Consider the following 72089-nt stretch of genomic DNA (forward strand, 5'->3'; position numbering starts at 1 on the left):
ATCTGAGAAGGCCAAGTACCATGGAGGGGAAGAAATCAATTTTACCTGACCCTGCTTATTTTTATTGGGACTGTTCTCTAAACTATCAAAGGTGCTTTTTTGTATGTTTTCTTTACTTGAGCAGAATAGGTAATAGCAAAGCTTAAATGCGAGTATTATTTAAATCTTTTTATGGTAATGGATTATTTTATACAGTTCAGCTTTATGGATCTGGGTCTATTTTCCACAGATCCTGCCAAAAGAGTTTCCATTCTGGGGCTTTCTGCTTATTTCTTCCAGCTGCTTCTCTTTCTTATCCCTTCTGTTGTTATTCTCCTCCTGTCTCCTTGTTTTCACTACTGATGGAATAGAGGCTTGGTTACACTTTGAAATCATAATATAAATGTTCTTGGCAATTGTTTATTTCTATACTCTTTATAATTATTCTCCAGCGATTCCAATTGTATTTTCCAGTTGGAGAACATCACTGAGGACTGCATTGCTCACTCAGAATGTTAAAGGTGCAAATAATCTTTTAAGAGAACTCATAAGGAATATGTTTGACATCAAGACACAGCAGGAGTAACACAGTGGCCAAAATGGTGTTGATTCTGTTGACCAGAGTGATGCAGGAAGAAAAAGTCTTTAAGCAGCTCTTCATTTCCTACCTAGTCCACAACCTACTCCACAAAGTTGGTCTGCAGCACAAAGACTCCTGCCAATCTTACCCTACACATTCACCATCGACAGTAATGGGATTCATGGGACTTGGCCCAGCCTTCTCCAATGGTATTGTGCTGGTTAAATGCATGAAATGGGGGTGTGCGTGCTTGTGTCTGTGTGCATTGTTTGAATCCTATGTCATATTAATGACAGATAATTTTAAAAGAAAAAAAGAAAAGGTTGTGTGGAAGTCATTTGACTACCTGTTACTTCAATGGCATTAATCCTAGCCTTGTCAGAAGTGAATCAGTACTCCTTTCTGCAAAAATAACAACTGGCATGGAGGCAGAGAAGCGCTGTTTTCTCACATGTAAAACTATTTGCAAAATGAAGTCCTTTGTTTGTTTATTTGTTTGACTCTCTGTGTGTTTGTTTTCTCTACTTTTAGAACATATTAGAAAGCATCCTGCTCTTGTTATTTCTTTTGAATAGTCTATTTTCTGTAGAAAGTAATATCCACATGGCAAACTCCTATTCATCAAAACTGTGCCAAATATGTGCCATTTTAAAGCTAAATATATGTTATTTTATTTTACTTTAAATCAAGCCAAAATGCATACCAAGAACATAGCTCTGGATGTGGTGTTGGTCCTATTTTCAAATGAGTATTTACTGTGCGAGGCACTTCTCTGCAACAGGCTGAGTTGGTAAGGGCCTTCTTTATGAATGCAGTTGAAAAAGCAGTATTTCTTCCTCCTCCTACTGTGAACTTACCTTTTGGTTGTAAAAATACCTATTTTTATTACTCTTGCTGAAGCATGAAAAGCATGAACTTGTGCACCTGATGCAGTCATACTTGGCTCCCTGGCACTCCCCTTTCAGTTGCATTTTAGGAGTCTTTCTCCAGGGGACGTAAAGATTACAAAAAAAGGGTTCAATTTGGGGGGAGTAAAGTGTTAGTACTTAGGAGTTTCTATATCAACTCTTACATCCTTCTGTAGTTATGACTGGCTGATGTACAGGAGCGTATTTTTGTTTCTATTTTTCTTCCCTCTTGATGGGTGCTAATAAGTCTTTCCTCTTGTCAAGTGCTGGTGATATTTTTCTTCCTTAGCTTGGTCAGGATGAAAAAAAAATTCTTATCCAGGCTTTCCCAGTCTTCTACTATACATCAAAACAAGGCCTGACTTCAGGCCAGAATAAATAAAATAGGGAGATTCTTGGAGTTACAGAACCACGTAGTAAATATCTTCCTTTTCCATTATTTTGTTTTATAAAATGTTAAAAATTGCTCTTTCTCCTTTAGTAGGGATTCAATTTTACATATCTGGTTCAACTTTTCTAAAAATTAAAAAAATATTACTGAGCAATTGTGCTAGCAAATGCTGAAACTAAAAAACTCTATGTTATGGCATGGCCAAATTTAAGATGTTATGAGGTTTATAAGTTGGGTTGGTGGTTTTTTTTAATTTTATAAAGAATTAAGAGTAATCCGAAATGGTGGTAATTTGTCTTTGATCACATGGAAAACTATTCTACATGGCTTGCAAATTAAGTGACTTAGGGAAATCCAGTAATTGAAACTAGGAATAACTTAGCAATTTCACATCTTGAACACTTGAACTGAGCTTTGCTTGCAAAAACAACATGGTTCTTTAAACAGAGTCAGGCCAAGTCACCAAGATGAGTTTGGTCTCCTCAAAACAGCCAGAAAATTCGTTTCTAGCTTTTCTGAATAATCTCAGCTGGGAAAAGGCATTTATCAGCCTTCTCCTAAGAATGTAAAATTTGAGGGGGGGTTGGGGGTTGTGCTGAAATGTTATTGGCCTTTGTTGTTGAACTTCTAATTATTAAACTTCTGATATAATTCTAATTAATACATGTTTATTTTTAATTGCAGCATTTTCTCATCAGAAGTCAAAGAAGCTGATTTTCAAGTGTCAGCTGCATTAGCAACTTCTTCAGTGAGAGAGTGGAAAAGAAAATCACCTCTCTAATCAGGATTTCACTGCATGAGAAATAGCTGGTTAAGTCTTTAGAAATCAATTCCAGTGCAGAGACTCTTTTGTAGGGAAAGAATGTTATATCTGAGAGTAAGCAGGATACAGGATTCCTTCATGTTGAAGACCTCCTTAAAAAGGACATAAAAATAAATGTGAAAATATAGCAGGTTATATAATTTTAGACAATTAAAAAAACCCCACATATGTATCAATTTGCACCTGGTAGTGAATCAGTGTGCAATGTACATAATGGAGTTAAAGACCAAGACTATGACACAGTCAAGTGATGAGAAAAACATTAAAATTGTATCAACCTGTAACCTTCCTAGGGCAACATATAAGCCAGTGGGTTTCTTTTTTTTAGGTCTTTTATCTTTAGCGTGTATAAGGGACAAATCTTTATGCTGACAGTTTTCCTGTAAATGGAGAGGCAACATCCTTCTGTAAAAAATCAGAAAATATTTCAGAATTTGGGGCCAAAAAGAGTAAGTGGCACCTCTACTTTTTCTCAACGGGTGTAATAGTACCTCTGTTCCCAAAACTGGCGTAAATCTGTTGTGCATCATGAAGACAAGCATTGAGGACTACAACCAAGGCTTGTTTCTTTTGTCCTGTAAGCACAGCTGACAACTGATACAAGAAAATCATTAAGGGCTATTATTTTCAGTTTTCTTCCCCATTGCCAAACAGGCACACCAACAGCTGGTTCCACATCCAGCCCACCTTAAGGTGAGAGTCAATGGGGACCTTCTAAAATAGATGTGCTGCTTAGGGAGGAGTGTCAGTCCACTGCCAGCTGATGCCCTTTAGGAGTTTCCAACTGTGCATCCCCAGCTGTTTATGCCCCTTCTGACAAAAGAAGGTGCTTAAGCATCTGGCAGAATAAAACAATTGATTAGCATTTCTGAGATTAAAAATGACCAATTAGGTTATCAGTTAACCACCCTCCTGCTGATTAGTTTGAAAGTATAGGCATGTTGCATATGAACAACTGATGCTGCAGCTTTGAAGGTGACTTGGGTGCAGAGGGTAATTTGAGGAAGAGTTGAAGCACTTGGTGCTGCTGCTGCAGCATGGATTATGCCTGCTTTCAGTAGAAATAGCAGGGTAATTGAAAGGCTGCTTCTCTGCTTTTCTTCATCCTTTTAGACACAAATGTAAAAAATAATCTTCTGAATAGATGATGCTGTGCAGCATGTACCCTGGTTCTATCCAGCTCCTAGAATGAGAGTACACGTGTTCCCTTTGCTTGTTTCAGTCTTTTAAATTGTTTTAATTATTAGTTTCTATTATTTCTTTTTTTTCCTATTATTTTTTATTATTAACTAGAATTTTCTATTATTATATTTGTGTTCTTTTCTAAAAAATCTTCTACGGTGCTCTTGAACTTGTAAATAATTCTTTCCAAGAGCAAACGCTCTCAGTAAAGTAACTAACATTAACCTGAGTGGTTAACTCTCCTCATTCTCTTCAGACAGCAAGTGCACATCCGTCATTAGTTATCACTGCCAGACCTGTGGGTGTGATTAACCACTGGTTTCTCCACTTCTCCACTTGCTATAGTGCCTAAGTGCACAATTGCATCAAGGACTGAACCCTGTTTTGTGTTTGCCTAAGCCAGCTGCAGCCCACAACAGGTTTATCACCTACCTCTGCCTTGTCAAGCTGTATTTGTTTCAGCTGTGTATCCATTAGCATCCACCATTAGGAGTGACATCCAGGTTACCCTTGGCAGGTGGCTGCCCTCTCTCCCCACTCTTTTCAGCCCCAGGGGATAGTGTGGCTGTTTGTCTGGCTGTGCTCTAGGGAGCAGCAATCCCCCCTACCTCTGTGTTGCTTGGCCTGGGTGCTGTGACACTTCAGGGGTCAGATCTCCACCCCAAACCCAAAATTTGCTGTTTGCTTTACAGTACGCATGGTGACACAAACTATCAACGAATACAACCAGGGCACTTTTAAATAGAAGTTAAGGTAGTTTTCACATTTATTGATACCAGCTTTACATGCTTCTTTGGAGGATTGAAGTTGTGTTTAGGGGAATGACAGTATGTCAGACCAGATCTGCAAAAGACAGTGTAAGGTCAAAGAAGAGAAGCCTTCACTTTCCAATAGTTGGTTTCTATGTATAAATTGGCACTTGATGCTCATCAAAGAATAAGAAATATTGGATATGCTCTAAATGTCCATTGTATTTCTGAGCCAACTACCTGATGGAAGTCATCACTTATATGTAAATGAACTGTCAATGGCTTGCCTCCGTTGGCAGTCGCTGGACTGTGAAGGGTATGTCTTAATAAGAACCAAAGCTCTTCACAGACTTTGATTTACTGGAAATAAAATAGAAAAGTCCTCTGAGAGTAGAAAGGACACTTGTTTCAGATAAAACGTCTAGACAGTAGCAATATATTTGGGGCTTTTATTATAGCAAAACTGCAAATTAGAATAGAGTGCTGAGAAAGTTCCTATGACCCAGCTGAGTTCAAAAACAGTTTCAGACTGATCCTTGAGACACTTACACTCAAATTAAGTTCATGAGCATTCAAAAAGTGAAAGAAAAGATGTGCAAGGTCAATGTTAAGGTTTTGCTAGAAGTCTAGAGCTCCTCAGACTCCTCCTTACATTCTGTCTAGCAAGGAGGGGTTTGCGATTTAGCTGTGATTTAAATCAGTCAAAGAAAACACAAATCACTCATTATGTTTCACTGCATTAGATAAGTCTCCTTTACAGTCCATTCTATATGATGGCTTTTTTCTTTGATTATTGAAAATGATATACAAGAGATTAATTCTATGAAATGTTACATTTCAGGGAAGAAACAATCAAAATGAAACTGAAGCATGTTTCGTCTAAGACATCTTTGTCTCTTGATTTAAGGAAAGGAAATCATACAGCATTTCTGCTGAAGATGTGGACATTTCAGAACATCCAGTTTACATGAAAACTCTTATTGTTACTTTTTTTAAATTATTATTATTATTATCATTGCTAGTAGGTTTTTTACCATCCAGAATTTTTGGAAGCTTTACTGAATTTCAAAATAAAAATTATTAGGGTGAACCTATGCTTTTTATCACAGTCTGTGTAACTTGAGAGAATTTACATGCCAAATATAAATACTGTAGAGCTTGAGTACTTAAATTAGAACCTAGATTGCTTGTATGGCTAATGGAGAATCCAGAAGGCAACGAGTGATGCATCAGTTTCCATCATCAAAGTGCTCTGAATCATCTTCCGTGTGATTTATTACAGCTTTCCAGGAATCATCCTTCACTCCTTGTGATCACCTTCTTTTCCATCAGTACAGAGATCACATGGAGACACATGGTGGTGCACCTTACCAGCATTTCTTCCCAGTTGCCACCTTTGGTATTGGAAACTGGGTTTGGAAGAAACAAATAAGTCACTAATTTGATGAGAATTAATACATTCAAAGTCGTATTTCCACATATGTGAAACAACAGCCCTGGAAGGTGTGACTGCCTGGGAATCTATGTGACACATTGCATCTGATAATTAAAAAGAAAAACAGATTTTGTTAGCTGTCTTGTTTTTTTCACAGTGCAGGTTTATGATGCTTGGTGGAGTGCAACACATCTGTGACGTGGGTCTGAAAGCAGAGATCTGTGTGGTGCTCTCAGTCTTTGAGTACTAGTTTTGAAATGGAAGGTCAGAGTGGTATTCAGACAGAGGGCTGAATAATTCTTGCTGGCCTGAATGAGATAATCTATTTGCCATTGCCATCCAAATATAAAACTAGAAATAGTTTAAGGGGATCAGGCTGAGCCTACAAGCAGTTTGAAATCTTATCACTGGAAGGTATGGAAGGTCCCTCCAATTCAATAGACTACTAACCCTGAAATCTGAACAGTAGTGATTTGGTGTCCTTTTGAGCATACAGAAATCTAGATTCAGCTCAGTGCTTGTATGCCTAGGTAGTCTATTAAATGGTCGCGGTCTATGTTTTTAGTTGCACTGTTAATTTAATATAAGCCCTAAGGTTAAATGGTACACATTGTCAGCATGATGACTGCATTAGCTGTAGCTGTTCCAGAAAGAAAATTTATTTGATAGTAACTGAATTTCCACACAGTCCAACAGATGAGTCATCAGATAATGTCCACAGAGATCAATTTTATTTATCCTTTCAGAAGATTAATAGTCACTGTTTTCTAAATCTAAGGGTATGCAAAACAACGGACTGAATTAAATCTAACAAATGTAAATGGATAATCAGAATGTCTTTTGGGGCTTCCTACTGATTCGATATTTGATACTTTGATCATAGCCACAGTGTACCATGTTCTTTTTTATCCTGTCATATGGCTAGTAAATGCCATTACAAATACAAAATTAACAGACTCGGTCCCATACAAATACAATTTGATGCAAATCATAGTAGATTGTTTGCAGATTCCTCAAGAAGGCTTTGTACCCCATCTATCCTGGCATGTAGTCTTTCAAATATTTGACAAGTCACCATTGTTGGAGAGTGAAATCTTGAAAATAACACAAGCAATATTAGAAAATCATAACAGCCCCACATGCAATATTAGAAAAATAAGGCTAAAAAGCACAAAGAAATCAGACTTAGAACATTACCCTTAAATAAGTAAAGGGCAATATTCCTACCTATGTATTCCTTGTTTTGAAGTATGTGATTCAAATATTACTTGTCACCACGGAAATAAAGGGCTGTTTTCCCCAATTACCTGACATTACACCTATAAGCAGTACAGTGCTGTAGTAGTTTCACTGCTTGAAGTGTTATCTGAAACATCTATTTTGTATTCAACCAAGTGCTATATTTAGAACCTATTTTTATTCTGCCTAGAGTATACAGTACACTAGACCTTAATGTACCCTCTAACTACAGACATGGGCACAGAAGATGTAGGCTAAAAATAGTTATTACTCTAGAAGCAATATTTTATTTGAAAGCCATCACCTGAATTCCGAAGCAGTGCTGAAAGATTAGGACTTGCTTGTCTTCAGTGCTGGAGTGAAACCCCCTCAGCAGATCCTTTTTTACAGCCGGCAAATTTGAAATTTGTATAAAAAAAGTAATAGAGTTAGAAAAATTTCAGCATGCCATTAACTCCTGCAGGAGGACAAAGTACTATTTGTGAATTCCTGTCAGCAATAGTTACTTTTCAGTGCTTTATTTTCTCCATTGGGAATAAAATAATGATTGGTAGGAGTAGCAGTGAGGAAGAAAAATAAAATTGTTTATTATTGGACCAATTGGGCCCAGTGAGATGAAGGCCAAATTGTTTTTTGCTTGTCTGAGTTTGATTTTTAGTCAGTCTGGATGTGTTTTTTGTTTAGCAGAGAACTTCAGTGAGGAGTATGTTATTTTATGACTGAGGCCAATAGAAAGTCATTGGCACAACAAAACTGCAGATTTTACAATTTCAACGCAGCTGCTCTGTGACTTTTAAGCAACTGTGAAATCACATTGTTTAAACTGTGTTTATAAGGACTGATGCCTGGATTCATCTTTTTTCAGAAATCCTTCAGATCAACAACTGGTATGGCCTCCTAACCATTTTAGCAAGTGTTTGCAACCTCAATTTAGAAATAATCACCTGGTGCCCCTGTGTTACACCCATGTATGAACACAAACATGATGTTACCAGTATCATGAATGAATTTGCTAATACTAATTCACCAGTGAAGATCCATTCATTTAATGACAAACACACTGTCTGGATGACATACCGATTTATGTGTAACGCCCTGAGCAAACTGGCATTTCAGTTGTTTTCGCAACTTTTTTATGACTTCTTATACTGCAACAGTTAATAGTACTTGGACATATTTGTTATATTGTGTTATCAAGAGTATATATACCCCATTTATAAGAAGTATTGCTTGTTTCTCATGGGCCAAATTCTTTGCAGTGAGAGATGAATTCTGGACCTCAACTACAGTAAGGACCTATGCCTTCCTACCCTGAGCCTGTGATCCAATAAACATCCACAGCTTTAAGTATTTATGCAAGTGGTGGGTTTTTTTCTTTTTTTTCTTTTTTTTTTTTTCTTCTGTTTAGCAGATTAGGATTTAACACTAGATTTTAGGTCTACAACCCAAAACATTACATGTCGAAGCTGAATTCCATCTTCTTTACAACAGGGTACCCACTTCTGGGAGCTCCCAATGACCTGAGTCCTGAAGGATCAGCCTGCTGCTTTGCATCTGCAGATCTGTCAGGCCCCACTTCTACAGCTATGGATGCAGCTGGGGGAAGATGGGTGTTTGCAATAAGAAGGGGTTAGTGATGTGGGGAGGAGAAATGTGAAACCAGCAGGTTCAGTGTGCTTACCATAAGAATGATAACAAGGAATAGTTTGTCTACAGTAAGGGTCATTATTAAGTTACAGGGTAGGAGCTAATTCTTGTGGTGATTCACCCTTAAGATTGGGAAGATCAATAGGTCAGGAGTCCTGTAGAAAAATGAAAATCTAGTTCAGAGGTTTCTGTGTATTTTGTTTGGCTTTGGAGCTTTGCTGAGAGCCTCAAAGAAGGAGCCCAGCAGCTGCTGGCCTGAAAGAAAAATGAAGTGCAGAGGCTCTGGAGAGACAGGGAAAATGTGGCAGAGCATTTGAATTAGAGACAGCAAGTTTGTGATGTATTTGAAAAAGGGCATAGAATTCAGACAAACCAAGAAAAAAGACCACATATATCTTTATCAGTATTTTCTGGGATAAAAGTACTAAGCATGTCATCGGGATGGTGTACATAAATCTTATCAAAACAATGGCTGAAACTGGAAACAAGATCTCAAATGGAAGGGATTGCATAGCAACTTTCTGACAAGTTTTTGTGACTTAAAAATCAGTATCAAAGAATAAAGTTATCCTTTTATCTTCAGTAGATTAACTCAGTTTATTGTATCTGATTCCAAGGGTCAAATCTTTTTATTTACAAAATTTTTACTTACAAGTAGTTTGTGCGTGTGTCAATGGAGTTATTGTAGTTCTTACAGATGTAGAGAAAAATGCAAATTTATCCCCACCAGAATTTGTTTTTTTATGCTACAACCCATGTGGGGCACGAGAAGAAAGCACAATCCTATGTTCTTAAGCAGGTAAGTAGCCACACTGAAATAACTGTGCATCACAGCACCAGCTCTCCAGATTACACACACCCTAAAGTTTACACAGCCCAAAGGTTTTTACAGACTCATCAGCCTCATGTACAGGGGTGGTACATGGTAGCCTAATGCCTAATCCACACAAAGGATGTATACTCCCAAGGTGTTATTCTTTGTAATATGGGGTATTTATAGAGCATGTGTGCAGAAATCGATAAAGGAAGCCATGTTTTAGATTTGAGTCACGTATGCACAAACATCCCTCTAGTTATAGGAAAGCTTTTGTAACTTTAGAGTCATAGTTGGCTTTTATTAATAATGCCATCTCTCTTTGGCATTAATATGGTAACACTGGTGGTTAGTTATTTCTATACTTGAATATGAATGATGCCTCCTGCACACTGAGGAGGGAAGACAGAAACCATTACCATTTTGCCTGCATACAGTGCTCCTGCATGACTCAATGGAGACATCTTTCAGCCTGCAGTGCATAAAAGGAGTGGGTTAATGCCTGAAATATACTGGCTAGATAAAACCTCGATTCAAGTCTGATACATTTTTTAATATGCATACAAAAATAATAACTCAGGGATTCAGTTTCTATTTTGTTTTTCCACTACACAAAGACAACAAAAGTACAACTGTTGCTCTTCTTTCTCACTCATTTCTTTGACATCTCAAATTAAGATGAATTGCTTATGCTTGTCCCTTGAACAATAACAGTGTTCAAATATATACATTGGGATCTCCTTCTGGCAAATTTTAATTGTGGGGTGAGTCAAGCTAGCATTTACCTAGAAAGTTCACATGTACACTGGTGTCACACTGTCTATGCATCGTTATTAAAACAGGAAGCTGAATTTCACTATTGAAAAGAAGAAGAAAAGGTGCAGCATTTGCAGTGAGCCTGGAAATTCAAGCACTATTAGAAAACTTCCCAGCAATGCATGTAACAAGAACTTATCAGGTTCCCTCTCAATGAAGGGTAGAAAAGGTTGTATCCAACTGGCACATCACAAGTGATCGCCTGTGTCCATGTGTAACAGTAAGTGAGGAGAGAGGAGGTGGACGAGAATGAAGAACTCACTAAATTCACAAACTGGAAGGAACGGAGAGCCCTGCTGCTTCCTGAAATGAGAGCTTTTTTGAAGTGGGTCCTTCCCCAGAGGTTTCAGAACAATTTGGGAACCAGATTGTATATGTGTAGTTCTAAAACCAGGACTGGCTAATGTTTAGCATGTTTTTAATATGGGATTGTATTCTTTCATAGCTGTAGAATAAACAAAGGAATGAATGGATGTGAGACTGAATGTTTACTCCCAAAGACAGAATTAATCTCTGTTATAACATACTTATGCATGCTACAAAAATATAAGACCAAAATTATTCAAGAAATCCTACGTCTTCATTCTTGAAGCTGCCACCTTGCTACAGCATAAGACATCAAACACCAAAACATCTGTGTAGATCCAGAGCTGGGTTCAAGAGAAAAGTACAGAAGGGGGTACCTATAGTGTGCCTGAAACTTGAGAAGAGGAAGCAGAGTAACAAATTGGCTTTGTTGTCTTGGTGGAAGACCTATGTTTTCCTGACATTGCAATCTCAAATTTAAATTGTTCTGGGTCCTTGCAAAGGTAGCAAATTTTATTCTGGACTTGAATCGATGTCATGAAATATAATAGATTTTGTAATACCTTGACATTATGTAGCTGACATACAGTACAAGACACAAAAAAGAAAATATCAAGTTCACTGTGATCTAAAAATGACATTCAAGAGACCCAAGGGAACAACAGCATTGTGGATCAGATGGGACTGCACAGGAGGGATGTTTTTCTGAGTGGGTAAGGAGCACTTTTAAACCTATCCACTATAACAAGAATGTATTTGTATTTCTTTCCTTCCTGTTCAGCAAAATCAGAAAGAAATCAGTAAGTAGGAAGTTCTAAGATAGCAAGTTTATAAAAAGAAAGAGCCTTAACTTTCCAGTAGAAATGAGGATCGGGTAGCGTTTATATATTTTGCTTTAATTTTTCAGAGCATGACAAGTATGTTGCTTTCCACAAAACAAGGAGAAGGTGGTACTTTATTAATAGGAATTGGGCTGTTTTGTTTCTTCCTGGCTTTTCCATTTGCTTTATACTTTTTCAAAAACTTGGTGCACAAATTGAGAGAACAGGAGAGCAACACTGATGTAATAATAAAATATGCATTTCAGAAAACAATAAAAGCAAATATATTTAAAAAAGCAGGGGAACACTTGATAGCCTACATATTCATAATTGAAAGCTGTTCAGAAAGGAATTACTTTTATTTTCACTCTAAATTGTTCTAATCCCAAGACAAACTGTTTGTAGATTCCAGGAACTAATAAATCCATCAATCAGCAGCCAAGGGATAAAAAACACCTGAAATTGCTAATAAGAAATAAAAGATTATAACAAGAACCCTCTGTCGAAAATAGATGTCAAGCGTAGAAAGGTAAAATTGGTATTGCAGAAAGCAGAGTCCAAAATATATCTCTCTTCTCTTTTTTTTTTTCTTTTAACTAAAGCAGGTCACATTGTCCTCTTTAACCATGGATTTCTGAGCTCTGTTTATTTTAACAATCCTTTGTTGAAGTTTTGATGGGTCCATTAAAAAAAAATTATCCCCACAGCTTTGCCAAATCTTAATCCATGAACTAAACCCCATCTGATTTTGCAGAAGTATCTGAATGTGAATACAGTACAGTTCTTTCATTGATATCACATTAGCTTTTGGAGCTACTCCAGAGTCACTGGAGGTTTACATGCAAACCTGACTCACTATGGGTCTTCCATTCATATCTGATCTGCTTCCAGATCTGATGTCAATGGAAGCACTGTATACTTTATGCTGCTGCTATCCAGCTTGGCCTCCCTCCAGAAACTTAAAGTTTCTCTTCAGTTGCATCAGTGCCTCTGAGCAAAAAGAGAATGACATCCGTATGTTTGAAGATTAAAGCCGAGTCAACATTTCAAGTGAAAAAATGGATGCATTTGGAGATCTGCAATAATATGGTGAAAAGGTAGATTTCTTTAAAAAGGAGTTTTGGACTCAAAGCTCCTGTGGCTGTTGTGTATGTTATATTTTCTTGAAAGAAGTAAGCAGAAAGATGCATGTAGATTTTCATGGTTTTCTTTGGCAGCTGAATTTTGAACCTTATACTTTACTGTATTTTTTCTTTAATCAAAGAAGAGAATTTGGCAATAAATATGTCGATCAACTATTCAAAGCAACTGAAAGAGTAATTGACTAGAAAGCCGATTAAGAGAACTAGGAACCTATTGCTGCACACGAATGGGACTCAAAGGTGTTTTCTGAGGAGCAATTTGTATTATTGCAATTGTATAATGCAACAAAAGAAAACAGATCCCAAACAATATGAGTCATTCACACATTCAGTGAGACTAGAGTAGCATTTTAAAGTTATCTATTGAAGAATTCTTCAAACTCTTCCACAAATTTTGGCATTAAACATACCACTCCAGGGGTTTTTATTTTACCTAAACTTGCTCTTGAGAGGCAGTGCTGTCCTGGCTGTGCCTGGGCACCTCTGCCACAGGGCATTGTATAAGCTAATGTTCCTTCCAGCTGCAGAGGACTGTGCTAGGGAATCAGTACTCCCTCCACCATGTGAAAACATCACGGACAAAAAGAAAGTAGTTATAAATGCATTGTAGAGAAGGTGATTTAACTTGTAATCTGGTCATACCTTATTCCAGACTAAGCAAGAACTTATTGAAGGCACAGTGATGGTAAAATCATGCTTATAAAACAACTTTAGGAATCGGTATTCATTTCATTTTGTCTTAAGTCTCTATATACTGGTATTATTCTTCCAAAAGCATGGTGCCCTCCAAACATATTTTGTAATAAGTTGTGAAGGAGCTGAAAGGCTAAAAAGGACTGTGTAGGGTCACCCCAAGAGCTGTTAATTTGTAAGAAGCAATTTCTGAAGCTGTTTCTATATGTTAGCAGGTAAAATGAACTGAATTCTTAGATCTCTACGAGACTAAGATGACTTCAGCTCTTGTTTGCTATGGAACATTAGCAGACCAGTCTAAGCACCATCTAGTTAGATAAACATGACCCTGATTTTAGCTTGTCTGTGTCACTCGACCAAAAATCTGATTACAGTTGATTGAACTATTAGTTTCCTTGAGTCTTTATTCACTAAACCACCATCAAACACCATATCTAAAGCATTTGTAATATGCCAAAATGTTTTGCAATGCGTAATATGGAGTAAAACATGTGACACTCCATGTGTATGTTTTAAAAATGTCTGAAGTGGTTCAGGATAAGTGCCTATATGCTTCTTCAGCCCAGCACCTGGCAAAAGGGCTGAGGGACTGAAGAAAATGCAGAGCATGCCGGCATTTGCCTCTTCTTCTCCACAGTGGGAAGGGGAAGAGCTCTGGTTGCTGAGCTGGAAAAACACAAGAAAATGGCAGCTGCCACCACTGCTCCAATGTGCCTCTGCCTTCTGGTTTGTCTTCAGGCATGTTCAAGTGTACTTGCAGATATTTTTCATAGCTTTCTCGAACATTTTCTTACACTGCTGTGTAGAAAAGCCACACATGAGAGATCTTTTTTTTTTTTTTTATTAAATCTAAACATAAAAAGAAAATTTCACAAATCTGTTGGTCTGGCTGTTTCCCAGTCATATGTCATCTGAATTACATTAGCACAATATTCCAGACATTAAATTAAAGACAGTAGGAGCAAGTATAGTTGACATCTGTGCAAAATTTAAAACTAAGGAACTTCCAGTGGTTTCTTTAATCCCAGCCAAATTATGGCTTTTACCACACTCTTCCTTCTATAATGCCAAGGTTTTTTTCTCCTCTCTCTCTCTCTCAAATACATTCACAAGATCACAACGATGCAGTTACAGGGCATCCTGTGCTGCTCCTGTGTGGGCTGGCTATGCCATCAGCTGCAGTGGGGAGAGATGCAGCTGCTCTGAGGGGTCACTGCTTTGGCTTAATTGTTTTTTGGCATCCCCAGGAATGTGCAGGGCCTAGAAGAGGTAATCTCTGGTGTGCCAGGCATAGCTTGCATTTTTTTTTGTTCAACATAGGGAAGAAATCACTAAGAGTTAAATTTCTTTGCTAGGAGGAGGGTGTAACATTGAAAGACACGGTATCCTGGGAGATTGTGAAACCTGTGTCCTTGAGGGCTTTCAAGACTTGCTTTGGCACAGCCATGGCTTACCTGATCTAGTGCTACAGGCAGGGGCTTTGACTAGATCTCCTCTAAGGCTCCCCTCCATTAAACATTTTTTATAGTCATTACTCTGTCACTGGTGAAATGGGAAATGGCTGTTGCTAGTGGCAGAGCAATGATTGCTTAATTGTAACTGTGACAATCTATTCACAGTGAGGTGGAAGAGTTTTGCTTTTTCCCCTCAGGCTGAAAGATGTTAATGGCTCCTAGTAGACATGTTGCCCAAGCAGTCAAATGTGCTGAAAGTGAATGAGCAACCCTTCGTTCAGGGCAACTAAATGCCCTGACAAGTATTGGTAGAGGAGAAAGCCACAGCTCAAGACAAAGCCTGCTGTGGTCAGACCAATTAGAAGCTAAATCACATGCACTTATACAGGGGAGAAAGAGAGAAACACCACAGCTACTTGGCTGAGGCTGGCATACTCCTGCCCTAAATCAGTGGGGCAGGGAGAGGCTGCCCACCCTGGTGTTGCAGGTTCCACCTGGCTCCTGCCCTTCAGTGCTCACCACCATTCCCAGGGATCCTGTCCGCAGCATGCCTGTGCCATGAGCTGGCCCACACAGGAGCAAATCAGGATGCCTTGTGATTCCCTGCATCCCGTTGTTTTCCTCTTTGTTTGTTCAGCTGTGAGTATATTTGGAAATGTATTGGGTGGTGGATGGATTGCTTTGACACTACAAAAGGAAGAGTGTGGTAAAGGCATTGTGTTTTCCACATTATCTGATTGATACCATTCTTTTTTCCTCTTAGTAGAAACAATCCACTATGACTTTGAAACTGCCTTAACGACATGCACCAAGAAAAAAAACAAGCAAAAAAAACCCAAAAAAAAAACAAAAACCAGAAAAAAAGTTCCATTTTGGTTTGGTTATCTAAACAGAAATCGTATTTTCAGTGGAGTTAATCAGGCAAGGGTAAATATAATGTATATTGCTTCAGAAGAAACATCATTCCTGTGCTTTTTATATTTCTATCAAGAACTGGTTTTGTGTGGAAAATCCGTGATTTTGCATATTCTTTACCTAAGGGGAAAGGAGTAAAATAACTTGAGAAAACAGTGATGTTTTCTACCACAATGAAATTAATACTTTGCATAGAAAAAGTATATGAATGCTTGTAGAAATGAACTTTTCATTTTCAGTTTTAAATAACAGTTGAATATAGTTCACTTTTTGTTATATTTGAAGAATGAGAGGCACAGCAATGGAAGCTGGGAGGATATTTTCCTGTTTTTAAAACTTGAAGCTATGTTCTGCTATGTGGGCTTAAAAGAGATGCCTTACAAAGACTGCATATTGCAGTGAGAGCAAGGGAGGACCATGTTTTAATCTTATTTTTACAAAGCACCAGTGGCTCTTTTATGTAATCTTCTGGGTTGTCCCTTTGAGTTCAATGTCATTGAGGTTAAGCAATGGATAATGGATGGAAAGTAGGATCTGCAGAGCTCAATATTCTGTGAGTTCATTATCCTTCAGATGTGAAAATTGAATTGGGAACTCTGCTTCTCAGGTTGCAAGGTAGAGTGGTTGCATATGGACACTGCACTAGGATGTGACAGCCACTTGTGAAGGCCAAGCAGACAGTGATGAGCACCCTGGCACATACAGGACAGCGAAGTACCAGTCTCTATTCTTACACACCTACCCAAACTATACTTTTGTAGGTGAAATCAGGATGAGATACTGGTGCTCCAGCAACTACTACACTGACACAGCTGTGTATATTGTACCTTGTTTGTTAGGCAAAATGTACCTATCTATCCTCTTGCTCTTACCTAGGGAGGGAAGTAATGAGACCTTCTCTGTCCTGGGCTTCAAGCAAAAAGTGGAAATTAAAGCATGTATAACACACATTTATTATTTATTTGCTAGGTTCTGGCAATCTGCTTACAGCACTGCAAGACAGAAATGTGAATTATGACCTGGAACATTTTCGTTTTATGGTCCAGACCTCAACTTGAGTATCTGCACAGGCCCAAGTGAGTTTTAATGAAGTGTGTGGGGAATCTCTTGTGAGTAAGTCTGTGCATATTGTTCTCTGAGAGATCAGAGAGGATGGAGTTATATATGATGTTTTACTTCTATTTGCTCTTTCTTTTTCATTTACTTGTTATTCAATTATGATTTTTAAACAGCTACAAACAATGAGATTCAAATATGGAGTCCAACTGTTTTTAACATCAAGCAGATATCTGATATCTTCTTGGCAATCTGGGATCCAGAAATCAATGAATAAATTGCCATCATCCAGTGAATAAAATATTCATCTGAGTAAGTGCAGCACAGATGTGCCCTTTCACTAAACTAACATGTACTATATGCAGGATACCTTAAACATGATGCAATGTCATGTTTCATAATACATGCTTTTTTTGTGCAGCAACATATGTCTTCAGTTGTGACCGCCTGAAGGTACTGCTATAAACTTGATGGCTATTATTGTCTGTATATTGTCTGTTGCGGTTGGCTAGTCATTCTAGAAACCATTTTTTTCTGGTAGTAGAAAAGATCACTTTAATATAAATTAGCTCAATAAAAATATTTATTAAAACAACAGTCAACAATCTGTTCCTCCTAGCACACACCTTCTATAGTATTAGGTAAAAGCACGTATTATCATGTTGCTTAAACTACTGAAATAAAAAGATTTATAAAAGAATAACAGTAAACAATCTGCTCAATCACACATCCTAACTACTTAGGTGTGCAATTATAGAAATGACACAATGTTTATGAAAGTGTCTTCAGAGTAACAATAAAGTGCAATGTGTTTTATACTAAGGAAGATTTACTTGAGCAAATACCTTCTAAGCTGAGCAGGGCTATTCACATGACAATGGAGGAGTAAGCAGGCAGAAGCATCCTCTAGTGCACAGTCAAAAGGGCATGAAGGCAAGGCTATAGAATATGAAGTTTCATTAGCATCTGAAAGGTTAGTTCTCAGTTCCGTTTTTCTTTCACTGTGTTTCAAGTATTTGAGCAGAAGTGGTGGGCAGCATAAACAGAGCTTAAAGCCGTGACACTGAAGCCTCTCCACTGTGCCAGGTGAATAAGAAGTTGTAAAGCTTAGAGGATGCCGGTTCGCATTTAGTGCTTTTGTGTGTCTTGCTTTGTTATTGTCTCTGTTCTACATTTATATCTCGCTTGCTAGTGGTCCAAGAAAGCAAACTAACCTCTATGTCTTACTTCTAGATATCTCTCCTAGTCACTCAGCTTCTAGAGCAAATTCATCCTCTTTGCATCAAAACTGCACTCTTTATCTACCTATTTCATGTCTAATCTTCCCACTGTGACAGGAAAATTTGCCCTGCAGCAGTGCCTTACGATGTCAGAGTGAGAGGCTTCTGGCTGGATGAGCAAAGGAGTATTTAAAAGGTAATTTTAAATGTACAAGTTTTGACTGCATAGTCGTCACTGGCCTCAAAAGAAAAAGAAAAGGTCTCTCTGTCTTGACCTACAGTTTTCCTTCTGCAGCTTCTCAAATAATAGAGAGTAGAAAATGCTGCTGATTTGAAGGTTGGCCTTCTGCACCTATTCTGCACCTATTCTGCACAAGAGTTCATGATGGCAGAGCATCAGTTCTTCCAACCCCAGTCAGGTCCTCATTGTTTGTGACCAGCATGTTTTCTGCAGCATTTGAGCAGATCTGAAAATGGCCAATTGCTTTAATATCATAGTCAAAATAATTAGTCATGGCATTTGGATCACATCAGTAGCCTGTTCCCAGTCCAGTTATTGTCCTGCAGTACTATGGCCTGTTTAACACTCCTATCTGAAGTGGGGTCTGTGGTGTTTTTTACAGCTGAAACCCCACTCTTTTAGGATTCTGTTCAGCAGGATGCAGAAGAAACAGCATATCACTCTAACACTTTGGCTGCATCCCACTCATAACTGACTCTACTCACTGGTACACATTACCTTACACCTTTATTGGGCATGGGCCAAGGTGACATCCTAGCAGAGCTACTAAAACTGAATTGGGATACCTCAAAGGTGCACAGAGATTTTGGCCACTTTTGCTGTAGGTGGAAGTGGAAAATGGGATCTAGGGTCAGTAATCTGGGTTGAAAGCTCCAAAGTCTTGGGTTCATCCTCTATAGTGGTGTGATAAGACTAATGGGCAGCAGCACTTGCTGCTGTGGGGGACAGCGTTTCTCTTCTTACATAGCCAGTTAGCCCCTTCCAGGTACTTCTCAGGTCTGACTCATAGTGTGTTCTGCAGATCACAACTTTTTTGAGGTTTTCCAAACAGGATTTTGGTTTTTGATTTCAGTTTTCTTTTTTCAATGTACTACCTGTATTATGTTATGTTATCAGATATGTAGGAACATTTTTGGCTCTGGCTTGAGGTAATTTCCTGGCTGTGGTAGAGCCTCTAACCCCTAAGGAGCCTGGAAAGTAACTCTGGTTCAAAGGAAGAGGATGGGAAGCTTAGTAGTGATTTTTAAAAACTAAGGCTTTTGGTTTTATCTTGGATAGTTACCCATCAATTGTTTTCTTTTGTCCTTAAATAAACCTCATTTACTCCTGCTTTTTGTAGCATTCCTCATGTTGCCCTAATGTTTCCAAAGGAGATCCTGGAAACATCATCGTGTTTGCTTTAAGTTGTACAAGGGGTTTAACACTCAGAAATAATCCAGATTTGAACACAAGTACTAAGAATGACTAGAAATATTTGTAAATCCATGCAGAACAGGGTTACTAAGGCACTTGATGTGAACAGTCAACTGCTCTGCACCCTCTGCTCACTGAGCTCAAAAGGGAAAGAAAACTCCAAACAGCCATTAGTCAAAGAACAGCTAGAAAGCAACCCCTGTAGATACAGATCCATGCTGTGAAGGATGAGCTCAACAGCTAAGGGAGGGCACTGTTTCAATATCTAGTAATGAATCAAGGCATTCCTGGACAGGGATGGGCTGGTTGTGCATCAAAATTAGCAAGATCCAGCAAATCAGCTGCTGGTTTAACATTCAGAGGTACAGCCCCTAGCAGCAAAGGTATCCCTCCAAAACACAGAGTATATATCATACTTTAATACCCTTGTTTCAGGCTGGCACATGTCACATCCTGATTGTATGGTTGCACCCTGTTGTTGGGCCACTTACTGTGGGGCCATGATTTTCTCCAAAGCAGGCTTGACTGGAGTGCTGGTGCCCAGGGGAGAAAGGCTTTCAAAGCTGACTATTTCTGCATTCAGGAGCTGGAGATGAGCAGTACAGAGGTCTGCATGAACGTGCTAATCAAACTGGGGCCCTCAGTGAGCCTTGTGAAGGTATGAACCTGCAGTGTTGGTACAGCCAGGCAGTGCCAGCCTATGCAGTGCTGCAGTGGTCCAGGAGCCCCTGGGTGCCCAACCAGCATTTGGCCAAGCTGGAGTCCTCCCAGGTGAACTAAGGGAAAGTTAAATGACTTTGTGAGCACTTAAGGAGGCTGTGGAAAAATGTTGGAGGGCTGTCAGACTTGCATGACTTGCATAAATGCTCTCAGCAGAGTGAATGCTTGGTCTGAGGGGAAATCTCGCCTGTAGCTGTGTGCAAGCCAACTAACTTAGTCTGAAAGGACCAAATTAACCTTGGATAAGAGGTTTTTGTGCATGGATGGTTAGTGGATTAAAGGAGATGTCCACGTGAAAGCCCAAGCTAAGCAAGGGGAAAGAGCAGCCTTGGCTGAAGAAATTCCTTCCCAGGGATTTTCTTGTCTACAAGAAAAACCTTGAGGTGCTGGAGCATATCCAGAGAAGGACAACAAAGCTGGTGAAGGGTCTAGAGAACAAGTCTTATGAGGAGTGGCTGAAGGAGTTGGGGCTGTTTAGCCTGGAAAAAAAGGAGGCTCATGGGAGAACTTGCTGTTTTCTACAACTACCTGAAAGAAGGTTGCAGCAAGGTGGATTTCAGTCTTTTCTCCCAGGTGAAAAGCAATAGGACAAGAGGGAATGGCCTCATGTTTCACTAGGGGAGGTTTAGGTTTGATAGTATGAAAAACTTCTTCACTTAAAGGGTTATCAAGCATTAGAACAGGCTGCCCAGGGAAGCGGTTGAGTTGCCTTTCCTGTAGGTAGTTAAAAGAAGTGTAGATACTGCACTTAGGGATATGGTTTAATGGTGGACTAGTCAGTGGTAGGTTAAGGTTGGACTCTATGATTGTAAAGGTCTTTTACAACCTAAACAGGGCTGCTGGTGAAGCTCAACTCAAAACCTGAGCCCACAGTTCATAGTGTATTTACAGAGTCAGTAACTGCTTTTGGGGATTTCTTTAGGCTCAGCACCCCTCAGTTGACATGCAAACAAGGGACCTCCTGCTGCTCCTCAGCACATAGGCACCTCTGCTGCAGCTCACCAGGCTGCAGGCCCAAATGCCCACCTGCATTTGGAGAGCAGAGATCAATTCAAGGAAAAAGCGTGGCACTGCATCTGGCGGCCCCATTTGGTATGAGGAGTTGATCTTGCATACAGTCACCTTACCATGCCTTGTTTTAAAAGTCATTGACTTGGAAAGCAAATACTGCATGTTACTTTTGCTAGGGAGAAAAATTACATCTTTAATTTAATCTCTTTTTAACAGGGTTCAGTCATTATGCTTTATATGGGAGCTGGCTGCTCATTTGACATCAGAAAGCAGTGCATCATCAAGCTGGGTACAATTGCTTTATCTTTTTCAGAGTGAAAAACTTGTCATCAGGCCCCAGCTCTGACATGATGACACCACTGGGAGTTCATGAGTGCAGCAACCCTCCACTCATGGACATTATCGTCTGCAGCATGGACAATATCGTGAGCAGCAGGACTAGCGTGAAACCCGCTTTGCTGTCTCTGGTCTGGGTGGTACATTCCAGCCATACCACACTCACGGTGGGGAGAATAAAAACGGCTTATGTTAGCTGGTGGCATTTACAGGATGTAAAGCAGTTGCTTCATATCAGCTTCATGGTCAGTGACTGCCTGACAGATTGAGATAAGACAATTTGTCAAGATGATTCCAGGCTACTGAGAATGTAAAATCAAAGGCTGTCCAGAAACCCTGCTCAGTGCTGTTAGTATCTTGGAAAATGCCATGCACAGAAAAAGGACAACAGCCAGCATGCATATTCAGAGCAGGAACTGCAGGCAGGACAACTAAATCACTAGGTCTTTAAGACTCAAAATAACCTAGGAGCTACCTTAAACCATTTCTTTCAGGGTTCCTTTTGTGTACCTATGGAAAAGAGGGAGTAGCTGACTTGCTGTTGTACTGCACACTCTCCTGCTGCACGAGAATGGTCTTCTTGCAGTCAAAGTCATACAGTAACAGTGTTGGGTGTCTTTTAAGTTGAAATTTAGGTCCAGCCTGCTGTGTAATGAGCAAAGATCAGGGAATCACAAAGATGCTTATGACCATCTTTTGATTCTATGAATTTGACTGGAGACTAAATGGATTAGACCAGGATCTCCAGTATACTCTCATTATTACACTAAAAATATTTTACTGTAACTCTGTAGATGGCAAGCTTGACATGATATCCACCCTATTACATTTAAGTTTTCCTTGTGAACAAACCTGTTACTTGCTATACTATACAACTAAAGCAATGCAAGGCTTTTAAGGCAATTACAGCAATCTTATATATCAAGCAGCAACATGAATATAAAATATATATATTTATGTTCTTTAACTAGTGGCTGGAGTTAATAATAATTGAAGTTTGGAGTTAATTATAGCTGAAACTTGATCTATTCATTTAGGACAACGTCCCTGAGGTTTCTGTGACCAGGATTTTATATCCAGAGACAAGAAATTTCACCACCACCACCACTGGAAACATGCATATTTCTATCAAGTCAGTTATAGAAGAAAAATAATCATCTTGCAGGAACATACCCAGATAAACCCCAAAGGTATGATAAAGTTAGTAATGGAAAATCTTCTCTCTCCTAACTCCTATATATTGCAGATAGTGGGAATCACTAGGAAACCTTGACATTTTCAGGGACAGCAAGTACAAAATAAATTATTACATTTCTTAAGACCTATCTAGTTACAACTAGCATCCAGCAAATCAAGCAAATGCATGAACTAATTCCTGAGAGCTGGAATTTCACTAGCCTGGGTTTGGGCTGGTGGGGAATAAGTTTTTTTCATCCTGCAGAATTTAAGATTTGTGTTCTCCTTCCCAATCCTTTCACCAGAATCCAAAATTTACAAAGACTTTTTGTAAAGTGTGAAGGTCATCCCTGGCAGGTAGGTCCATGGAGGATCTTCCCAGACTTAACGGAGCCTGGGTTGGAGTGGCTGTGCTGTCATTTTCTGCTTCTCAGGTGGGAGAAGCTTCTGTAGTTGGACTCTTCTACTTTCTCTTTAGCAAAAATTACACACTGGACAGGAGAGATTATACAGGTTAAAGTTCAGTGGAAAATACTCTTGTGAAGCATTTTTGATGAAAAAGCATATCCTTTTCTTCAATAAAAAGAAAATATGACTGCCACCCTGTAATAGCCCTGTTTTGCATGCAAGCAAACACAATTCCCACCAACAATAGCTCCTCTATTTTGCATGCAAGCTTGCACACATTTCCCTTTGTTATTGTTTGTAGAGTACTTTGAATAGGAAACTGTATTTGGTGCTAAGCATTAGTGCAGCTTGCTGGCAGCTTGTTTACCTGGTACCCTAAGTGCCCCAAGGGTCCCAAGACACTTGGTGCTGCTATGAAGCAACATATTTGTTTGTTCCCTCCATGCCTTGCAGTTTCTTGGGGTGTGAAATAATGATAGTACACTATGCTTTAATTTTAATTTTTAAGCAGACATGGTCTCAGCCATCCTATGTGACAAGAACGGTGAGTTTGACCTGCTATATGAATCCACCACTGCCTCTTCAGCTGCCACCCTTTTGTCATTTTGTATCTTAGAGGAAGTGCAAAAGCCAAGCATCAAAACTGAAAGAGTTGTATTAATATGTGTGAATAAATGACATGGGTATGCTTCTGAGGCTCAGATACTCTGCTTTTTCATTATTTCCACTGTTACAAAGAGATCTGTCACAAATGTTTGCCACTGGAAAGAGTGCACAGGAAGGAGGAAAACAAGTAGGTAGACAGACAGACAGACAGTTACGTAGAGGAAAGGACAGAAGACGCAAATATGAAAAGCTTTTGTTTGAAATGCACTGAACATCATTTCCTGGAGACATCCACAAGGGAGTCAAAAGGCCTTGTGTCTAGATAACTGTAGTCTGCTAAGGTTTCATGATGGAGAAGCAAACGAAAACATCATTCATAAAACATGTCCACAGTACACCAGTTACAACCAACTAGGTCAGTGCAGTTAAGAGCCAACTGACAAGACCTGGGAAGTCAGAGCACCTGTGCTCTAGGCTTGATTACTATTTATTATTTATTCACTTTTTTCCCTCTTAAACTAGGACATGAAGACCAGCACAAATTTGCTTTGCCTTTTAGAGTATATTTGAACAGACAAAATGGGTGTCTTTCAGTGGATTTACCTCATGTGAGAGCACTTATAATAATTATCAAGGGGATGTGTGTCAGGGCAGGACCTGATACATTTAATTCAGAGCAAACTAATGCATGAGCTCATGTGAAAGGGCATGTAGCCCAGGGTCCTACAAAGCAAGAAGTCTATAGCAACTGTTGATCTTGCTTGCCTACAGTCATCCCTGAGGGTAAGACCCCTGACATCAGCCTTGCTAACTATAATGCTGCCAGGAGTCAGGCTTTAACACCCAACAGAATAATCTACACCAGCAGCAGGAATTTTGGTTGCCTGTGGTATGATTTCTGACTGTATGAAGACACAATTCTTTTCATGCTCCCAGCCAACACTATTTTTTTGTAGGAAATCATGATTTTTTCTCTTTGTCCTGCAGGCCTCCTCTGAAGAAGAAAGCACATAATTGCACTTAGCTTGGAAATAAACGTGCTCTGGAGTACAAAAGCCTGGGATCTGCACTAACCACCGCAACATGGCTTCTGTTTTGGAGCTGACATCTGTCCGAAGAGAAGCACAGGCAGCTGGAGTTCACATCTGTCTGGAAAATAGCATGTAGACATACCCATAGGCATGCTTTCAAATCTTTTAAGCATAGACAAAGCCTATGAGAAATGAAAGGGAATACATCTCATGCTACGTGCAGCTAGAGAATTTTGATGCTGATCTCTACCTAGCTATGAAACTAAGGATTTAGGTCTGTTATCTTGCTCAGGAAAGGGAGTTTGAGGCTGAAAAGTTGATATAAATGGTGCATTCAGAGAAGATTGTGTGTGTGTGTGTGTGTTGATTAAACTGTATGTTTAAAGGAGGGAAGAAATGCTATATCCCATAATTCTGCATGGCTATTTCACAAGATAAGACAGGCTTGAGTTGGGTTCCCAGGTCTTGGACAAAGTAACTTCCAATCTATTCAGATTTTTTTCCTGAATTAGTTTACTTAAACATCAGTGCCAGACTAGCAACTGTATGGTAGAGGGTTAGCCGACCCATGGAGCCTGAGAAAACTTCCTGAAGGTCTGTAACTTAACAAGCCATGCAAGTGGTATCTTCATAACTGCAATTTCCAGCAAAACTCAACACTGCTGATGTGTTTCTATCTTTCTCTTTTTGTAAGTGAGCTGTGAAGCAGAAGCCATAGTCTGTGAAGGAGATCCTGCAAGTATTTCAGCTATGAATTACTGCCATTTCATTGCTGGGCTTCATTTTTTGTGAGCTGCAACTCTGTGGTGTTGTCCCTGATAAAGCAAATAATGATACTGAGTAAAGCCTTTTCAATTGTATCTGTTTCTAAAAGAATTCTAGTTTATTTCCCAGCATAATGCAGGTCCTACATCTAGTTTGCTTTTGTTTTATATTCTGTTCAAAGATATAAGCCTTCATGAAGCCTACTAGCTAATAATGAATTAAGCTCATTTTAAGTCATTAATCTATTGTTCTACATGATCTTTCCAGAACACATTTAAGATGTCTGATGCAATGTTTATTCTCAGTCCTTTTAATGCAAGTCTTCTCTATGACTGCCTGCCTGCCTTTATTTTCCATTTGCATCCTGCAAAGGATTGTCTATACAAGCCTAATGGTTTACAGTAACCCTTTAAAAATTAGATATTTGTGGTGAACCCATTTAAGATAATTTTTACAAAAGTCTATTATTCCACCCAAGCCTCTTCTGAACAGAAAGCCAAGTGCACTAAATGTATCAGCATTATGATAGCCCAAACCCATTTGCTGTGGTATTGAGGACTGACACACAAATGACCCTAGGTCTCAGTACATGGAAATTACTTGTAATTATTCTATATTTTCCAGCCCTCAACCTGTTCATCTCGTAACTCTTTGGTAGAGAGTCCTTTGAGCTGGCTCTAGCATTATCAGGGGAAATTCTGAGATCTCTGTTGGAGCTCTCCAATTTGCAGCTGAGTAGCTGACCCATTTTTGTTTAGGGCAACGTGTCTGGTTATAAAATCATCATTCTTTATAAGCCTCTTGCAGGGGGACAAATGGATGTATTTTTTCACTCTATGCGATATTTTTAAACTGATAGACAGACATTATTTGCTCAGCATTTTTTTCATTTCGATTTCATGAAAAATGAAGGTCTTTGGCCTAGAATTTCAATTTGATTTATATTCACAATTTCTCTCAAGATGTTTCAGCCTAGCTGGTATCAAAACATGAACATCAGCTTTAATCATTACCATGTGATTTCATAGTGTGAGAGGATGTTGGTTCTCCTCATAATTTTTTAATTTATCATAAACTGAATATCAAATTCACTAACTTTCATCCAAAAATCAATTACTTTAAAAACCTGTAGGAAAAGAGACCTTGAAAGAATATCCTACCTTAATTTTTGTCACTCTGTCCAATCTTGGAGCTGTCTCTTGTTAGTTGGAATCATTACTCTATCTTAAAAGCACCAGCTTTGTGCAGTAAAATGGCACCATACTGTCAATCTATCTGCTAGGTAGGAGTCCTCTGAATTTTTGCTCCATGTTCTACTGATTTTTTTGTGTTTATTAACACTAGCAACTCAATAGAGCTGTGAAAGTATGAATATTTCTCTATTCCAAGTCATCAGAAATAATGCTTTTTCTATTCTGAGGCCAGGATCTTTAAGAGTGGGCAGAATGTAAATCAGAAATGAAAAGGATTTGATTCCCACTTGCCAAGGGGAGGTTCCCATCTGTTCTTACTGAAGTGTATGGGGATTTTTGCGATTGACACTCTTGAAAAAAGGGTCAGACCTTAATTCGAGGGAGGAGAGAGCATTTAGCTCTTTTGTGTTGTTATCTATCTAAAATAAAAATGCTTCAGCTAAATAGGCTTGTGACCATCTGAAGAATCTGCTTAGTAAAAAATATTCTCAGTTTTGTAAAGGTGTACACCCCTAGAAATCAGGTGGTCTTCACCACCACACAAGCAAATCTACATAGGTTAACGAGGTGTATCAGTACCTCTTTTACCCCATGGAAGCCATATCTAACCCATCAAGGTCTTTTCCATTGCTAAGAATATTCAAAAGTTTTACAGGTCATCAAGGTTGTGCCTGTTCCTACCACCAGCCTGAGGAATCTCCTGACAAAGAGCCAACCAAACATAACTTCACCTTCATCTTTTGCCTTGAATCTACGTAACTAACTTGATACAGACAATGCATTCTGGACCGTATTTTTTCTAGTAGTTTCTCTAGTCCAGTCAGTCTGAAGAATCACATACTTATGCTGAAATGTTTCTTTTGTTACCTTCAGGACACAACTGGCACTGATTCCAGCTCAGAGTGGGGTGGGCTGCACAGTAGACTAATTTTACAGATTTTTACAGCTCCTGAGTACAAAATTGTTACCCATTGCCCTCCAGCTTGCTCCCATAGCAAAGTAATTGCAGTATTTATTTTCAACGTGCAGCTTGTTACTTTCCCGTTCATGTCAATCTAGTCCCTCTTACTCTCTTCTCTTTTTGCCTTTGCAGTGGGTAACATATTTAGTGTTAAGGCTGCGTTTAGCATCAGATTCTGGTTGCTCAGGGAAATGAGCATTAGGCTCAATGTATAAAACAAAACCATAAAGTAGTCTTAACAAATTAGTTTATGAACAATGGAAATTAAGACATATTGAAAGAGGAAGTTAAGAAAAAAAAAGGAAACCCTTTAAAGCAATTATGAAGCATAAACCATATCCATACCACCCAACTCAGTGTTAGGTAAGAGCTCACAAAGGAACTTTTCTAGTCCATAGGTAAATGTGCATGCACAGGGTTCTCTATTCTACCTAGTCCCAACAACCTGTTTCAGAAGTATCTGTAGCTGTCTTACTGAAATTAAGCATCTGGTGTGGGAAATCATCAGCTGGTGTTAGAGAAGCCATGGTCTTCACTCACTAACCAGAACTCCAGAGGACATCTCTTGTGATTGTCATACACACCTCTGGTTTCAGAGCCTCTGCCGGTCAGAACACACTGAAATGTTCACTTGTGTACAAATATAGCACACATGTACATTTTTCAGCTGGCCTTTCTTAAGATTATGTCCCATCAAATTGCTCAGCATTTTGAAAGAACTTGAAGTTCTGGTTCTCAGTAAAAACATCAGGTGTGTCATGCAATGTAACTTGCAGCTCAGCTACTGGCAGAGAACGTAAAGCTGCCTGAAAGCTATCTGTATCAATATAGGAAGATTTGTGGAGTCACTGCTTTCATATCACGCTAATTACTGCCTTGACTTTTTAAAGAGCAAATAGTTTTCTCTTGCTTTGCACACTACTTTCTGAGGTAAGATATTGAAATTCAATGGAGTTATGCCAATTGAACCAGCTAAGGATGCTGCCTTCTATTTACTCTTGCACCTCCTGGAGCATGTGTGATTCAAATTCCATTGGGACTGCTCTTTTATCTTTGCAGTGAAAAATGTCCCTATTTTTCCTTCCACCTTTCACAGAGCAACATAAGCACTGTCTGCAAAAATGTCTTTTCAAAAGTAGATTGCAACTATCCGCTTGAAAAACTTGGATTTATTTCAGCTACAGTTCAACATCCTTAATTATATTTTCTAGTAATGTCCATAGGAGCTCATTCGCAAAGAAGTAAGCTAATATTGCAAACTTTCTTGTAAGATCTGGAATTTCTTGCATATGCCTGTAAAAATGAGCCAACTAGCTAACAACTTTTGAAGCAATAGCTATGGGGCAAAAGCTATAGTATGTTAAATCACACAATAAGAAGAGCGAATTGTCACAGTGAACAGTCCCAGACACATACAGCCTGTAGATTGCTCAGAAAAAGCTGTGCATCAGAAAAAGAGCATAACTACACAAATATATTTGTAATCTATTAAAGATGTGAGGAATTCTATCTGTAAAGGACTTTTGCTGTAATACAAAGGCAGCTGAGTAGAGACACTGAGTGGAATAGATCCGTGTTAAACACCGTATCTTCAAGTGGTTGCTGAGCACTACATGGTACCAAGAATAAAAATATCCTAAATAGAATGGAAAATTTTAAATCTCTATCAATCAGAGACAAAACTCTACGGAAACAAGGAAGACAACAGAAGGAAATTCAGTAGGCACTTCACTCTGTGTTTGTAAGCAAACAGTGCCAGTAGAAATGAAGGCATTCATAAGATAGCTTTGTTTCTGACAGCGGCTGGTTCTGAAAATCTTATTGCCGTTAATAGTTTTCTGTTAACTAGAGCAGAGGCTGACTGTGAGGTGGTAGTACAGAAATGTGAGGAGCCCTGAATTCCATGTAAAAATTAAATGTGTAAGATTGGCTCAGAGTAAGCAGAGGCTTGCAGTTTTGAGGGCTAGCTAAGAGGAGACTGGGTCCTAATGGGAGGTGGGAAAAATATTCAGAGAAACTACTGGAAAATCAAGAATGGAATGAAAAAAAATTCTTATAAGGTGCTGGTTAATGCATGCTAGTGAGGAAGGAAGTCACTTGGCACAGTCTGCAGAATAAACTCCACAGCTATTTAACACTGCCAGCCTGGTTTGGTTTGTTAAAATGTCACCAAAACCTCAACTCTGTAAGGTTAAAAAGGATGCAGAGCTCTACCTTAGATCAAAACAAGAACACAGCAGCTTGCATATATTGGACAATCACCACTTAAAAAGATGGTGTCCAGAAAAGGAAATACCTATCCAAAAAGGCAATGGGTTGCACCATGTATTTAATTGATTGCAGACATTCCCAGAGTATTGCCAGTGTGGGCAAAAGATGACAAGTACGCATTTAGCTCAGATGAACTCCACATAGCAGCCACAAATAATGCTCTGCAAAATATGAAGACTGTTGACCTGAAAGTATATATGACAGCTATTATTTCAAAGCTGCACACCAACACATACACTACTCTTCACAGAAACTCTATTAAAAGATTTTAAAGAAAAGACTCAAAAATAGAAGATAAACAGATTAAGAGTGTTATTTACACATCAGCTAAAGAAATATTTGAGGTACAACCACAGTTGAACAGTAACAAGGGTAAGAATGCTACTTCTTGAGTTAGAAGGATGCCATTGCTTTTATCTTACCCAGAGGTATCATGCTGAAGTGATAGAAGCAAAAATAAATAAGGATATCTTTAGAATATCTCCAAATGGGGTGCTTTTTCTCCTGCCGGACTACTACAGAGCTGACAGTGCACTCCCACTTCTAGAGCAGTGCTGCATTCATGGCCCTGCTCCACTTTGAGACTGTCACATCAGAAAGATGCATGTGGCACTATCAAAACAAATTATTTGCTGCTTCTTGATGTCACTATCCATGTGTCTGAGGAGACATAAAAGTTCAGGTGTCAATAACATCACAGACTAACTGGACGTCACTGTTGAGGTAGTTTAGCAGACAGGTTGGAAGTTCCACATGTTACATAAGCATTGCTCACTTGTCATTCACCAGCTACCCTGGGGAATAACTACATGACTTCTGGGTGGTGCAAAGACACGTGCTTGGCACCACCTGCACAGTACCTAGAGCATGGGGAAAACAGGAAATGAAACAGTCTTTGTCAAGATCCTTGCTGCAGAGTGGCGACTAAACAGCATGGAGAGCTTGAACTCATACAATTAGCTGTTTCTATTTTTCTGCAATGCCCCAGTCAGTATTTTCCTGTGGTCAGAGTTGGGATTTTAGAAGCCAGATCTCTTATGCAATAAAGCACCACAGTGACTAAAGTTCCTCTGGCAGACTTGGACAGTAAAACTGACTGGAAGAAGTCCACCTTTTTCTTTTTGTCTCCAGTATGAAATACTTCTGAGAAAATATACTGGAAATTTTGTGTCTTCGTCAACAACTGGAAAGTAGAAGGCCGATTTTCTTTTTTCAGTTATAAGTTTTGGTTTTCCACTCTTTTGAAAAAGACAGTTCTTTTTGGCTACAAAAGAAATTGCAGGAGAAATCATTAGCAGAGTTTTCCACCTAGCTCAAATGTCATTCTTCAAGCAACTTTATTCAGCTTTCTTCTGATGGTGTTGTTAAACTTGGCAATTTGTAAAATTTGGTAGCTATTATCATTTGTGATAGGAATTACCCTGAGACATTGTATTTGTCCAACGATCAATTTCCTCTTTTAATTTGGATTGAGGTACAAGTTGCAGCCTGGTGTTGACTCAGACTCCAGCTGGCTCTGAACTTTTTGCAGTTGATTACAATGATTGCAGTTCTTTGGCTGGTTCTTCCAGGGTAGCTTCCCTGCTTTAAAGAGAGTGGCAGTGGTTGGTTTGAACAGAGTAGATAGCTGAGTGGATATTTGATAAGAATTTCATCTAATGTAACAGAACTGATCAATGGCATTTTCCTTTTAAAGAAACAGTCTCTAGAAGGTGCTGTTCATCAGACACGGCTGATATAATGCTCTCGATGGCACAAAGGGATTTAAGAAATGGCTGGAAAGAGCATGCATGTGCATGGGATAGCTCTCAGTTACATCCAAGCACACCCGCTCTATTCATAGCCACAGAAATAGAAAAGCCACCTCCAGGGCTTAATATCACATCACTACCAAATGTGCAAGATAGGACATGTTGAGCTTGTTGGACTGTGTGTTATCCAGGAGCTTAAAGAACCTGTCTTCTGTCAGCCAGTCTTGCTGCTGCTTTGTTTCCAAATCAATGTGAAGATGTTTTGATGAGTAAAAGACAAATGATTTGTGATGTACTTGTTTGAGAAAGCCTCTCTCAGTTAGCAATAAACTCATTGCAACTGCATCATAAAGGAGATAAAGTCACATCATTATAAGAAGGAAGAGGTATCTGTCAGGTCGCTCACATTTGGGACCCCAGATTTTTCTAAGTCTTTTCTTCTCTAGGTTGGTAATAGCCTCATATCTTTAGCTTTCCCTCTGAAGTCCCACCTAATTTTACTTCCAAGAGGAGAAAGGTATGGTATGGTCTATGCTGGCACTGAGGAAGGTGAGGAGAGTGGTGAGCACCAAATACAGGGGCCACTGTACCAAGACATTGATTTTTGTCTTCAGAAGTGTGAATAAAACCAATTATTGTATATTGCTAGCCATTTTTTTCTGTATAAAACAGGTCATATGTGACTCTAAAAGGCAAAGATTTGGACATTATAATTTAGTAGCGTGACTGAATATTGTGATCAGGTATTTAATCACAAAGGGCTAGCTGCATACCTCATTGACGAGAAAAACATTGTCTGTGTGCTTTTTGGCGTGTGCCACATATTGCAAAGCATATATTATCCTGTAAATATTAATGGTAAGTATTTTAAGATCAGTAGTTTCCTTCTTTTCAGATCTGCTCAGACGTGATGCTTACATTTCTGCCTTACTGGATTTGTTCTTTTGGGACCATTTAGTCAATCCTGTCTTGCTAGATTAGGAACCTCTTGAACAAATATAGTTCACTTTTTTCATTTTGATATACCCTCTAATAAGTCATTAATTGTCCAATGAGCCCCACAGACAATTAATAGTTTCTGTGCATAATACATCAAACTGACTAGATATGAAACTTTTAACTGGATCAGAGTATAAAGTTGAAAGGATACACACAGGAATGTGGTGTTCTGTTTTCTGCATCCAGCTTTTCCACTGACTTGAAGAAACTGTGAGGGTTGCGACCCTAAAGACCAGTTGTAGCAGAGGGCTGGAAAGCATGGCCCTCCAGAATGGACAACCCGAGGACCTGGCCACAATATGCTAATAAGATGAATGTAAGAGTGAAATGTGAACAGTTTTGTGGACATATGTGGTTTATTTTGTACTTTATGGAGTTTTTTTATACCCCTTGGTTTCAAGAAGTCGGACAATTACAACCTTGCATTCAAAGAGATAAAGGAAATCTCTTTTGGTTACATGGGGTTAGGAAGTAGTATAAGAGCTGAGAAACAGTATCTGTTCACGTGTAATGGCCCTGCAGTCCAGGATTTGTGCCAACAGCGAACAAGCCAGCTGCCCGGATGCATGCCATGCTTCCCAAAGAGCATGCCCAAACCACAAGTTAGGGTGCTGTAGGCCATGCATAAACATTTCATGGAGTGGGAGCAGAAAGGGGCATGCCTCCAGTACAAGTTTACTGCCTGAAGCAAGTCCCTAGCAAGCTCTGCTCCTCTCTTTTTTCCTTTTCAACCCCATAAATCTTAAGATATTCAGCACAGGGTATCCTGGGTTTGATAAGAGGACAGTGTTCCTACCCAAATGAACTGACAGGGTGCTTTCGCATGGAGACAATGCTGGGGCTTTGGCTTTCTTACTCCAGGTAAGGAGCTGTATTCAGAGCTCCTCCTTCCTCCATGAACTCTCCAAACATCAGCAGTCAGTGCATTAGAGACAGGCAGAGGAGCCATGACATTCTGACTATTTTGAGGCCAGGCCCAACTTGGGAGCACTTTGCCACCACATCAAATTTGTCAGGGATGTGGAAAAGAGAAGCTGTAACCTTAGGTCTCTGCTTGGACCAGAGGGAAGCACTGTGGCAAAAGCAGCAAGCTCAGAGGGGCTGTCTGAGGTGCCTTGAGCACATCTAAGCAAAAACCCAGTTTAGGGATTCACAGCATTAGATAGCATTTGAGCAGGAATGCTTAGGACCTTGCTTTTCAGACATTCTTGCAATACCTAGGTCCCTTCCTGAATTCAGATCTTAATCGTGGTTACTCAGTTTTGCCATCTGTTGGCATGGAATAGTAATTCCTTTATATATAGGCTCTATATGAAAAGGTCTATGGAGTTTAATTTATAATCTTTCAACAAAGTAGTTACAAATATGTTGCCCTTCCTTTTATGAGCCAATATTTCAATTAACATTTGCCTAATTCTTTTTTTTTTACTTGTTTTCTTGTAATGGTTGGACTTGATGATCTTAAAGGTCTTTTCTAGTTGATTCTGTGATTCTATGACTCTACTTTTATCAACAGCTACTTGGTTGTCACAAACAAAAGGTTTGATTGTTTTTCCCCTCCATCCGGTTCCACTGAACATATACTGCTTTGCTTCCACCAAAATATGTAAATGTAATTCACACTAAGACCAGAGAACACAGTAAAGAATAAAGCACAATATTAAAAAAACACCATTCATTCAGAGATGAATAAGTAATTAATTGCTTTCCAGTTCTGAATGTCACAAAATTCCGGAATCATAGAACATCCCCACCATCTATGGTTGAGCAACCTTAATTCTTTCTTTTTTGTTTGTTTTAGATTTTTAACTAGAGTATTGTAGAGTGATTCAAGTGATTCTACAGACATTTATATATAGAAATGACATTACACACATGTAATCATGTTTAGTTCAAACAGAACTAGTGAATTCATAATGTTACCCTAGTGCATATTTAGAAGGAGTATGTTTTCACTTTTATATGGAACATGTGTTGTCCTTTGTTAAAAGAAGAATATATGCATTCCTACATATTTGAAAAGAGATAAGGGAAAATATGCAATCTGAAAGCAAAATCCCTGCTTGTCCTTCAGTTTACTAAAATAACGTTTGTATAATACATGTTAAACAAAAAAGCCAAACCATGTTATCTTACAGTTGGCTATTTTCCTAATGCAGCACAGTTTTCCTCCTCTGCCTATAATTCTGAATTTGACAACCTGAAAAACACATCTTCAAAATTAGAATATCTTGTCTTTGAAATAAATATTTTCTTTGTGTATTAAAGGATAAATGTGCCTCCAATACAGAAGGTGTGATAACTAGGATTACTGCTAACTTCTTTTGTTGGCTGCCATCCCACCAAATGAGTCATATTTAGTCTAGATTTTGACCTTATTACATGCCTGGGGTCAGTATCCTGGAGATTCAGTGGTTACTAATGGTTACTTTGCCGGAGAAATGAAGGAGGAGGTAAGACAGAAAAAAAGCATACACGTAAGGTGTATTTTTCTAAGTCCTGCTGCAAGGGGGAAAGCTGAATACATTCGCCGCACCAAAATATCCATCTTTTCTGGGCTGAAAAATTTGTAGGTTTTTATGGTCTCAAAAAAGCAGAGTGATGGTAACCCCCTTTTTTGAGAAGTCTTAAAAAAATTGTGATAGAAATGCAGGGAAAAAAAAGCAAAGATCTTATTTAGATCTAGCACCTGTGAAATAGCAGGCTGGGAGCAATATACCGCAGGTGCTCCCCACTTCAGTCCCACAACATCCAGCTGTATAACCCGTGCTGTAAACAAGAGCATTAAAGAATGCAGCCACTATTAAGACAGATTGTAGATACAGCTACATTCAACAATTAGGCTAATCATTTAAGATTAATTTTTCTGTAGTTCATGTAATTGTCTCTTTCCCAAAAGTCTGCTCATGTATCTGTCTGGAGCTCAGATCATATTGTCATTTTGTGTCACTCTTGTTTGATCTAATACCCAAAATTTTATTCATGGTTAAAGGCCTAAGTGAAATGGCCACTTAACCAAATGCCTGCATTTCAGCAGCTTTACCAAATGACCAGTTTGACAGAATGACTGTTATAGGAATTAGAGCTAGTACAGCTCACTTATTAATCATTGCTCAGTGACCTTTAACAGCAGCCAAATTGTATCTGAGTGTAGTTAAGGTGTCCCAGAGTTTGTGTGTCTCAGGAGGAGGTGATGGACTGGAAATCAAGGAGGGAGGAGAGAGCGTTATTCTTTTTTGGGGGGAGGACACTGTCCCCATTGAAATCAATTACAAAAATACCACGACTCCAAAGGTGCGTGGACCAGATCACTGAATCTTTAATGTTGCCATGCAATTAAATCCTGGGTCTTGCTATTTGAAAAGAATATATATTTCTCTAACTAGGGCACTGAAATGAATAATCCCTGTTACTGAAAGAAAGTTATGTGGGAGTAAAATAGTCCTTGGGACTGGAACTCAGTTGCCAGCTTAGCTCTCTGCTGCACGGTTTTGCAGCTAATCAGGGCACACAGAAAGGGTTTCCAGCTGCTCTGTGCTTTCCCTGGGGAGGGATTTTATTGAGTGCTTGTGTGTATATGTGTGGCAGCAGCTCTTTCAACAATGTATGCAATAGCTACATTGCAATAGCTAGGGAGGCTTATTGGTGGGTCTGGTTTCTTGATGGGTTTTTGTTTCATTTATTTGAGGTTTTTGTTTGTGTATTTGTTTTTTTTCTTTGTATCCCAGAGGAAGCAGCTGGGGAAAAGATCCTGGAGAAGGCCTGCAGGCCTCTCATGCCAGTTTATTTGAGTTTGTTATGTTTGAGTTAATTTGTCCCATGTTTAAAAAACGTGGACTCCTAAAGAATGTAGATGTGCATGAGAAATATTAAAAATAAACAAATATTCCAATACTGCCACCCAAATTGTCCTAATGTTTCTGGATAAAATAAATCAATGTGGGTATTTTCAGTGTGATGAAACAACACTTGAGAATCTGTTCCTAAAAGGAGCTCATTCAGCATTGGCTATGACTGACTTTGTTACTTGAAGTTGATGAAAATACATTTGCAAGCAAGGATTATTCATACATCAATGGTCTTCAGTGCTGAAACTTGTACCAGCAGCCCACAGAATGAGGCAAAAGCTCCGCACAGTTGTGTTAAATGTTGGGGTTTATATTTGCTACGGGAAAGGTGAAAACTGATTTATGTCTAACAAAGTTAACCTAGAAGTGCAGTTTTTAAATAAGGAAAAGTTCCTTAAAGCAACTGTGTAAAATCTTCATCTTTAATATGGTTTTCATTTGTTAAATAGCTTCTTCCCCCATTGCTATGTTTGAGTTCAAGGCTTCAAAATTTTGCAAGAAGCCCTCATTTTTCAAATGATTAACAGACAAAAGGAGCAGACAGGCAAAATGACATCCTCTGTGCCTTTAGTATTTTTAAATAATTAGTCAATTTGATTTCAATGTAAGATAGATTTTCTCAATTTTATTGTAAGAACATGATATATTTATGGAAAAATACTCTTAGTACAGCTTTTTCTCAAAATCAAACCACCTATTTCTTGGGGTTTTTTACTCTTGCTTCTATCAAACCACCTATTTCTTAGGGATTTTTGCTCTTGCTTCTTAGAGTATTTATTTACCCTACACCATTGAAAAAAAAAGATCAACTTTTTACGTTGAAAGATACTTTTCATTATATTAACATTTTGTTTTCTATCACTTTCAGGGACAGATCCTCAGCTGGTATAAGATGATATCCTGTGAGGTTAGTAAGCTTGTCCTAAGTAGAGTGCTGAAGATCCAGTCCTGTTTTTTTCGATGCCATGTAACTGAGTTTTTTCATGATATAAATATAATTCACAGATTGTCTTTCAATTTGTTGATAATTCTGCCACTGTCACTGTTGCTGTCTTATTTACTCCCTCGTATATACTGATTTTTTAAGTTACTGGTTTAACTTTTTTTCTGTCTTCTTCCCTTCCACACTCCCCAGGTTAATGTCGCTTCTTGCCACATGCTGGCTTTAGATAATCATGAACACACTTTGATACTTGCTTTTCAAATAGTTGCTGTAAATCTTGTGGCCAAACCATCCGTTTTTATTGGCAGCAGAGGATTTGCTTCATTTTTGTATGCAGTTTTTGCACACAGATTGATTCATTTGCAAACATTGGTACCGTCTAACTAAAGGCATTCCTGAGACAAAAGGTGATTTTTTTAGTCAGTTATTATCATGGTTTCACTTACAGGGAAGAGTAGGATTCCACCAGCCCAGATCCAGTGTCACTGTGAAATCAATGCATACTGTTTCAGTGAAGAGCCAGAAATACGGTGCATGCAGTGATTTTGCTTATGTGTTTATACCAAGAATAACTCTGATTTTCTGTGTTGATATGAGATACAGTGTCCAGTCTGTGAAAAAGACAGGGCTACCAAGACAGGAACCCAAAATAAAGCCAGCGAATGGTGCCAAAACTGAATGCACTCTGAGGCTGTCATGCAAGACAGAGGTACGCAAGAGGATTTCCTCCTCAAATGGGCTACGCAAATATCTGTAGCCTGCCAGATGAATACACAGGAGTAAAGAGCACCCTTACAAGAGCCTAGCAGTTTCTTCCTTTGCTCTTTAATACTCAAAGAAGATATATGCCCATGTAAGATGCAATAGACGGCATTGAGAGTTAATAATGCAGTCATCTAAGACAAAAAAGAAAGTCTGTGACCAGAAAAACTCTGACATTTGACAATTAATGGAGAGCATGCCTGAACCTGCGGAGTCCCAGCAGAGCTGGTCACCACTATTTAGGGCACGTCGATAATACATCAATATTTAATATTGATCAGAGAGCAAATCACCAGCTAAAGAAGGAAAGTCTGCATATCGGCTATTATCAGTTCAGACTAGAAATAAGTAAATGCAGAGCAACAATAGAATTGTTTTTTCTCATCTTTTTTTATATTATTTATTTTATAAATATAAGCCTTAGGAACAAAATCAGCCTATAAAATCCTTTGCCATTATTTCCTTCCTATTTCCCTTCCAGCCCATCTAGTTCATTTGCAGGAAGGTAAGCTCTTCGAAACAGTCCTCCCACATAAGAAACTATGAGAACTATGAAATATTACTGTAGTCCAGGTATCTCTGAAATACTGATCTTCCTGGCTAACATGGAGCTGAAATGCAGTTATTCCCTTTGACATGAAGTCAGTTGTGAATTTACCAGATGAACTTCTTTGACAAATGGCTACCACCCACTCAATCCATCACTTCAGGGAAGCTAGGCTGCCTCATACTTTTTCTTCCCTGTGCTTTCATCTTTTGTTCTGCCTCTCAGAAAGATCAAGGGGTAAAATCCAACCCAATATTCAAAAGTATGTGATGTCGAGCACCAAACAAGTTACAAAGGAATCTTTAAGAAATGCATATTATACAGTAATCATGTACTTCAGAATTTCCTCGTTTTTAATATAAAAAAAATCAGCTACAATCCTTCATTAGTATTTTAATTGGCATAAATGTTGAGTTTCCAACTATCCACATGGTAATTTACACTTATACTGTAGCTAGTGGGAGTTGGTTTATTTTTCTTTGTGCTAATCCAAGGCTTTCACTTCCTGCAACAGGAAAGCTGCAGACAACAGTTGTACTGCATGGGTGAAAGACACAAAAGGAAAAGTAAAATACATATGTGGAATAACTTTCCTAAAAACTAGGAGAAAAATATATGTTAACGTATTATGTATCATATCAGCTAGATTAAAATAGCTAATAAGCATTTTGTGTTGAACAACTCTCAGCCTTGTTTTACCTAAGCAGTAAATGATGGAAAGGTACATTTTTAAAGAAATAATATGTAAAAATATTGTTTTTCTGTTCAAAACCTAGTTTGAGAAGAGGGAGGGAAATGCTCAACACATATGCATCATCTTAGAAAATTAGGTAGCAGAGCAACCTGTAGATTTCCTGATGTATGCATGTGCTACTTTCACATAAGCTCTGGGGCTGTCTATGAAAGCCACCATCCCAGTGTCTTCTCCTGTGGGGCATTGGCACAACACATCGCTGTGTATGAAGAGGGGCTGGAATGGGGCTTCTGAGGGAAAACCCAGTCTGGGAGAAGACTTCTCCCTATGGGTGCATAGGGAGAGTGGGGTGCCCTTGGTAGGGCTCAATGGATGGTGGGGAGAGAGCTTGGAGACAGAGAAAGCCCAGACCCACAGCTGGTGTGAGCCTGAAAAGGGGCTACCAGAGGAAAAGGCAGGCTGCCAAAATTGCTCTCCTTGTCTGAAGCAGGGCATTGTCTGAAGCCAAGGACTCGCAGGTCACATAGAGCTACTCTCACATGTCCCCTTCCCCTACACATCCCAGACAGTACCTCATGGCAGTCCCTGATGATGGGGCAGTGCCTCTTAATGTGGCTTCCCCCTTCTTTCCTTAAGAATCATGTGGATTGCTTTAGAAAGTGTGTGATCTTTTTCATTCTGCGGTTTTGCTGTTGTCGGCAGCATTACTGTTGTTTTTTAATTTGAATCTTAAGGGAATAAGGCTTATTTATAGGAGTGTGGGTTTGCCTGCATGTCTGTCTCTTTCTTTTTTTCTTTTGTTTTTTGAGCCCAGTGGCAGATTTCAGCCAAATGTGACAGAGGGCTAATGCTCTCCCAGATAATTAAGTTACAAATGTCATGAAAATAGACAAATGGGTAGAGGAGAGAGATGCTGTAAATGCCCATACTGTGGGAAAAGCTGCAGAGTGGTGTCTCACACCATTAGGCCATAGAACAGCCACATGGGAAAAGGGCCCCTCCAAATGCCTGAAACACAGACTTAGCTTCAGCTGGGTTTGTGTTGCATGCATGCCAGAGCTGACCACTTATAAGACAAACCTCCATGGAAAGCAAGATTAATTCCTTCTGTGCACAAATAGCTATTAGTTTTCTGACTGGAAGTCCCTCAAACTGTTGTTAGGATTCAACTATTTACATTTTTAAGAATGATATTTTCTACCAGTAAGTCGGTATGCTGAGGTGCATATGATTTAGACAGTAAAGAATGCCAGCTCCCTTTTTCTCTTCACAACCACTTTACCTTCATAGACTTATTAAAATGAGCGCAGCTAAGACCACATTGTGTTGTACCAGAAAAGCTGTACCTGTCGTGATAATTGAATCAACAACTTTATCAGGGCTGCATATGTTTACAGTGTGCTGGATTCAAGAACAGAGAGTAGAGCCCAGCTGAGAAAGAAGAATCAGTTCATACCATGGCATAGTGATGTCCTATCCATAATGGAGATGCAGCACTGCCTCCAGCCAAGATGGCTGAAGCTAGCAGGATCAAGAACTCCGTACATTTCAAGTTAACCACATTGTTAAATATGACACTGTCATGGCATCCCAGAATAACACTGAGAGATACATGGGGACAAATAAGTCCATGTGGCCAAACATCCCAGCTGTTTGTGGCCGCACCCAGGGCATGGTTGGGAACCAGTGCCCGATGGTCATGGTCAATTTTAGGAATATGGTGAATTCCAGCATTGGACAAATTACCTGAAAATTTGGAAGGTGCCAGGAAGGTAATTCACAAACCCATTCCTGGGCTTCTGAATCTGATCACTCTTGCTCCTAGCTTTCCACTGTGCTAAAAAACCATGATGGGTTTTGTGGGACTTTAGTCACAGTCCAAAAGAGTGGAGGTTAGAAAATAGACACCTCTTGGCTTTGTAGCCCATAATTTGGGGAATGGTTTAGACCTCTGGCTCAGCCCAAAGTTCAAGGGAGGCAGTAGAGTCAAACTTCTTTCCAGCTCTATTTGAAGATTCATTTTAAAATAAAGGCCTTTTCTGAATAGCCTGTGTAGAATTTATTACTAAGCAGATGCTCAGTTGTCTTTATAATATCAACCACTTCTTTAATAATCTGTGTTGTTTCCAGTATGTCTGCTACACTCAAAAGAGAGAGAAAGAGAATAATCTTCTAAGTTTTTATTTTAACTCAGCACTGGTTGTGCACTCCTCTGTGTGATTTCAGGTTACCTGCCCTCTGTAGCACGATGTGGAGACTGACTGTGGGTAAAGTGCCATAGTATTTTAGCACATGTTCAGTACCAACAAGCCAGCATAAGCAAGTGCAGAAAACAGAAGCCTAATCATTACTCCATGTTCCTGGTGCATAGAGAGATACTGTCCACCTACTCAGTCTGTGATCAGTGCCAAGTCTTTTGCAAACTTAGGGCTTTAGTTCAGCTTCTCTGATTTACACTTGTGCATTATTCCTGGCTCTCACCTTTCTGGGGATGTAATGAACTGGATGAGCAGAAGCTATTCTGCTACAGTGCACAAAAAAAGGGATGCCAGGAACATTAAGATGAGCTATAACTGCTCAGGAAAGTCCTTTCATTCGAAGAGGCTAAGAACAAAGCCTCTTCAAACCTTGTGGGCTTCATGAGATACCACAGTGGCTTACGCTTAGGATTTCTCCAGGCTGTACAAAGTCACACAGAGCTGCTTCCCTAAGACACATTTACCTCTTTCCCCCTGGTTTGTCCACTATTGCCAGTGTTTTGAGAGCTGCTGCATCTTTTTCCTGTCTGTGTGAGTGCTCTATAATCTGAACAGGGAATGGGTCTCTTCTGAATGAGCTCTGAAATACGGCTATAGTGACATCATTTCATTAAAAAGGTGCCAATATAAGATGCTCAGGAAATTCAAGAGCATTTATTTACTGTCCCTGTTAAAAATAGATCACTTGAAATATTATGTTGGGCTGTAATTAAGAGTAGATATGTCTCAGCCATGGGCAGATAGTAGAGATGTTTCTGAGGAAAATAATCCACCCACTGCAGACACATCTATTCAGAAAATGCTTTTTACTTTACCAGAAAAACCCAAAACCCTTGAGAGGTGGACATCTTCACGTGAAAATCATGGATCTTATGTCAAAGTTACCTAATGACACACAGCATGGGTAGCAACTATTCATTTCAAGGGTCAAATATCCTAGCAATATGAACAAAAAAGTATTGTAGGGGAAGTTTAGGTAAAATGGTGGGTATGGGCTAATACATCTAAAATTGACAGAATACTATGTCTTCTCTCCTCTTTGGCAATTCTTACAGTTCTGGTTACATTATAAACTAGAGCATCATTGATTCCAGCAAAAGCTCAAAATGAGTTGAGAACTTGAGTTTCAGTGAGAGCTTGCTGTAGGAGACAGACTCTAATTCAGACTCATATTTGTTACAACAGCTACAGAATCCTTACTGTTTAAACAAATGAAGATAGTCTTGGGGAAAAAGCAAACAAACAAACAGTTATTAATAAAACTTTGCCCATTTGTCCCGTTTTGTCTATGGAAAAGAAGTGAAGATAGGCTTTTTATAACGGAAGTTATAATCAGGAAAGGAAGTGATGAATTAAAACAGCCTTACCGAAGGTTAACATCTGGTGTGTTAGAGGACTAAAGAACCTAATCTACTTGTTTATGAGTATATAACAGCAATAAAGATTATCAGCAAGGGCAAAGAGGAGGAATTGTTAATCTGTTAAATTCACAACTTGGCTGCCTTCTGTGGGGGTTGTGTCTGTGTGCAGACTTGTACATGTTTGCTTAAAGTTAGAAACTGCTCCAAGGTTTTATGGGAGTAACGTAGTTTCCTAGTAAGTAAATAGGGTCAGCCATGCAGAATTTTTATTTCATTGTTTTCCTACTTTCTCCTTCCCTATTTTCCTTTAGGGGAGAATACATTTGTTCTTTTGTGGCTCCTACCAATGTTTCTCCCTACACTTTATGGGTCCCTACTGATACCAGGGTAAATTTTGGCACTGACGTCACTGAAGAGAGGATTAGGCCTTTATCTAGAAGTATATTAGTGATATAGAAAGATAAAACCAGGAAAATAACATAAAATGTCTCAATACCCATATTCTTTAAAATATAATAACAATAAATAAAAGAATTTTAATTCCTGAATTGAAAAAAAAGTCTGCTAAAGCACTGATTAAGCAATACACATCATTAATTTGTACATGATAACAGAGAGAGATTACGAGATCACATACAAGTTAGGAGGTTTTGAGATTACCAGGTGTGGCTGATGGCAAAACAAAAATCCAGTTTACTATTAATTGGGTTTAATGAGTACTCAGAAAGTCTGTTCTACTGCAGGGCCTCATCTTTTTGTATGCAAACGAGGTGAACATTGTGACAGAAATGGGGAAATTATAACTACTTAATGCTTAGCATCTTAGCAAAGAAGACACTAATGACTGTACATTGTACAGGATTGTAAAGAATTGTTTTGATGACATAAATATTAAAATTTTCATTTCTTATAAATACTGTTGAAAGCATCCTTTTAAAACTGTCTGCATTGTTATATTCAATTAACTCCAGTTTACAAGATTCTTGACACATTTTCTTTAGAATATATTAATATTATGTATTTTGCCTTTTAAACCTATTATGAATAGAGTACTTTTGACTATTATGAATTCATTAGCATGATGCAATTTGTATTCAGAGTGTACAAATTATCTCTGGCCTCAGCAGAGCTGAATGAAAACAGCACTATGTAGCTCTCAAGGCTATGCTGGAGAGCAATATTTTTCTGTAACTAAGATTCACAATCAGGTGAGAGACAGGGCTCCTCTCCACAAGGAGCTATATTCAAACAAGGGTAATTATCTAGTCATATTTCCTTTCTCAGGACATTGCATTTCTTGCCATCAAAGGTTAAACCCAAACCTTACTGTGGTCCAGTCTGTGGACATTCACTGCAGCAGGGCTGTCTCCAGGTGTGGAGAAAATGTACTGCAGAAAATGGCATGGAAAGAGATGCTGAATTTATATAGTGAATATAAAGGTGCAAATTTACAAACCATTGCCTTCTGTAATTAATACTATCTAGAGACTCATTCCACTCTGTACTTAAGGGGTCGTTACTTCAAAAATCCCAAAGACACCGATGTGCCCTGTGCTTCATTTTGGAATGTTTCTGTGCTGCAGGGACAGTGCAAGGCTGAGTGGATCTTGGGGGTAGCAAAGAGTCTCCTCAGCCTGAGGAAGTGCCACCAGAGGGTGATGTGAAGCCAGATTAGCTCACCCTGCACACCCCATTTTTGTCCTTATCCTGAAGGGTACCTGGAGGGACCTGAAGGGCCCTGAGGCGGGTGCCTGGGATGCAGACGGATGGCAGTGCTTTTCTCCTCCACCAGCTAGCTAACACAAGTCACATCCTCGAGTATTTTAAGACAACCTTAAACTACGCCAGAGCCTGTTCTGGCCTGTGGCCAGGGAAGAGCTGTAGTAATCAGAGTAGGAAAATGCCTCACAGTGACATTTCCCTCAGCTGCCCTCAGCTGTGCTGCACAAGACTATGGCACTGATGGAGAGAGGGGGTGGGAAAGTGGTGGCCACTGCAAAACAAATATATATGCTGGGCAGCTCTGGGGCTGAGGCTTCAGGTTAAAAAAAGGACTCGGAAATATATCACTCAGGACTGTTGAGATGGGATTTACCATGAAGGTTTAGTTGTCTCTCTCACCCACTGGTTTACTTCCATAAGTGGGAAATTGGTTTTAACCTTGTGTGGTTATTTTTGCATAGATGATTAGGTGTGAATCACGAGTACTTTCATAAGCCTGATCAGAGAGTGCTTTGTGCCAGCCATGCTCAGGGTGGGCAGCCCCACAGGGGGCAAGAAAGAGGAAAATCGAGCCCCTGTGGCTCTCTTTTTTTTTTAATGAAAACTCAATGGGCTCTATGAATTGATCAGGGGAAGTGCTGTTTCCTGACAGCCCAAGTCAACAGAGCAATAAAAGGTTATTTAGATCCTGCCCTCTGGATCCTGAGATGCAGTCACCTTGTGTTTGCACTCATATCTAGAAAAACTTCATTATCGTAAAGTTGGTTCAACTGAACTGGGCTTGGTTGGGGGAGTTTTTTGGCTTAAAGGAGAAATTGATACTGTTGGGGCAGCACAAGCTGGATGAGTACCTCACACAGTGTATGGCACCAATGTTCATGCTGGTTAAGATAAGACTTCGAGGTGAGAAATAGTCCAGGTTTGGCTCATTATGTAATATAAATAGAGGAGCTACTAAGGTAAGTTTAGCTTGCACTGCCCAGGCTACTACACCTCATTTTTTTAAAAAGGGAAGCGATCCCCAGGGATGACTTAGAAGCACTAGAGAAAATGGTATTCTTTAGCATGACTGCTTCTTTCACTTTTCACTGTCTGTCAAGAGACCCATCAGTGCTCAGTAAGACATACTATAAATGGGGGAGGGAAGACAGGGAAATACTCAAAAGGGATGAGGAGTGGAAAGAGGAAGAAAGTATTATTAAGGTAACATTTACTCTGACTTTTCTGCATCAAGGAACGGGATCTAACAGAGTGCAAATATGTGCTGCAGTCTGAACCCAAGCAATCATTATGGTCTGATACATGAAATGGCTGCTCACAGAAGATGAACTTGTTAAGTATCCAACATGCTTCCAGAAATAGACTCTGTGAAATACATCTTTTGCTGACTTTCCCCCCACCCCAGCTTGAGAGGACAGAGCTGACTTAAACATAAAAGACTAGTTAATAAAATATACTTTTTACCAGAGGAGTGAAATGAAACAAGAGGATCTTGGGCTGAATTCTTTATCTTCTGAAGTCTAAGAAATAAGTTTATTCATTATAATGCTCTTTCTGCTCCAAGGAGCATGATTCCGTATTGTTCTCTCTTGTTCTTGATCTTGTTCTTTGACCAGCATGAAGCTGATGTTGAATCTATGCCGATCTTTGAGTACCATTACGGTGAAGGTTTCAAGATCACAGAATAGGTCTAAGCCAGATTTAAGAGCCGAGAGGTCAGTTCAGAGCCTACTTAAACCTCCAAGTTGTGTGACCAAGAAACCAGTGAAACAGCTGTGGGTGACAGGCCTGCCAAACAAGGCTTCTGGAAAAGAAGGCAAGCAAAGAGGACACTGATCTTCTCACCCAAATAGTTGCTGCAAAGAGTGTTGAGTGGATGTGAAAGATGAAAGCCCTAGCAGGAGACATGCTTTTTGTGCTTTTTTGGCTAAACTTCTAACAGTAAGCCATGAAGTTGTCATTCAGCCCTTGTCAGATGTAGTATGTAAGCCACATGCAAGGCAGCTCCATACAGCTAAAAGAAGTACTGCTGTACAGCAGAGTTGGATTTGTAGTCTGCCATCAGGACAGCCAAACATGCATTTCTGAGGTGTGAATTATGAATGTCAGTTTCCAAATGGCCAAGGGGCAACAAACATTAATATAAACTAGACATGGGCCCATGCCAAATAACCCCATCTCTCAGAGTGTTTAGATTGCAAACATTTGATCAGGATCCAAGCCTTGCAGCTGGCCTTATCTCTGCAGTGGCCAAGCCAAAAACCCAGGGTTTGTGGCCACCTGGCACATTTAGCAATTCAGGATGCATTGTCCGATTACCTGCTCCTTTGCCTCCTCCAGCTAACAGTCTCTTTTATCATCCATCCCTTGTGCTTCTTGTCTTGCCCTGGTATTCTTTCTCTAGCTTCATGTTTTTTTGTCTCTCTTATTCATACTGGAGGTTCTCCAAATAAGGGACACACTTTAAAACTCCGGGTAGAGTTATGCAATATAGTGGAGAATTATCAACAGGAAGCATGGAGTCTGAGCATGAACTTTGCACCTTTCATACAAGGCTGACAAAGCGCACTAGGCTGCTGTGCTTGTGAAAAAGAGGTGGGCAAAAAGCACATAAACATATTCAATCCAACTCGGAATACCTTCTGATGTTTTTAAAGACATACTGAGGCTGGTTAGCAGTAGGTGCCTGTGGGATCTGAGCCAGAAACTCCAACCGTTCCTGGGGTCAAAGACTGGATTCTGTAACTGTCTGTGTTTATTCTTTCCACTTCAGATCCCACTGCCTGGGCTTCAAATGGAGATTGGCAGTCTTAATGTGTGTGGTTTTATTTGTCGGGATGTAATGCACAGAGAATCACTTGGACTTACCAAAATACACAATTGATCCCCTTGTTTCACCTCCAGTAGCAATAGCCATGAAAAGAGTTGTGTGATCACCTTGCTGTTGGTAGACTCTCCTTTTCTCCCTGGACCCTGGCCTTGCCATAGACATTAAAGCAAGACCAGCATTGTGATACTATAATTTCTGGGATTGTCATGTCTTCTGTAAAAGAAATCCTCAGACATGATCTAAATATAAAAGAATGCTGACTTGCACTGAACTCTAAGAGGTTAATTGGCATATTAATTATCAGTAATTAATATATGTACATACAGACAGAAGTGGAGATTTTCTTGGTATGAAATTTGTCCATTAGCTACACTTCAGACTCATCAAATCCAGTGTTTCTGAAACATTAAGACTATTGATTTACATTATAGATTTGTGATGTGTATTTAATACTCTCATCTTAGAACAAGGGGATGCTGAGCTTGCATCTGCAGTTGTCTCAATTTCCTCTTCTCATTTACTGGCTGAAAAGCACACAAAATTTCATGATAATTTCACCCCTGGTTATAACCATCTCTGGTTTTGGCTGAACAGATTTCCTGAGCCTGTATGTCTGGCTATAATAATTATACTGTTGACTCATGGTCATGTAAAGAAAAACTTTGTAGACTCAAAACTGATAAAATATCTCCAGCAATCTTATCTGAACTTCTAGAAAACCGAAGTTTAATAATATTGTTTTAGACAGTCAAGCAAAATTTTCAGTTTCCAACTTTTTGAGAAATCACTCTGTTCAATGATATTTAAACCTAGAACTGGTGGCAAGTCTTCATGGCTTTATATCTGAGCAGTGTATATATTTTCCCTCTGTTTCTCACTGTTGCCATCAATGTGGGAACATGCTAGACCAAGTTTTCTGTACAGCCCTTTCTATACAGCCCTCCTGGACCAAAAGTATTCCTTTTTAACAAATCTGGACCTAGGACATATCTGGGTGTCTACACTTCAGGGATAATCTCAAAAGTAGAACCATCTCTTCTCTGTCCAAGCCCTACAAGCACCAATGGCCAGCATCATCAAAACAATTCCTTAAAGTGTGGGTTTAGGTATAAAAACTACTCCATTAATACCACCCAGCTTTATGTCTCCACTTATGTGGGAGTGCAGAATATGTCTGACAATGTCTCCAGCTCTTCAGGCATAAGCACTAACACTCTTGTGTTTTCTGTTTGGTTATGGGGTTGGAGTGAGTGGGAAGGGTTCTGCTTCTTTTTCAGCTCACATCTCACAAATCTGCCAATATGTTGTCATCATGTTCTCCATCCAGACTGCTGCAGGAACCCCAGTTTCACTGCCTGTCTCATTGCTTGACTTTTTATCTTTTTTTTTTTTTCTTTTAATAAATTATTTTTTGCTGAGCAAGATTGAGGGGTGATGAGCTTTGCGGGGTCTGTCCTGGCACACATGATCCTTGATAGTCTTACTGAGACTAAGGGGCAACCCATTATTAGTATGAGGGATAGCAAGTAGGCAAATTATTGTGCAAATCTACCATAATGCAGCTCCAGCCAAAAACAGACAGCTCCAGCCAGAAACAGACAGCTCCAGGTTTTGCAGTATCACCTACTGAGATGCCAGGAAAGGTTGGAAGGTCAAACTGTGAGCTGTTTCGCTTTTGTGGCCATGAAATTCTTTATAGACATTTTAACAAATAATGCTTCAGAAATATACTTTCTCCTAAAATCCTGCTCCTTTTTATTTCTCAAGTATAAAAGCCAAAAACAACTCAGCACGCATGTTTTAAGTTGAATAAAGGAAGCTTGTAAGAATACATGCTTCACCCTTCCAGAAGGGTCATTATAAAAGAAGTAATGTTAAAAATAATTTTAACATTATCTGCAAAAAACGAACTCTTCATTTTTCATCTTTTAAGACAACCTGAAATGTGCCTGAATTAAGCCTTTCCTTATTCTCCTTTTCCTTTTTGCCCCACACCCGGCACCTTCATCTCAGTAAAGGGAAGGTTTTGGCACTTCTGGTTATAACTGAATGGTGGGACTCTCAATGTTTACCAGCTCCATCTTAGGATGAAGTCAAGATGCATATTTTTCCTCCTCATTTTTCCCTTTCCCTCTGGTACTATGTCACCAAAGGAAGAAAATCAGGTGCCCAAATGTAATGATCAAAGAGATGTTGCAGGATGCACCCCTCTGCTGCTCTAGTCTCCATTAACTATACTAATGGAGATCTTAAGTGACTGCCAGTGAATTTTGAAGACATTTGAAATTATACTGTTAGTCTTCTGTCCTTAAAAAGCAAATATTAGTAGGTATTTCAAGACTGTACCTGAAGAAGGATTAGGTATTGAACCTGGAGCTTCCAAGATGGAGGCAAGGGAAATTTAACCCTTTTACCCATTTGTTCAAATACATCTCAGAAATTACAAGCACAAATTGCATTTGCAAAACAGAAGAAAATACCATTGAAAATTCGACATCATGCTTCGTAAGCGTCACAATAGTACCTGAGGCTATTTCAGTTTATGACCACTTCCCCATCATCTTCAGGCCTAGATCTAAAAGAGAAGCAAAGGCTGGCAGGGGCTTCCTTATCACCATTAGCACTGCATGGTATCATACATGCAGTCTCAATAATGAAACTACAAATGGGAAGGTGCACACAGGCATACATGCACATCCAAATAACCGCTGCATCTGGTCCCAAATTTACCCAAGTGCCATCTCACCAACAGACATTCCAACAGACCACAAGGTGTATGAGGCAAGGACTGCTTTCTTAAAATTAAATATAGCATATGCACACACATATGTATGAAGAGAGCAGGAGAGAGACTCCACAATATATAAGTATACATACATATTGCTTAATAAAAAAATATGACCCTAATGGTTCCACTAGGTCTTGGCAATTACAAAACTAGCTAAAGATAATATTGATGACATATAAACATTCTTTTTTTCCAAGTAAGGTTGTTTATTTTTATGAGTGCTCAGAAGAAAAAAATAATATGAATTCTAAAATTGATTTGGAACAGTGCCAACAGCAACATCTTTGCATTTCCTAGGTGTTTATAGATTAGGGACCCTGTCAAGCCTGGCTATTGTGAGGGTAATCCCAAAAGGGGAAAGTACAAAACTTCACCTTTCCCAGTGGAAATTTTGTAGAGGATGCTCCCACAACTGTGGCTGAATCCTACCATCACTGAAAAGGACAGTGAAGAAACAAGCAGTGCCTGGCTTAAGCAAATGTGGAAACTTGCCATGTATTCTGTGCATCACTCTTATAGTCCTGATCATGGCATATGATAGAAGCCAGAAAACAGTCTCTTACCATCATTCCACAGGCAGCCTCTTTTAGTATGTGCCCTGGGCATGATCCTGCCAGTTTCATGGGCACAGATATGAAAGAAATTATTTGCTCTTCTCTATAACCTATTTACAGAGATTTCTTCTGAACTCCCAGAATTTCCCCTAGAGTAGGGCAGCCCCATGCTGTTCTCAGTTAGTGTCATGAATAACATTTTCCAACAGAAACGATGGTTGTGTTCAGCCCGAAAGATTCCTGATGCAAGCTCTTTGCCAAATACAGACCAGGATTTAATTTGGAATTTTGACTTTTGGGGCAGCCTGCTCCTAAGCTGGAGAGTCCAAGGTCATCAGCTCAACATCAGCTAGCTCTTCCCTGCTTGGCACCGGGAGCAGAAAAACCCAGGAAGCCTTGGCTGTAAAGTAGGCCACAAACCTTGGAGTTGCAGGCAGCTGTTCAATAGAACCAGCTTTCTCTAGCACCAAGGAAAATGAAGAAAATGACAATTTTGGTGAGCAGATGTAGGTTCTGGGAAAATATTTAATCTGGAAAGTATCATATGTCTTCCTTTAGGAAAAAGAGAGTTCTCAGAATTTCTGGTTCATAGGAAATGGTGAAGCCTTTTAGGTTTTGGTTAAATTTGGTTAAAGTGAAATCCAGAAAAAAATGTTTTTCACACACCTAAAAAGCTACTTTACTACCAGTTTTCCTTCAGCTGCAAGCTAGGTCTAATTAGTCAAAGAATAAATGAATAGCTGTGCTACCAATCTTTCTCACATCAGTGAAACTTAAAGAAAGTTCACAGCATCATTGTAACTAGGATTTGAAAGCAGGATAGGAAAGAAATGTCATTGCCTTGTCAAAGAGATGTAAGTCTTATACTAGCTGTGTATTTGTCCTCTGGCCAGTAGAAAAACAGTGAAAAGGATGAAAAAAAAAAAAATAGAGTCACTTAAAAAAAATATAATGGAAAAATAAGGCAAATAACTCAAACTGTTTTATACTTATACCTAAGAATTTAAATTTCCATTTATCCTACCCAGTCTTGAAATACCAGAATAAACTTCACAAGTATGTTAAGGAACACATTACAGTAACCTCACTATCTCTTATCTCCGTAGCTATCAGAAAAGAGAATGATCCACTGTCATGTAATAGCTTCTTCAATGCTGCAAATAAGCCACTAGAACACTGGCCCTAAAGTGGGACATACAGAGTACAATCCTGCCACCTGAGACACTAAGATTTGGCTACTGGAGAGCAGAATATGAAGGGTTTCTGAGCTGTTGCACATGGTCCAGGACTTCCAGTCTGTGCAGATCACCAGAATCTCTATCTTCTTCCTACACAAGGAAAACAGGCTTACCCAGGCATGAAAAGGGAAACAAGTTACCCACCTGTCAGTGGACTGGCAGGCTTTACATACAGATACCTTTTTGCATACACATGCAGCAGTAAGTTGCAGTCCATTTGGCTGCGCAAAATGGTCAATAATGCCATTGCAAGCCAAATGAAAACAAGGAGTTTGTATTGAATCAAGCTTTTTATTCTAAATAAAATGAACCTGATCAGCAGGTGCTTTTAAAGAGGTTCCTTTTGTATGAAAATGCAACCCAGTGTGGGAGACACATGCTTCATGCAAAGGTAATTAAAAAAGGAATGTTTTCGGTGAGAATATGGGACCCCGTGTCTTTCTTTGCATACTGTATTGTAATGAAAGAGTGGTTTTCTTTTTTATACTTTGTGGAACATGAACCAGCAGGTCAGTTGCACAAGATGTTTGCTGCTCCCATTTTTCCATTGCTCGTACCTTTGGCTTGGACAGATTCCTCTGAAAACCAGCTTTACAGAGCACCAAGTCAGGCAATCTTGCCAGAGACACTGCATAGCCCAGCTAGTCAACAGGCTGCAGCAGTTGGCCCTTGGTGGTAAACCGCTTCCCCTTATAACTGGTGTCTTGAATTACTAAATAAATTCATCCGTTTCTAAAGATAGATGCGACAGAACGACAGCTCCGGGCAGGCCAATTACTTTGTTATATAAGAAACTTGGCCTTCTGGGCAATGTCAGAATTTGCCTGCAAAATATCTGGCCCAAGATCAACAGTAAACTGGAGCTGTGATCAATTCACTTTGTCTGACATCCACATGGTTTTCTCTAGTATGTGTCAGTCTAATCTGGTCAAGAGCCACATTTTGCTTTCATCTTAGATTTTATCATCATTTTGCATTTACATTAGTGTCCCTGTGAGAATGAGGCTGAGATAGTTTTAAAGAGGACTGAGCAAAGTGGAAGGAGAAAGGTACCAAAAAATACAGCCTGAGATTACTGTTTTAAATAACATTCTTGTGTGAATATTGAACTTTCATGGTGAAGAAGACAGAAGGCTGTGAAAACACATCCTGCCTGCCTTACTGAGACCTGGAACTGGTAGGATGAGCATTAGCTATGGTTGCAGGCAAGCTATGGGGGAGCGGTTAGGCCCACCAGTCCTTTGAGTTGCAAGTGCAAAGATCAGAACTCCAACTGAGGAGGGAGGTTTCTATAAAGAGATCAGCAGGAACCATGCAGCTGAGGGCTCTCCACTGCCCCACACTTGCAGTCTGGCACATCAGCTCATCAGAAAAATAACTGATTTAACACTTAGCCCAAAGACTTAATCCATTGAAAAGATTTTGGTTTTCTACGATTACTTTTTGCATTGCATTATTATGGAAGACAAATTCCAGTGGAAAAAAAGAACAGAAGTATTAATGAAATGGTTAAAGAAATTATTCTATTTTTCCTTTTGCAAATGGTCAGCCCCATGTTTTGCTTGAATATTTTGTAGCTCTGGTCTCTGATTTACATGTTTTTGGCATATAACCAGAGAAAACCACTTTTTAAAGCAAATAAAATGTTACTTTTTTTGTTGCTGAAAATGGCCTGGGGGACTTATGACATAATCATACTGAGACATGTAACTACAGAGAAATCTAACTGCCTCAAGTGTAGAGGGAATAAAGTTTTTCAAAATTGTAAAGTAAAATCCATTTTCAAACAAAATCGTAGTGCAATGACCTTTATCTGACTCCAGCTTTGTTCTGTATATACTGGGAACCAAATTGTGGGCTAACAAAGAATGAACATGTTCCCTTGCAAATGGTCAGGAGAAGGCCTTTTCCTCACTTCTGTCTTACTGAAACTTTCTACTGTGTAAGCAGGACAGCCTTTGTGAATCAGCCTTATGTTTGACTTATGCACAGAGGTGAATGCTATCCTGAAATAAAGAGATAGAAGAGGTGATTCAGGCTGAGACTTGTTAGACTTAAATAATGGTTTTAAATTTTCAGAAGTCAGAGTGTAACTGATTAAATCTGCAGCTGTCTAGGTGAAAGCAAGTGATTGGTGGATCTCAGAAGATTTGGGACCAGATTCACCCATATGGTTTGACTCATTCTGACAATAGAAAACAGCTGTAAAACTGTTTCCCTGGACAGAAAAAGTTGGGTTTATGGTTGCTTTGAGTCTCCAAGCATCTGATGAATATAGGCCTTTGTCTCAAGAAGCATCCAAAAACTTAGAAGCTTATCTGCATTTCACAGCTAAATAAATTGTGATAGTAAATTTGAAGTGATAGCCCTCTGTGAGCTTTTTCAGTCATATTTGGTATTGAGTAATTGATAAGAATTTGAATACAAATTCTCTCTGTGCCAAGAGGAGGCTATATATTTTATGAACTCCATTTATTAAAAGGAAGACCCTGCTCTGGGAAACTCTAGGTATAAAAGAGCAGAAGGACAATTAACAATCAATCTAGATAGACAGAACAAGACGAACAGCATGGGAAGAAAGTTTAAACAGGAAGAGCAACTGAGGATTTTCACTCAGCTCATTTCCGTGTCAGTAGATCTGCAGGGGGGCATTTGTTTTTTTACCTCTCCTTCTTTGATGGACTCAATGGGAAGACTGGGGGACTGGGGTTTTGAGGTTTCATGAGATGAGTATTTAGAGAGGAGACTTTAAAGAATAAGGGGTGGGGCACAGTGGATTGGGTCAGGAAGGAAATTTCAGGCAAGGGGAGCTCTATTGAAGGATGCGCCAGAGAAAGAGCTGGTGAAGCAGATGTGTGCAACTGGAGCCAAGTAAATGAGGCAAGGGTGAAAGGGTGAGAGCAGAGCTCTTCCAGCAGACTTTCCATACTTTTACTCCCACTTCTGTTTCAGTTCTGCAATGGAATTAGAAAGCAGGGCAGTGTTGATGGAGAGAGCAAAAACTAACTCAGCATCCTCATCTTTCAAAAATGACATATTTATTGTTCTGAATTGAAAGTTTTGATTAGATATTTTTTCTGTTTCCACTATCTTGTACTGAGAGGTAACAGCATTTTCTAATTCTTTTTATAGATTCATATGCAAGAAGTCTGCTGTGTTTTCATGTTTGCTTGAGACAACTTGCACACTTGTGTTCTCTGAATGCAGAGACTCTGGAGACTGAGACCAAAAGAGATGCTTTATTGTTTGCTGTCTTGCTCAGTCTCTTTCCCCACCACCCCCCAGAATTGTTTCTCTTTTTCCTCTCTCCCCAATCTCTAAATGAAGTATTTCCAAATGTGCATTTTCTCAGTCTTGTCTGAATGTTCTTTAGATTAAAGGTCAAAAATACAATTCTTGTCATTGTGTAGATACCAAAGAGAATGGTAAAAATGGAACAGTATCTGTTCTGTGGACTACATTAAAAATAACCAAAAGCAACAGCTTTAGGACTGATTTAAAAAGTCATGCAAATGTGTAAAATCTAACAGCCTTAGGACACAGTTTAACACTTTGAGACATATTTCATACTTTTATAAAGATCCTTTAAAAGTTGGCAGGAGATAAATCACCTATTCCAATTATTTTGAAATTATGCAAGCTAGGCATATTACAGCCTTTGATCACAAGTACTTACTGAATTGCATATTCTCCAAATAACCCCTTTCAAGGTCACACTCAGATCTAGACTATAATGGCTATCAGTGCATTGATGGTCTGAGGGCTTTCTGCCGTTCCACTGGCAGTAGTGGGAGTTAGAAAAGTACAAAGAGATAGGAAACTCAGATTGCTTTGGGGCTAGTAAGATTTTGCACCCATTTTAAGTAACATTACATCAATTAAATGGCAATGCATTGACAAAAGAGGCAAGATCAGCATTTTAAGGGTTTTGTATTCATATATGCCTGTTTACCCATTCCTTATGGCCATAGGATCATCTTAAAATTTCACCAAGTTAACTAAAGTAGTCACTATTAAGTGGAATACAGAAGGTAAAAAGAAAAATAGCTACACAATAGCAAGAAAAGCCCATGTGATAAATAGCAGATGCAGGGTATTCTTCAGCTGTTCTTATTGACTCTATAAGGAGTGTTATGCTCTTTGCAAATATGGGATACACACCTACTGGCCATGGGAGCAAAGGAAAAAAATTGGTCATTTAGTTGAAGTGAGTCAGTAGACAATGACATTTTAGCAGTAAAGGGAAAAACTTTTGTGCCCTTCTTGAAATAAGCATTACATAGATGTACATAGTAATATATTCTCCAGCTACTGAGAGTTAGTGCAAAATCAACATTCTTTGATAGGGATACTTCTGAAAAGGTTATTCAGTGCTTAAAAGAGTACTTGTCACTTGCATAATTTTAATAGAATTAGCAGACAGTTTGATGGGATTACTTCATCTCATGATAATCCATCTTCTCTGTAATACTGGAAGTTTTTGGTGACAAATGTGGCTACTGGCTTAAACATTTTTTAAACCTCATTTTTAAAAGTCAGTGTGTCATTGGGCATTGTTATTATTAGATCAGGACACTTGCCAAAATCCAGAACTGTGCAATCCCAGCTCAAGAGGAATTTGGGACTGCACAGCTTTCCATTTTGAAGCTATCTCTCATGAATGATAAATTATTATTATTATTATTATTTCTTTTTTATTGTTAAATGTGAATTCAAGCAAGAAGAAGTATAGAGAATTAAAGTGCCCTGAAATGTTTATGAAACAGAGATGGCATTGGAAGTGCAGATGAAAGGATAGGCGAGGAGAACTGGGAAAATAGGGTAGAGGTTATCAGGAACAACTTTTACCTGGCAGTGCAGTAAAATGTTTGACCAAGCTGAATGCCCTGTAAAACTCCCGCCTTCTCAGGAGTTTTAAGGTAAGGGCCTAAGAAAGGCAGTTAGCAGGGAACAGTGAGAACCAGCGTAGATAGTTTTCTAGGATCTGTCTGAAGTTTAATTTCTAAGACTTTTACAACCATATGGTGGGGAAATGCCTTCTTTGCTTGGAAAAAAGAATGGAAAAAACATGGAAAAAGACCACCATGGTACAAAATTAGAACCAGTGCAACTTCTGCTACAACGAATCTTCTGCTACTGATTTAGAGTCTGTATCTGAAACAGAAAGGGGAAGGCAAGAACCCGTCTCTGCCTTCCTCTTTTTCATCTGCCATTTTGGCTTTTAGGAGTTTTTGTGAGCAAGAAGAAGAGTAGCCTCCAGTGTTAAGTGATGCACAGCTGAGCCAGGATGGGCAAGGACAAAAGTGACCCTCATGCTATGCAGTCATCACTGAGACTCTGACAAATCCTTTGGAGGGATGGAGTGTAACAACTGGTATGAAGAAGGAGTCTTAGAGGACCATGAAGATATAAGATAAGTGATGAAATGGACCCCAGTGGTGTCTATGACAAGATAACAGAGGTTTCTGGTACCCAGAAGTAATGTTTCCATGGCTACCTCCCTATGGGAATACCTTATACTCTTCTTGCAGGTCTAAAACAACTGCCAAGCTGGAGGGTATAAAGTAGTAAAGCTGCTTTTGAGGACTTCATGATTGCTAACTTATTTAGCAGTTCTCTGTATGTCCTTTGAGGTTTAGATACAATCTTCCCTCCCAAGTTAGATCATTAAGACCATTCAGGAACCTCATTTCATTTCAAATAAAAAAAAAATTAATATCAACCTGGGGTACCAGAGATAATCTAAGGCAGAGGCAGTACCTGCCACCAAAGAAAGAGAACATTTAAAACCATCTCAACCTATGAACATATGAATCTTTCTGAAGTATCTTCTCTGATTTAATAGAAATAGTTTCCATCACGCATTTGAAATTTCAGACGTAAAACTCTAGCATTGGTGATAATCACACTTATTATGAAAAGTTACAATAATTTCTAATCAATTTCTACATGAACTTTATATGCCTAAACAGAAATAAGATTGTTCCTAGACCTGGACATAATATATGTAGTCTAAGAAAGGGTAAGAAAGAGAGGTGTTGTGAAAATATATAAGTAATATAGTATTTCCAGGGAGCAGAAACAATCTCAGTTTTTGAAGTATTATTCTTGTGTAGCCACAAGAAAGTAGAAAATTTACTTCATCATAGAGACAGAATGTCCTATATTTCTTAGGTATTCCTTAGTATGATCTTTTATGCAGAAACAGTCAAAACATGCAAACAGAAAAGAAAAAAAATATAAACTGGATGCTGAAGACTGTGACAGGTGAGGTTCTATTGAAAGTATAGTGAAAAATGAAGAAAGCAAGGACAGATACTTTTTTTTTTTTTTACAGTGAAAAATGAAGAAAGCAAGGACAGCTTTTATTATCTCACTTGGACTAATGCACTTTTCAGTTGTATGTGGTGCATAGAATATAGATGAGATGTATTTGCAACAGAGAGCAAACTGTAAAAGAAGCAAGAAGACTCTTCTAACATAGAAAATGTGGAACAGGCTTATCTGTGCATCACTGCAGTTTCTAAAGGGAGGAATCTTTACAATTAGAATCACCTTGGTCAGCTGAAACACAAATTACTCAGAAGACGGCTGGAAATCTGAACAGTTTTAAGTCTATGTAGCACTTGGGCATTTTTATAGAGGGCTTTTCTCTGGATGCTCTCGAGTGTAGCAATCTGAATCCCTAGGAGAAACCATGCTGGCAGACCCAGGGGCCTAAAGCAGAAAGTGCATTCACAGTATCACAGTATCACAGTATGTTAGAGATTGGAAGGGACCTCAAAAGATCATCTAGTCCAATCCCCCTGCCGGAGCAGGAACACCTAGATAAGGTTACACAGGAACGTGTCCAGGCGGGTTTTGAATGTCTCCAAAGAAGGAGATTCCACAACCTCCCTGGGCAGCCTGTTCCAGTGTTCCGTCACCCTCACTGAGAAGAAGTTTCTTCTCAGGTTTAAGTGGAACCTCTTGTGCTCCAATTTGTACCCATTACCCCTTGTCCTTTCATTGTTTGCCACTGAGAAGAGCCTGGCTCCATCCTCGTGACACTCCCCCTTTATATATTTATATACACTAATAAGGTCACCCCTTAATCTCCTCTTCTCCAAACTATAGAGACCCAGCTCCCTCAGTCTCTCCTCATAAGGGAGATGCTCCACTCCCTTAATCATCTTAGTTGCCCTGTGCTGGACTCTCTCCAGCATGTCCCTGTCCTTTTTAAACTGAGGGGATTCCTGGTGCCATCAAGAGAAAGCTCCCTTCAGTCCTTCTCTCAATGCAGCCCTACTTGTAAACCCCTGACAAGGTGCTGTGAGGGTCCAGGCAGAGCAGCAAGAAAAAACCTTGAAATCAGCCAAAACAGGAATGAAAAGAGAAAAAAAGGAGGAATAAACTGGCGAGTGATCCCATGTAGACATAATGCAGTACAGAGTAGGTGAAAATGATTCAGTGAATAGGAATGGGACACAGATGGTCTAGCAAGTTCATGAAAATATCAGAGAAAATACAAACAGTGGTCATAATTCATGTCTCTTTGTGGCTCTCATTCAGTTTCTGAATATGTATGGACCTCCATTAGGCAATTTTATGGACTGTGTGTAGGGAAAAGTCAGCCTGCAAAGGGAGTTAAGCAGCTACAGAAATTCATGCTAACATTCTTCCTAAGAGCATCAGCTGTTTGGCATCATGACCTTGTAGACAGAAGGAGAGCTTCTGAGTGACATATCTGCAAAATGAAGAGCATTTTGTCTCTGAAAAGTTGTTGTTTAAAATTGGGAAGAAGTTACATAATTTAAATGCAATAACTTTTGATTTTCTACTTATCCATATGTGTCTGAGCCAAAGGCCTGCGAAGGAGGGTCAACATGTTCTCCCCTCTGCTTACCACTTAATAGAATTTGCAACCCTGTTTTCAGTTAATTTGGAAAAGAATGCCAACCATATGTGGTTTTAGTAGGTTGGAGTTCTTGATGAGTTTGGTTCACAACATAATATTTGTGTTACTGTGTTAGAGCACAACCTTTTCCGGGGCTTGACTCCTTTTTCTATAGCCCATGGTGTGAAAGAAGAGTCCACAAGGTTAACTCACAGATGCTAAGAAATTCTGTTTTTTTGCCTTCAGAAAAATTTGAAACTTCATTTTACATCTGAATAGCTTATTTTTTTAGACATATTCTTCATTATTTGTGTGTTATTGTAAATGTAACAGAAAACATCAGTGAACACCGTAGCTCTCCTTCAACAAGTGATTCAGCCTTTGAAGAAAATCACTGCACTTTATCTTTGTTCCTGTAACTTTTAAAATGCTATCTTACTTGAATTTGTAATTAAACTTAACTTGATGTTTAAAAGATCTAGATATTTAACTATAATTAAATGTTTATTCAAGATATCTAGATGTTGCTTATTTTACTAGCTATTAGGTTGTAGACAACTGCAGCTGAACAGTTCTTTTCTAGTTTACAGTATTCAGTACATGAGTAATTATTCCAACATACATGAATCAGAGAGTAAATGAATATAGGAACAGTCTTTCCTGTGGCTAATTTTTTTGTGTGGTAAATACATCTTCATGTTAAGAACTTGATAGAATACATAAGGCAGAGAACATGTTATGTATTACCACTCTTGGGTGGTCTAGCAGATCATTTCTACAGCTCAAAGCCCCTTACCATTTAGTGAAGATACAATACAGTATTCTTCCATGACTACTTACATTCCCTTTTTTGCAGCAACTTCAAATGCATACATTAGGCATGTCTTCCCTCTTGTCTTTTTTTGATCTCCGTGAAGACAGATTTTACTATGGTGTCAAAATATAGTACAGTCCACTCATTCAATAGACACAGATCTTATTTACAGAAGTCTTATTTATTGTAGTGAGAAAGAGAGCATATTCTTGAAGAATAGTCATGGAAGAAAAACTGAAAAAAAAGAGTATGAATAACAAGCTTTAAAAAATAAATCATTGCTCTTTTATCTCACTGCTGTCTTTGTATAGCTGGGAAAATGATTAAAAAGATATTCTAGAAGAGAAAATCTCAGAAGTCCTGCAAAATTCACTGTTATTATTTTAGGGCCTTCTGAGCAGCCAAGTTCTGCTGTTCTTTTGAAACTCAATTATAATTTAGCAGGAAGAGGCAAAAGAGAAATATTTTAAATCCTCACTGGAAATGGAAGTTACAGAGGGACTGTATGTAGGGTGAAGATAATGAGACCTTTTTGTCATGGGTCTATCTAGGGAAGATGCTGCATACAATTCTTAAATGAGTACTTAGTTCAACCATATTTTAGAAAAAGTCATCCTCAATTTCTCATTTGTAAAACTAGTCTTGATTTTCATGGGGGAAAAAAAACCCTCTAGTTCTTCAAAACCAAATTAAAAAACCAAAAAAACTCTGGCAGTCTTTGCCATGGTACTTAGATGCTTCCTCTTAAAGACACTTTCCTTTAGCCATCTCAGAGCAAGGTGGCCATGAATCAGACTTCATGATGACTATGCAAAATACTTTAGATTATTTCTGGAACAAGCAGAATAACTTGCAGTCAGAAAATGCTCATTTGTCAAAATGAGAATGAGCTTTGAAAAGATTCATTTAGATAAGGTTGAGTGTGTTGGGTTAATAAGGTTGATATGCATGTTTTGACTTCTGCAGGTGTCAGACCACATTATATGCCCATATAGGAATGATGGAAGTTCAGCTGGGGGTCATGCAATTGTTTTGACCTTCATGAAAGCAGACACTCAATTTTTTAAAAGTTCATTTTGAGGTTTGGATAATGAAAATCCTCAGAAATTTTGTTTTGTGGAAACTTAGAACTACCAACCTTTTGGGACACTTCAAGATGAAAAGAAAGTGTTGTTTTTAAAAAAAAAAATTAAAATTCCAGTACTGAAATTTAAAAGGATTTGAGATTTTAGCAAAGTTAGTTATGGTATCAGGTTTTCACAACTTTGACCCTGGTTCAATAAATGTTATTGCATATGTTCAACTTTAAATATATAAGCACCCAATATGCAATGAACAAAGTCATGATTTTAATTATATATGTGTTTGCAGAGCTGGGGTTTTACAGAAATTTAAAAATCCTGTCCATCTGAAATGAAATCAATAGTTTCTGGCGTGATTTTGCAATTGTATATAAGCCATACATCCACCATGTCACTGTTAATCCGCAAGCTTAGAGACACAGAAACCTGAACACACTAACACTCTGGATAAAACAGATAAAGCAAATATACATACACTATTTCTCACTGCAACTAGCTGCTTTAGATATGTTTAAGAGATTTGAAATATTCAGGGAAATATTTAATATGTAATTACTGTAAACTGGCCAGTATGGATAATAGTGTAATACCAACCAGTGCTGAACTGTGAATTATCGCATGTAGAATCACATTCAAAATGTAACCAAGTGAAAATATTTGTAAATAGTCTATACAATTTTCAAACTATCCTTACAATTAGCGATACTATACTTTTTTTTTTATATATATACATATCTAAAAGCAGTAGGATATGGTCTTTTACTCCAAAGAGAGCCCCTGCTTATCCAAAATTGAACAGAAATTTGTTTTACAGCTGGGTCAAGGTTCAGGGACAGAGTGGGCAATAACTAAAAGCCACTTGTAGTAGCAAGGATGGTTTCATATAAAGCAGGAAACAACTCCAATCAGATATTAGAGAAAACGTTATGCTAGTGGAGGATAAGGGGGAAAAAAGACAGGTAAAGTCAAAAAGAAAAAGGAAGCCACCATTAAAATTTACATAGACTTTAAAGCAGCCTGATAGACAATACAAGGTGAAAAAAAGGCTAATCATCTACAGTCAGCAAATATGGTGAAAGGAATTAGCTATTTGCACAGATACAAAACAGTCTTAGACATCGAAGACAGAGAGTAATTTTGAACTTCAGAAAGGGGTATGCAACTAATGGACCTCTACAACAGTAATCATTAAGGATGAATCTGTTCAATTTTTATACCAGTGACCTAGAAGAGGTAATGCAACTCACTGACAGCATAGGAGCTAGAGTGAAAGACCAGTTATCAAGTGAGATTTAACTTAGACTAGAAACTATGTGGGTTAGAGTAGAGCTGAGACTATTAGTGACAGAAATTAAACACACGCATCAAGCAGATGTGCAATAGAAAAACCTAATAAAGAGAAGAATCTCAATGAAGTCATTTAGAATAGAAATTTTATTAGATTCTAAAGTTAAATGACTGACAAAATTACCATAAATATAAGTTAGAATAATCTTTTCCAAAAGAAAAATATTACTGAATATTTCAACAAATCTTTGAATTCATCTTACAAATATATTTATGTAAATATATCCACACTAGAAAAGCACTCTAACTGTAAAGGTAACTATCAGTCAGCCCAAAACTTGAATGAGTGTTAGGCAGTTTTCATTTCCTTGTTAACAAGGTAGAGATTGGATGTGGTACTGTATACATGCAAGGCAGATGTAAGCACCCCAAAAATGGAAAAGTCAGATTTTTTTCTTATACAGGTTCATGGGTTGTCATTATAATACATGAACTAACCAATTAGATAACCTCACAGTTATGTGGATTTTTGGTATTTCTCATCGACATTGGCTTGTTGTACATTTTGTGAAAGTTATAAATGCAAAGAGTTTTACAAATTATCAAAAATCGAAGGTGAAATGATACTATCCATGCTTTTACCTTTTAGATAATTTGCAAAGCCAGCATATTTTATGCTGATAATAAAACATCTTAATTAATACAGTGACTCTTACGAATCTGAATTTATATGCAAAATGTAACAAATATAATTCACATTATATAATTACTGCATAAGATGATAATTTTTGTTGTCCTGGAAACTTCTAAATCATGATGAAATTTTCCGTACTGCAAACTGCTCTTGGCTAAAATCTTTTATTTTCAAATGCATAAGATGAAAATTGTTTCACTCTTTGACCTGTAAGCCAAGTCTGATGCAAATTAAAATGGCTGAATTATAAATATCTCCGAAACTAGGTTTATAATGGAAATCCAACCAGATCCTTCACTACAGCAGTACTCATGGGGGCTGTTAGGGCAGTTTATAGAGCTATCAGCAACAAACCATAAGTTAATGAGGAGGAGTGATTGACTATAATAAAGCACCCATAAACAAAAAGAGAGCATTGAAAAATTCAGGAGCATTTCCTATTGGACTTTCCATTAGATATGTCCCTGTATACATATTTGTTCCTCATTCTGCTTCAGGAGAACATTGCCCTAGCTTCTTATATTTTCCTGTGCTGAATTCAGCAAGTATACTTTTGTAGGGCTGAGGAAGGGATGTGTGTGAAATCTGAAGTTACAAGATAGTTGTCAAAAAACTATTTACTACTCTCATGTAATCTCAGTCTTCTTTTCTCCTTATTGTTACACAACTGGGAATGCACCATAGGATGACAGTAAAATAAAGTTAGAAATGGCTCCATTTGCCTTTTTATATCAATCCATTCCTGCAAGGTTTATTGTCAAAATTAGACCATGGCATAGAGTACAGGTGTCTAGGCCACACAATCGGTGCTTGCAAAAAAAAATCTGCAAAGACATGGCTTAGTTAATGTTAGGGAATAGGGGCAACATGGACAAGGGAGACAACTGACATTATTCCAGTTATACAAATGTATCGCTAAGTAAATTTCATGCATGCTATGACTGCCATTACAAAGCCAGCATTCAATGTAGAAGACATAACAGAAGTGTTCTTCTCAGTTGAGAGGTAATTTGTGACAGCTCACAGTGATCAGGGTTTTCTTTTCCAGTCAGAAGTCATTGCACTCCATTTTGGAAAAGGTATTTAGAAGATCAAGATTGTGTGAAACTCACTGGTAAATAACGGTGCTGAAGGTAGATGTGTGCACCTTTGAACACACTTTGATTATGTTACACTGGGACATACATGCTGCAGGAAGTGTTAACTACATCCCATGGATTGGCTTGAAATATATACATCAAGAAGAAAGCAAATGACAAAGTAAGCCCCTCAATAATTTTTTTTTCTTTTTATTGGCTATGTGAATACTCTTTTCTGCACTGCATACATAGACAAGAATAATGAAAGATAATTTGAACAAGATGCATGCTTCATAAAAAGATGCATATAGCTTCATGTGTCTGGCTTAAATTAGTGAGCTGTTTAAGAATGTGAAAAAAATTATTCCCTCCCAAACACTATTATTTCAAATGCAGTAGCATAATGAACCCTCTATAAAATTAGACCTCCTTTGGGACTGCATTTTCTACCTGTCGCCTTCGCTTACAGGATTGCTGCCATGTTGGTTTTCTGTTTCTGCATAGCCCCCTTGACATTGAACTGTGATAAGCAATGGGTAAGGCGAATGTTAGGTTGGCTATGGTGTTTCACAGTTTTGCTCTAGACTGCAACAAAAATGTAGGCCTTCAGAGTGCAGGAACTGAAATCCCCTTTTCACAAATGGGGTTGTGCTGAAATTTGTTTTCTCCATGGTTTGTTACAGTCTCCTTTCCTGTACACTGGGAATGAAAAGTGAAAATACAGAAAATAAGCAATCTACATTTCCCAATATTGTTTGATCACATCCTACTCTGGTCTTCAGCTAAGGATGTGACAACAGTTTATACCCTTAAAAATACAGGTGATGTGATAACTTCAGTGGTGCTGTCAGGTTAGGTGCCTGCTATATGTCTTCTTGGGACAGCAGCTATGGGAAACCTATTAACATGGTCTTTCATCAGTGTGCCTGCACCTCTTATACATTACACTGGAGGACTTGCTAATGTAGACCAAGATTGCTCTGCACCCGTGATTGCAAATGCAGACCTTTGCCCCCTCCAGGAACAGGCACTGCCTGCTAGTAAGGGACATGCCCAACATCCATCTTCTTCAGCTTTTTATGCTCCTTTGACGTAAGTGGCCACAATCTGCTGAGGGATTAAAGCCCCAGTTTGGAGGAGTGTGAAGGGGGAACACTTGCCACCCTTAAAAGAAGGAAGATTCCCAGCGTGACTCCTGTCTCACCACTGCTGTTAATGAGGATGCTCATACAGCAAGGATACCTTGCACTTCTGCTGTGAGCTGAGAGCTGTGCATGATATGGCTCTGGTGACAAAAAGGGTTATGCACCAGTGATACATAAATTGCTGTATTGTATACATCATGAAGAACTCCTTAAGATAAAGAACCTGAATTAATTCAAGCATCATTTTCATCCTGCTGTATCAATAGGAAGTCTAAAAGATCAAGATGCAAGACCCTTAGATGTTATTATAAATTCTTTTGATTTTTAATCCTACAATTATTTGTATAATGGTGAGGAGAGAGAAAAAATAATCCTTTAGCATGTCTGCTGGGCTCTGCAAGCACAGCATGTTCATATATTTACTGTATACACTTCATATGCTGCATAATTGCAGTAGAGAAAAAAAGAGAAAATTTCACATTTAAACTAAATTAAATTCAAAACCTCTAATATGTCAGGTCACAGAAGGCATGTACACATTTAAATAGGACTGCTGCTTTGGAAACCAAGTAGCTCCGAAGTACATCTACATGTTGGCTCTAGACTCCATGGAGCTCCATTAGGTAATGTTTTAAATATAAAGCCACTTAATGAGGAATGTTCATAAATGAAAAATGCACACTGCCTATAAAATGTTTGTCAAACAGTGGTGCCCACCTATGTTTAGCACATGGAAAAAAAAATCACATTAATCCATATTGTTGTGAAACTCCTGGTCTGCCCTTGAGACTCCTTTCTATGATTTTGTATAACAGGCAGACTTTTAGTTTCATAATTTCCTAATTTTTTAATAGGGAGCTAAAAAGTAGGGGAGCAACAAATGCAGAATGGCTTAGGTTTGAGGTGTTTTAATAACAGTGTAAAATTTCTTTATTGGGAGCCATATGACTAGCTGTTAATAGTTATTAATTCCCTTAAGGAAATTTAAATGTTGGATTGACAATAATATGCCGATTACAGAGCCAAAATTTCTACAGTGACAGACCAGGCAGAAGGTACTCTCAGTAAGGGACCACTGTTATTAAATACACTGTCACAGAAAATTAGGCCAAAAGGAGATCACACTTAAAGAGACTGCACAGCAAGACACACCCTTTTAAATTAGACTGTCCCCCTGCACTCCACAGAGCTCATTCTGTGATGAAGTTTAATTTAATTCAATGCAACTCTTGCTGTAGTCAACCTTTTGGCTTCCACCATCTTTTCTCCCATGTTTTGCATCTTATGGAGACTATTTTTAAAGTTAATTAGCTTATCCAAAATAAAGCAGAGAAAGATGCATATCACAAACTAACGTTTAAAAACATTATCATATGAAATAAACTACACAATGATAGTTGTTATTTTTTTTCTGTAGCAACTGCTTTTCTGGGAAAAAAGAAATGGATTTACAAGAAAATTATTTTGAAGTCTTTATTTATGCAAGTCCCTTAAAATTATTTTTCTTTTTTCTTAAAATGAACTAGAAATTATGGAAATGAAATATTAGATAATGTAAAAGAAGGCAAGTAGAGGCTAGTGGAAACATAAGTGCTAAGTAGAATGATTTTACAAAGACAAAATCTTGACCAACAAATGAGTTGGTCGGCCTGCTGTCAGGATTTCCCTTCGTCCCAACCCTATAAGCTGCTACACAAAAAATCTTCCAGACAAGAATATATGATTATTTAGGAATTATCTTAAGAAAAGCTATGGATAGAAAGATACATGATCCACTTAATAGGACTTGGCAAAACATTTGGAAATATACAGTATAGTTGATTATTATCAATTCATCATTTGAGTAGTATTTACCCACCTTAAGCAGTGCTGTGAACTCTGTGCTAGGCACTGCACAACCACCCTGAAAAAGCTGGCTTTTGTCCTTAGAGATTTACAATCCCAACTAACAAAATAGGGCTACACCAGAAAAGAAAAACTTGGATGAACACCTAACTGCAGCTAAAAAGGAAAATGATGCATCAGGACCTCAGCAAAGGGCCAATTTGCTGGACACACTTTCTTGAGAAGTCTGTTTTTATGTGTCTGACTTTCCCATGGGTATAACACAAAAAAAAAAAACCAAAAAACAAAACCTTGCCAAAATGCAGACTTCCCACCATTTACATGCCAAACATGAAAGCAAGAAAGTTAGACCGTGTGTCCTGTGTGTAAGTGGAAGAGAAACCTGCTAGGAGAATCTCCAGGGCCAAGAGGTACCACACAGAAAATGACTGAAATATAACAGAATGAACGCTTATTTCCAGTTTTAGAATCTCTGCCCCATCAGGTTGCCTCTTACAGTTAATGTAACTTGCCTGGGAATAGGGGGAACACCTGACAACATTCTTCGTGAGAAAGCTGAAAATTAATGACGTAGTTGAAACTGCTGTGAAATAGAACCAAAATTTGAAAACCAGCCAGCAATAAGTTGTTCACGGTTTGTCATGAAACGTGTCAAGACATATTCTAAGCAAACCTGTCTTGCATCTGATACTGAAGAATGTTTTCATTTACTGCTCATGTAACAAAATACATTATTAAACTTTCAGACAACACAAAAGGGAGTAAAAACTTCAGAGTATAGGATTAGGAATCAAAGGGTTCTTGTCAAATTACATAAATGGTCTGAAATACAATAAGAAACAATTCAGTAGAGATGAGTGATAAGTATTCCACTTAAATAGGCATAATCAGCTGCACACAATTACAGAAGGAATACTGATGTGGTAGGCAGTAACTCTGCAAAAAAGAGCCTGATGGATTGCAAACTCAACATGAGTAAAATAAATAATAGTTACAGTTGGAATAAAACAAGTTTCATGCTGAAGCACATAAATAGGAGTGCTATATATACCAAATATGAAGTAATCCTTCAACTTTACTCCTCACTGATGAAATCCATGCCCACTTTGAGGCATCTCTTCGTAGGAAAGATATTAAATGAACACAGAGAGCAAGGAAGAAACCATCAGGGATCTAGAAACATGGTCTATATGAAAATACAGACTTTGCTTTTCTCAGAGAGGGCTAAGAGACACCCGATGGCTACCTTCAATCAGGAAAAACATCAGGAAAAAGCTTTCATACTCTGGAGATTACACCATTTATTTTACAAACAAGTAGATGTTACAGGCCTGAATATAGGGCTCTGCTATAGGCTGTTAGGGAAGATGCTGATCCTTTGCAGTACTTGTTTCTGCTGCCAAGGGCTACATCCCTGGAGCTGGTCTCGCACCTGCCTGCCAGCTAGTCCAACTCCTGTGCACCCTGCTGGGAAGAGGCAAAGCAAAAAATGATGCTGCATGCAAGCAGGAAAATGCCTTGAAAGCCTCTGTCTCTTGCAAGGCTAGGTAAAATTATCTTCCATTTCATCTGTGACCTTGGTAGCTTTAGACAGCATTCTTTATTGCTCCTTAGTGCATAGCATTCTTTTCCTTTCATGTCACTGAACTGGCTTTGCATTGACCTTTGTGAGTATGACTGGGCAAAATCCCTATCAGTTGTGTCTATGCACTTTGTGCAACTTCTGTGCCTGAGACTTGCCATACTGTAATGTTTCTGCCCACTTGAATACACCAGATACTGCTCGGCTGCTTTAAACCAATATTTTTTTTGCATGAGACTATTTCTGGAAGGCTGAAAAATGTCCAGGGAATAAGGTTCACTTGCATTCACAGGCAGGCTGTTTGTACATGTTTATTAATCAGTTTATAAAACGCAAAATCAACAACAAAACATTTCTGTATCTTGTCAACTTCACCTGACATTTACAGAGAAAAACCCAGGTATGATAAGAAATATCTGTCCAAGTGGAAAGCTTTTATGTATTCTTAAGCAGAAAATATACAAGTTTCTGCAAATGCTTAAGATTTTCCATTGATTTCCTAGCAAATTCTCCTCTGTACTGCTCTCATTTCAAATGGCTAACACCCAGAAAAGTATAGATTAGCTAAAATGTTTTTCAGTCTTTAGAACATATACTCTTTTAGATCAACATTTTGATTAGAAAGAAACAAAATCTGAAGAGATGACCTTTTTGTCCTTTCCATAAATCAAACCCAAGGAAAATAATTGAAGTTTGTCTTTTTTTGAACAGAAAATGAAGAAAACTTTCACAGTTGGTAATTGACTTTGGGACACTGAGGACCTGACTTCTAATAAGTTTTTTTCTATATTTTTTCATATTCATGTAATTTGGAAGAGTAATTAACATCTGGCCTATATTTGAATGAAAGAAATAGGCAGTAAAAAAAAAATATAGAGTTGTGATTTTAAGCACACATAAATCCAAATTCAGCATAGCACACCTGGAATAATTGCTCTGTATATGATAAATATATATTTAGCTCCTTCAAAGGTGTACATTAGAAAGCTTGATGTATGCATCTGAGGTGGTGTCTTTCTAGACTCTTTCTGATTAGTGGAAGGAATCACATCTGGAGAGAAATTAAACCATCCTATGTTAGCCACCTACATTCAGAATGAATACTGTTTTTCGTTATGTTTGCTAGCCGTGGAAATGAATAGTGCCTGTTTCTTCCATTTGGTTTAAAAAGGAGTCCAAAAAAGTATAAGCATCCTGATGTCTACACTGAAGAATTTTGAAGTCTTGAAGACGAAACCCAGCCAATAAAAGTGACCCACAGAGTGCTATGTGCACCAGATTGGAGCCTTATTATCCTCCAGGTAGAAGTCTTGACAAATTTCTTCCCATCAGCTTAGTTAGTTACACAATTAAATAATGGTGACTGCATCCGAATTATGTCAGCTGAATTTTATTTACACTCACAGTTGCAAAGTTTTCCAGTTGCCTATTGGAAAAGAAACAAACTGAGCACTAGACTTGCTCTGAGCTGTAAGCTGGAAAATGAACACTTAACGTTAGACAGGACTCCTTAAGTGTCCCTCTGCAGGGCAAAGTAACAGACACTGTTCAGAACAAGCAGTTGCAGAATTTTAAAGCCCACCAGGTAAATATTCTGCTTATTCCATGTCTGCTGACACAAGAGGTAATTGCCAGTAGCTGTAATGAGTTGAGGAGTTACAGTAGATAATTCAATGTGCTGTACAAATATATGTGTTCTTCTATTATTCATACCATGACATTTGTTGGTTGTCTCAGGAGTAACAAGTGAGGCCTCTATGGTTCATGAATTACTTGAATTATGCATGGTTATGGGTAGGCATTCGGCATGTACAAACTGAATCATGCATTTCCTGGGGGCAATATTTCTCATGGTAACTAGCAAAATTTTAGGTCCTTTGGAGCCTGCTGCATATTAGTAATTACTGCTATGGCAGTGATCCTAGCATGTGTGCTTTATGGTAAACGTGGGAGATAATGAATGTATACATGTTGATAGATGGGAATCAGCATTTGTATTTATTCACATTCAAAAAGCTATCTACCTCACTTGGAATATAAATTATTACATCAAACTGCTAAACAGCTATCTGCCATCCAATTGTCACTATAAATAGCAGTTCACAAGAGGGAGGTGGCAGTAGATCATATTTTTTACATTTGGAACTGTGCAATCATTTCCTAGCTAACAATCGTGCTTTGGGAAGATAACCTATATTCTCAGCTTTAGGCTGTTGTTTCTAGGTAGCTCTTTAGTATCTTTTAGTAGTTCAACTAAGATGATTAAGGGAGTGGAGCATCTCCCTTATGAGGAGAAGGACTGAGGGA

At 38.7% G+C, this 72089-nt stretch overlaps 2 long non-coding RNA genes across 3 annotated transcripts in view; one reads left to right on the plus strand and one right to left on the minus strand.

Annotated features, from left to right (window-relative positions):
• Positions 1–3845, plus strand: part of LOC133210964 (uncharacterized) — a 7156-nt gene extending 3311 nt beyond the window's left edge. Inside the window, exons 2-3 of the long non-coding RNA XR_009725061.1 lie at positions 1–1349; positions 2543–3845. The exon at positions 1–1349 is cut by the window's left edge and continues 99 nt beyond it. This is a non-coding gene — a long non-coding RNA (uncharacterized LOC133210964). The remainder of the gene's footprint in view (positions 1350–2542) is intronic.
• Positions 3846–23046: 19201 nt separating this feature from the next.
• LOC133210965 (uncharacterized) lies at positions 23047–54430 on the minus strand. 2 transcript variants are annotated; one of them, XR_009725063.1, is made up of 3 exons: positions 54253–54430; positions 52418–52461; positions 23047–23339 (listed from the first exon to the last, which is right to left on the minus strand). It is a non-coding gene; the product is annotated as an uncharacterized LOC133210965 (long non-coding RNA). The 2 variants fall into 2 exon arrangements; XR_009725062.1 differs by lacking the exon at positions 23047–23339 and adding an exon at positions 30953–31347.
• Positions 54431–72089: the final 17659 nt, after the last annotated feature.

This window comes from Neopsephotus bourkii, unplaced genomic scaffold, assembly GCF_033783945.1.
Source record: "Neopsephotus bourkii isolate Nb327-2 ecotype Australia unplaced genomic scaffold, CSIRO-AGI_Nbou_v1 NB_547, whole genome shotgun sequence".
Lineage (NCBI taxonomy): Eukaryota > Metazoa > Chordata > Aves > Psittaciformes > Psittacidae > Neopsephotus > Neopsephotus bourkii.